Below are 70,637 nucleotides of genomic sequence, written 5' to 3' on the forward strand. Positions count from 1 at the left end.
GTCTGGTGTAACAAAGGCGGATATTTCACGAGCACGATCCGTCAGAGGGACTTGCCAAAATCCCTTCAGTAGGTCAAATTTCGTCACATACTTGGCTTTTCCCACTCGGTCGATGCAGTCATCAATCCTCAGGATTGGGAAAGTGTCTGTCTTTGTTAAAGTGTTGACCTTCCTAAAGTCCGTGCACATACGATAACTGTGATCTGATTTGGGAACAAGTATGCACGGCGAACTCCAGTTACTTTTACTGGGTTCAATAAAGTCATTGTCCAGCAGGTATTTGACTTCTTCCTGGAGATATTTCGCTTTTGTTGGATTCAGTCTGTATGGATGTTGTTTTACAGGCTTACTGTCCCCAACATCAACGTCGTGATAGATGACGTTCGTCCTCGTTGGAACATCTTGAAACAGGTGTTTATATTCATGGAGCAGTTCTTTCACCTGTTGTTGTTGTTCTGGCTGGAGGTGTGCCAACTTTGTAGACTCCAGCTTCTCCAGGATTTCTGAGTTCTGAAGCTTGACCGAGCCCAGCTTTGAGTTTAGAGTATTTTCACTCAAGTCAGTTTCAGTATCACTATCTTCGTAATGGTTTGAACTGACTGCACTGACAGGCTGAGTTATAGTAGGATTATCCCTATCCAAATATGGCTTAAGCATATTTATGTGACATAGCTGTTTTTGTTTTCGCCTGTCAGGTGTTATTATGATGTAATTTAAATCACTCAATTTCTTATCAATTAGGTATGGCCCAAAGTAACGAGCGTGGAGTGGTTTGCCAGGAATTGGAAGTAGAACAAGAACTTTTTGACCTGGTTCAAACTTCCGTTTTGAGGTGTTTTTATCGTATTTAGTTTTCATTGACTGCTGAGATGACTCAAGATTTTCTCTGGCTAATTGACATGCTTTAGAGAGTTTTGTACGAAAATCTGACACATATTGCAAATATTCAGACAATCATCATCGTCTGATATGAATTTCTCTTTAACGAGCTTAAGTGGGCCACGGACTGTATGTCCAAATACAAGCTCAAATGGGCTAAAACCAAGAGACTCCTGAATTGACTCTCTAACAGCAAAGAGCAAAAAATGAATTCCTTCATCCCACTGCTTCTCTGTGTCAAAACAGTAGGTCCTAATCATGTTTTTCAAAGTTTGATGAAATCGCTCAAGAGCACCCTGACTTTCTGGATGATAGGCGGATGACCTATACTGTTTAATGCCTAGCTGATCCATTACTTGTTGAAAAATACCAGACATAAAGTTGGAGCCTTGATCGGACTGGACACATTTAGGGAGGCCAAATAAAGTGAAAAATTTGACTAAAGCTCTCACTATAGTCTTTGTCTTTATGTTTCTCAGTGGTATGGCTTCTGGGAACCGAGTTGATGTACACATTATTGTCAGCATGTACTCATTTCCTGATCTTGTTTTTGGTAGGGGCCCAACACAGTCTATTAGTATCCTACTAAATGGTTCTTGAAATGCAGGAATTGGCTGTAAAGGGCCTTTGGAATGGTCTGATTCGGCTTTCCTACCATTTGACATGTGTGACAAGTTTTACAGAAATGTGCTACATCCTGCCTGAGATTAGGCCAATAAAAGTGACTGAGAATTTTATGATAAGTTTCCTGACTCCTAAGTGACCAGCCCAGGGCGTTTCATGGGCCAGGCGCAATATTTCAGCACGGTACGGCTTTGGAACCACAATTTGATGTTTTATAGCCCAATCGTCATCAACCAAAACGTCTGGAGGTCTCCATTTACGCATGAGAATACCAGATTTTGTATAATAGGAAACAGAGCTATCTGAAGTTTTACCTTCATCATCTACCCTGTCAAACAAAGACAAAATATCTGGGTCTTTGTGTTGTTCTGCAATGAGATTTGATCTAGAAAATGTCTGACTTTGGTCAGCAGAAGTTTTACTGGAAGTTTCAAATCCACGAGGGATAACGGAATGATCCGTGTCAAACACCTGACTGAGAAAGGTGTCATTTAAGTCAACATCTGTGACATTATTTTTGAGAGTATTCTGATTCTCGGAAGTTTTCTTTGACATGGCTCGAGTAATAGCACATGAAGGAAATAAATCGGGTATTCTTGTTCAATTGGCTCTGGATCCTGATCTAAACTAGGATTATCAGTCACAAGTGGATTAGTAATGACCTTGTCCCCAGCAAGGTCGTTTCCGAGAAGAAGGTGAATCCCTTCAAAAGGCAAAAAAGGCCTAATACCTAAAGTCACAGGTCCAGAAACAAAGTCCGAAGACAAATAGACATTATGGAGAGGAACAGGAATGTAGTCATTACAATCTACCCCCTTAATAAGAACTTTAGAACCTGAAAATGACTTTTCAGAAAACGGCAGGGTATCTGCCAACAAAAGAGACTGGGAAGCCCCGGTATCTCTTAAAATTTTGACAGGGGTAGCGGAAGAAAAATCACTAGAAAGTGATATAAAACCATCATGAATAAATGGTTCGAAAATACCCATAATGCTATCTTGAAAAGAATTGACCTTGACCTCGTTAATTGGGGATAAGAGGGGTTGAACCTCAGAAAATGTGTTACACACATTATTAGACTCTAATTGAGTTGATGAAGAAATAAAGCCGGTTGGCTTAGATCCACTTTGACCACTTTGACCTTCACGTTTTCTTTTCAATTTGAAACACTCTGACATTAAATGGCCGTCTTTCTTACAATAATTACAAGAAAGTGTACCGAACTGTTTGTCAGAAGGAGATTGAGACTTGGGATCTGATGATGTGGGAGTATTACTTGAACTCTGTGAACTGTTGTCATTTGATTTCCTACTGTCCTTTGAAAAATTCTTGGATGAAAAGGAGGAGTTAAATTTACCTGCATTGTTTCTGTATGAAAAGGACTGGGATGGTTTGCTGAGAAATGAAGATTTGTGGGTCAATGAATAATCATCGGCCAAACGTGCAGCAACCTCCAATGTATCTGCCTTTTGTTCATTGATAAACGTCTTGATGTCACTCCGGATGCACCTCTTAAATTCCTCAATCAAAACAAGCTGTCGTAATTTGTCATAATTCTGACTGACCTTTTCAGAAGAACACCAACGATCAAACAGTTGTTCTTTTGTTCGAGCAAATCAACATAAGTTTGATCCTTCACCTTCTCACAATCCCTAAATTTCTGACGGTAAGCTTCAGGCACCAACTCATAGCCCTTGAGAATTAATTCCTTCACAGAATCATAATCTGAAGCCTGCTCTACTGACAACTGAATGTAAATTTCTCTGGCTTTACCCACCAAAGCACTCTGCAAAAGCATAGACCAGGACTCCTTAGGCCAATTCAGGCTCTGAGCAATTTTCTCAAAATGAGGAAATATTTATCAACATCCTTTTCTTGGAAAGGGGGAACTAACCTGAAATGCTTAGTGATGTCAAACTTGTCTGAAGGGAAGAATTTTCCAGACTGTCCAAGCTCTAAACGTTTTATTTCTACCTGTAATCGCTGTTCTTCTAATCGCAATTCCTTTTCTCTCTGTCTTTCTTCCATTTCTAACTGCATTTGTATTTTTTCCTTTTCTAATGCCTGTCTCTCTTTTTCCATTTGTAATTCTTTTTCTTTCATTTGTAATTCTTTTTCTTTCTGTCTTTCTTCCATTGCTAACTTTTCACGTGCCAATCTGCCTGTATTTCTAATCTAATTTTCTGAGTTCAAAGGAAGACTCAGGTTCATAATCTTTTAAGGCAGACTCCTCAAAATGGCCTGCATTAACTAAATGTTTTGCAATCTTGAACTGTATTTCTCGCTTGCGCATAGATCTTTTGACATCTACTTTAAGGAAATTTGCCAGTACTATGAGGTTGTCTTTCTGAGGGAATTAAATGTGTCCTGATCAAGGTCATCCATAATTCGTCTGGTTTAAATTCCGCCATGATTGAATTTCGCTGAGTTCACAGTATACAGTAGTTTTGAAAAGGCTGTCAAAATGTTGTCAAACGGCTCAAAATATTCGTATCCCGGACAAGCCCCCAATTTGTTACGTGCAGAGAAAACGAACAAAAGGGTGAACTCAGCAGTTAACGTTTAAACAAAATTTATTACGAAAATAAAACTAATTGCTAAGTTAGGGATAGAATACAAGCTTTAAAGTGTACAGACTACTTATCTCAGCTGGGACGGCAAAGCTCCAGTCTCAGAGTTGTAACAGTCAGTCGGATGAATGAACAGTCCTTTGGTTTGCAGGCTTGAAGCTACACAAAGTCCACAGTATAAATCCAGCGTTGACAGTGAAGGTCTTGAAAAGTCTTGAGAATGACTACTGCTGGAGTTTAGTAACACACAAGAGACACGATCCCAAAAGTCTGACTGGAAGCTGAGCACGTCCCTTTTATAAAGGCATATAAGAACAATCTAGAACTTTTATTGACATGCTAATTACTGTTCTAAAATTATCTCCCTTACACAACTAATCAACTTTCCAGAACATTCCAAACATGACTAATTGAATTCAAGGTTGTGAGGTCATTAAGGGCAGTGACCTTGAGAATGTTCTAGACTAATTGAACTCAGGTCATGATGAGTGTGGGGTAAATGACCTACATAACAATATATATATATATATATATATATATAGATATATATATTATATATATATATACCAGCACAGATAAGAAATCCATATTACCCCTGTTGTACGTCATCGACCGGAACTTTTTTTCCTGCAATGGTACCGTTCGTACGTGCACGTCGCGACATAGACCGATTTGTCATGATCGATGCCATGCTCTCATGCATTTTGACAAAAGGTGACCTGATAAATCAAGATATGGAAACATAGAAGGCATGCCCAACGAAATTTCGAGTCGCTAAAGCATTAGCTATTCCCAAGAATGGAATGAGGAAACCGCCGATCGTTTAAATGGCTCAGTAACGTCACGGCTCAGGTGTACGTGGCGATCGCCACTCCGAAAGCGACGTCGTACCTGGCAATCCCGATTGGCGATAAACCCGAAAGATACACCTCAACGAAAGTTCTTAATAAATGAGTACCGCATAATCTTCGGGAAAGCGACATAGAAGGCACAAGCATAAAGTCATTCGACGAACAATGATAAATTTCCTTCAACCATCACACAAATTATTCCGTTGTTTCTCAATCGAAATCAAACCTGCAGCGTACGGCTGTAGTGAAGACATAAGCTGTCGACCTGTAGCCTTAACTCTGCAGTGCAGCGCTGTTGAATCCGATGTATTTCGAGTTGACTCGGACAACACTCACCACAGAACAGAGTTCCCGTCAAGTAACAAAATTGGGATGTACCTATGAGCGATATATGTGTCACAGCAAACATCAAAGTCCGTAAGACGAAAAGATTGACGACCGAGATGGCCACGGGCGGATACCGGTGTCGCCGACGGCGCTATACATACAAGCGTATAGTATAAGCTTACAATCTGTGTGTCATTGATCTGAATCTTTTGGGTTCGCCAAGGTCGTAAACTTGTGATATTTTAAAAGCCGCGGCATCTCTAAGTATGAAACCTATTGTTTCGATCGTGTCATTGCATTAACTTCAAAAATATAATTGTAAATATTCTAAATAACTCAAAATTCTATGGTTATCCGTCGCAAGCGCGGTGAAAGCTATGTCCGCCCATGGCAGACTTGCCTTACAATCGGGTTAGCTCGAGACAATGATCGACACGCGCACGTGACCGAATCCGTATGTCTGATTGGTGGAGATACCATTCGGTGTAACAAAATTTAGGCTAAATCGGATTTATGAATGAAAGTATACTGGCCGCTTTACTCATTAAATAAAAGTAATCCGCGTAAATAAAACACAAAATCGCGATAAAAATCATCCACGTTTTTACATTAATTTTGATCCATCCACATCAAAGAAAAATAAGAAGACTTTTGATGTGATAAATATATAATTCTATGGAATTTTTCTCTGTTTGACGTTGTACGGCTCCGCGAAAAACACTCGTATACTATGACGTCAAACAGAGAAAAATACCATGGAATTATATATAATTAAATATATATAATATATATATAAGAAACTGTAGGAATTCAGGTGATCCCCATTGGAGCGTGGAGTGGGGTGAAGATAGAAGAAACTTGGGTGACACACACTACCACACCTGGTTGTTAGGTTCCAAACGTATTTATTATACCCTCAAACACAAAGTTTCGCTCTAAATTTAGAACTTCTTCAGGTGTTTTCTACAATAAAAAGTACGAACATGAAATTATAATGGTTGAATTGTGTAGGAAAACGAGCAATGTAGAGTTATAAGTCTGTGAGAATCTGGAAATGTACATGAATGACAGGAGAGAGACTAAAAAATGGTTGAATTGTATAGGAAAACGAGCAATGTGGAGTCGCGGAAACTAAAACATCTCTCAGACGTCATTTCAATAACGTTGAAAGTTTCTTCTAGTATATATATATATATATATATATATATATATATATATATGTGTGTGGTTGTGTGTGTGTGTGTGTGTGTGTGTGTGTGTGTGTGTACAAAGTACAAAGTAATAATATATGTTACTTAAGTGTCATGGATCTTGTAATCTTCAGACAGAAGTGAAAGGATCTTAACCTCACACTCTTATTTATATTTTGGGACGTACCATTCTATTTGTAAGTGGTGTTAACATTTAATAATAATATTTGGTCCGGTGGCGACATTTTGAAACTAGCTCAGAGTGTTTGTTTAAAAGCCTAGATTTGTCAGCATTGATAATGTACAGCTTTTTGATAAACAAAGATTGCATCGCTTGCTTATGTTAGACATAGCTGCAGTATCCCACCTATAGCTGGTATGCTCGGAGTGATACAGCTATATCTGTAGTCTATAATGTTGTTTTCACAGTCATTTCTTCATTCATAGGTTCAAAGTATGACTATGACGTGTTCATTTCATCATGTGAAGACGATCAAAGCTTTGTAGAAGACCAGTTATTACCAAAGATACAAACCGAATGGTATCTTACCAAGTACTATGGTGAAATGGACGAGGCATTGGGGTTAACATAATATCAAACCTTTCACAAAATATGCAAACAAGTAGGAAGACACTGGTAGTTCTGTCACAGAAATTCATAGAAGGCAGCTGGGAGGTTCATGAGCTCTGTTTAGCTTACCACAGAAAATTTTCTGACTCTAAAGACAGTCTTGTCATATTACATTTGTCAGACTTAATAGATAATCCATTAGAGCTAGAGCCTTTACTTCAAGGAAACAACTACGTAGATTTTAGAAAGGGTAGTACAGAAAAAGCTTGGAATAAACTGAAACATGCATTAATCAAGGGAAGAAAAAGTAAACGGCATTAAGAAAAGCCATACCTCTGGCACTGAGTTACTTGTTATATGCAGCGAAAAAACAAAAAGTAATTGGATTAATCAGTCATCCAGGAGGACTTATAGATTCGGTTCTGTGTGTCCATGCATGCGTCCATGTGCGTCAATGCTGATATTTCAGATGCTTCCATCTATCTTTCTTTCATGAATTTGACTTCGAAATTTTATGAAATATGCAATTAGTATTAAGTTACATAATACTCCATAGCATCTTTTACTGCTGAAATATACTAGTGTTATCAACACTTGCAGCAATTCACATCAAATTGTGTGCAGCTGTTGTCAATGTATATCCGTTCAATCATTAATTATGCAAATAAAGCATAAAATATGTAAGCCACACCCTCCAACGTCTTATTGACACTTCAACTTCATCAAATGAGAACATTCTCTCTATGCCATGTGATAATCCTGCTCTCTTTTTAATATTTGATTGAGAGTAGCCTCATCGAAAGAGCATTCCTTACCACCTTACACGGATATAATCCAATACAGTTTTGATGCCATATTTTGCACTTGGGTTAGGCACATTGTGAATAATGTTTCAAAAGTGATGTTTTATACAGTGCAAGAGACACAATAGTCAGCCATTTTCTTCCAGTAAGAGAACTAACTGCCTGTGATTTTGCATTGATCGAAACTTTCAATCACATTGAGCCGCATTAAATAATCGTTTGTAATTCAGAAAAATAGGGACATTCACAACGGATGACCTATATGCCCTTTGTAGAATGAACTTTACTTGAACATGAGTGATCCTCAAAACTTCGGTATCTTTCAACATATCAACAATATAAGTAGTATACGAGTAGTATCTTGTATCAAATGAGGCTACACTTTCGGTTGAAACCTTTGAACTTTTATGTACATTTGCCTGTTGTTGATTTACTTATGAAAGACTTTCGTGTACTCATGCTTTAAAATTTATTATATGTGCTTTATGTATTTTTACAAAACATTAATTTTACACTTTCTAAATTTTTGACAATTCTTTACATGATTACTGTACTTTGCTCGTGTCTTCGATATAATATGACATTAAACTGGTCCAATAATCATTTCCATTCAAGGTAATATATTACCAGGTCCATGGGACAATTGTGATTTACAAATTTAAGTAGGACCATCCTGAACCAACTGATAATTAGTGGTGGTACCAGGTGTCCGGAATGGGTAAGCGTACCCTGCTAGCATGCTACACCCGTCAGGATTGGTCCCAAAATTGTCTAAATATTGTATGAAAAGATACAGGATATGAATCACTGTAATAAGTCAAAGCCGGGAATGCTGTCGTTAATCATTTGTGTGACCGAGGTGTCATATTTGGCCACAATGTCGTCATATCGACCGTAGAACTTTTGAAGTCCTAACGAGTCTTTTTGTTGTGTATCCTTGTCTCAGTAATTTTGATGCCAATGAGCTGTGTCTCAGTTGAAAATCAGTGTAGGAATCACAAGCCCTACAATACCTGAGAAGTTGAGACACGTACACACCATAAGCAGGTGCAGATGGAATATTACTTGACAAGTGGGGATAATTTATGATTTCAAAATCGAAATCACCCCTTTTGTCATACAGCTTAGTGTGTAGCCCATTAGTACCCACTTGTAGGAACAGATCAAGATATGAAGCAGAGTTCCTACCCTCTGTTGTTTCTTTGATATCCAACTCATCAGGGTAAATATGATGTAAGTAATTTGATATGTCTGGATTGTCTAGACTAATCAGATCATCGATATATCTGTGCGTGTTGTTAAAACGCCTTGCAAGTTTTTTAGACCCTGCTTTGTAGAGAGACTGTAGGAACTCTGCTTCATATGAATACAGAAATAAGTCAGCAAGAAGGGGTGCACAATTTGTACCCATTGGTATGCCGATAGATTGTTGAAATGTCATACCGCCAAACTTAACAAATATGTTGTCGATTAAGAAATTAAGCATTTTAATAATTTCTTCATCTGTGTATTTGTGCTTGGCATCCATGTTGTTACTGAAATAACCTGTCCTATGTTTGATGGTAATGTATTGGTACCTTCTACTGCCATTTTTATGCAGGAAAGCTTGTTTCACAAGAGATGACAGCCTTGTTTTAAGTTTATCGTGGGGAATATGTGGTGTATAAAGTGGAAAAAGTCAAATGTTCGGATTGAGCTGAACTTGTTTTTCTTGACTTTTAAATCAAGCAACAATTTCTTCGAATTTTTAAGTATCCACATTTGATTCAACCACTTGTTTCATACACTTTGTCACAATATCGAAAAAGACCATCTTTGATGGTTGTTAAAATTATAGTCAATAATTGTGACAGATGTTTAGTAGTGCAATTGCTTGATCCTGCAAGAAATACAAAGTTGTTTCAGTTTCCTTAGAGATGTAATACGTTAAACTGGTATGTAAGGTCAGCACAATGTCAGAAACAAAAGTAAACTTTTACCTTATATATATATATATATATATATATATATAAACAATCTAAAATTATTAGACAGTTTCATACAGCTATGTCAAGACATCCTCAACTTTTGAAAAATTCAATGTACCCACCACGAAATACATCATATATAACATAAGACTCAGAATAACTTAAGTTGTGTTGGTACCTGATCAGTACTGCTTGGTGAGCCAAGGCAGTTGACTGTATTTTTTTCAAATCCCCGAAACAGTCGCTTTGGTAAATACTGATGAACACCTAGGAGATTTTGATGATGTTATTTCTTTGATGTATATTATTGTCATACACTAACCCTGCTGATGTCATATCTTCATCATTCATATGACACAATCATAGAGAACCCATAACGATCTATTGTTTGCACTTGCATGACGTTACTTCACATCATTACTGTATATATATGCACACACGTAAGATACTTTATTTCGAGTAAAAGTTCAATATACCTTAATTTGCATACCAGACTATGCTACTGTTGGAAAGAAAAATGAGACAATCCTTCAGTTATCATAAATGTAAATTTCCTGAAAAGTATTTTAAGTTTTCATTGGTCAGATTGCAAATCATTGTTATAGAATTGTCAGTAATATCAAGACATAAAGTTATAATGTATTAACCAAACATGAATTTGAATAAAAATATTTTTATGAATTCAAAATTTCATCAATAATATTTATACAGAAGTTTGCAGTATCACCCTTATTTTTCCAAAATATTGCAAAGCATAGGTACATCTGCATTGTCTTCTAAATCTTGGCCACTTTATTAAATAAAATCTGAAATAAAAATAGTTCAACTTAAAAATATAGTCTAATACTTTTAATGATTTCAAAACGACCATTTGTGAATATAAAAACTCTTCATGATGGCAGAACTACTTGCACGTACGTGTCGTTCTTTTATAATAAATTTCTGTACCACGAAAGTTGTAAATAAGGATAAAATTTTGACTATTTCACCTTTTCTAAAGAACTTGCCACACTACTGTCTGGCTAAAATAATATCTTTTGACATCATATTCATGGAGTAGACCAGTGTGTTCTCTTGGCAAATTTGATGTGACAATGATTCTAAAATGTTCCCTCTTCCTACTACAGAAAGTCTGAATTGCATGTGTTGGTACAGATGACATAAACATCTATGAAATTTTTTCTACATTGATTCAGTAAGTTCAGAAATATCAAAAGCTGGAGAGCATATTTGTAGAGAAAGTCCGGGCAGGAGGGAAGATTGGTGGACATAGACTTCAATTACTAGTGACCTTGGGAGTCTTCTGAATTTACGATAGGGTCATACAGCAAGACTACCCTGTTTAGTTCTTATCCATAATTTGAGTCTATCAATCCTTCTCACTAGCCCAGAATGTCAGAATACGTCTCGACACACAATAAATACTACATTTAAAACTATCATACTTACATTCACATGATCTTTAATCTCAAGATACTCTTATTTCAAAAATTTGTCGGAAAGGATCATCACCTTTGTTTCATTTTGTTTTGTTTCGTTTCATTTCATTTCGTTTCGCTAAATAGCATAAGCCACGCGTCTGACGTAAGCACATGCTTGGTCACGTCTCGCCCGGTCGATGTGGAACTGGCGTAGTGACATAGACTGACAGGAAACACTGCATAAGGTTGGTCTACAGTTATCGATTTCCATTTTCATAGATCACTGGGCAAGACTTCCTTTTGGCCCCTCATACCTGAAATCAGTGTAATCTTGAGACATTCCTCCGAGGAAGCAGATCATCGAAATTAGGGTTAGGGCTGCAGCGATGACTCTTGACCGGAGCGAGATCGATGTAGGCAACAACACCTCTGCGTATTCACAGCTAGATTATCAATGGGATTTGCTTTGAAGGGGAGCATGTTTGTATCGCGGCGGTACTTGTGTTGTATATCGAACGCGCTCCGGTCATTGAGGTCATCGCAACTGTGGCGATGACCACAATGACCTGAGCGCTTTCGATATAAGACACAAGTACCGCTTCGATATTACAGCTAGTTGAGAAATCTTTCCGATCACTGTTCGAGCCAGTCTGCTGGAGCCAGTCTAGCCCAGCGTACGATGATGTTTGTTTCCGGTGTTATACTTCCTCCCACTGCATACCGATACTGAATTGTCACGCTCGTACTCGTGGTTAGGAAATTCATTAACTGAAACTGACACAGCAAGATGTAGATTGTAACACAACCTTGTACTTTATTACAAAATGGCGATCGTATCGTTCATCGTCACAAGTCTGATCTCTAATGTCTCTAGTCTATGTTCTATACAAATTGAAATATGTCTCTAAATCTTACATAATTATAATAGTTATCACGTGGTAATTCCCCCCCCCCCCCCCAGTCTTTGATTGTTTCTTGAGATGAAATGAGATCACACCATGGAATATCCCGTTCTCAATTGTTCTCATAGAAATCTTAACCATAATTAATTGAACTATCACACTATCTCTTATCTGCTTCTCGTAAGACCTGAGTCAATGACCTTTACACTCGTTGGCCACGTGAGGGACCCTTCGAGATAAAATCTCTACAGGGTTACACTCTCCCACCTTTTTAATAACCAGCGTCCTCGCTGGTCAAAACGAGTGACAGAGAATGGCGATAGGTGACAATTGCAATCTACTTAAAGTAAATAAATCACATTAATTGTAAGGCAGTGCGGTTAAAATACGCATAAATCACTACAAGTTAGCATAAAGTGCCATCATTCGTATACATTGAAAATTACAACTAATGTTAATGTATCTAAATTATTTACAGGAATACTAGTAAAATCACTAAATGTACATCCAATAACAAACTCAAAGGTCAACTACTGTACATAAAATACAGAAAAATCGACTAAAATCATACGAAAATTGTGCCGTGAATCAATGATAATTTTTATTTTGTTTGAAAGGTGATGAACTGGAAGGTGATTGACATTCAGAAGGATGACTTAATGTTTAGCTACTATAGACTATAGTCTATAGAAGCTATTGGGATGGGTATCCGTCCGGCATCCGTCGTCAGTCTGTATGTATGTATGTATGTATGTATGTATGTATGTATGTATGTATGTCCGTTTGTGAGGCGTCCGTCCACTCAAATATCTTGAGAACCGCAGTACTTACTGATTTGATATTTGTTGTGTAGATGAAAAATATGATTTTGAGAAACTATTTTTTTTAATTTTTGATATTGTTGAAAATAGGCAAATTAATGCCAAAAAAGGTGTTTTTGGTAAAAAATCTTCTTCTTCATAACCGCTGGTCAGACAGCTTTGTTATTTGGTATACAGGTCCCTAGGGATAACCCAACTTAGATTTGTTCAAATTGTGATGAAATATGCAAATGTGTATTTTTAAGGATTTTTTTGTCATTTTTGTCAAAGTTTGACTTACATTGTATGTAATTCTTGTACTGTAAAAACCCTATCAATTCACCCAGAAAAAAATAATATATATGTTTTAAATAATTGAATTAATTAGGAAATCATCAAAGCAAAATAATTTTAGTGTGGAATTATCAGAAAGTTAAACTTTTTTTGACAGTTCATAGTGAATTGAGGATTAAAACATGTAAAGGCAACTTTCCTGAATCCCAACTTTGATATATTCTGAACCACCATCTAAAAGAAATTGCTCATAATAGTTTGTCATGATAGGGTGGTTAAACAAATAGAGAAAGTTCTAATTTCCATACATGGTTGACTTGGTAAGGATAAAATAAGATTACTTTTGGAGCAAAAAAATAGAGTGGTCAATTAAAAGAGTGGTCAAAGTGATAGGGTTTTTATGGTAAAGCTTGGCTGTAAGATTCCTCATGTGCTATTTATAGCAATTATGCAATCGTGTAAACAGTGCAATGAAAGTGTAACATGATTCCTTATAATGCTTTTGATGGCCTTGAACTTCTTAAGTTTCAAACATTTGTCTCTTTAGTGTGCTTTCTCTGAGTACGCACAGTCTCAACTTATTCAACAGAACTTACTTACAATGTTAATTTGAAAGTTAAAATGTGCTTGGTTAATAGGATGAAAATACTGATATTAAAAGATAACCAGCTCAAGATTCTTTATAACCTGACAGATATGCTGTTTTTTTATGACGTAAATCTTGATTTAAGCAAGTCTTGTTTACTTTAATTAGAATGTAATTAACTCTCGTTTATTTGCTATTATAGACTAATATAGTCTGATGAAATATGCAAATCTGTATTTTTACGGAATTTTTTTCCATTTTTGGTCAGGCCATCCTGAAATGAGCTATCAAAGATATCCACCTTCATCAATACATGTGTCACAAAAGGTTATTCTCTACATAACACAGCAGAGCTCTGTCAACTGTTGAGTCGCTTGTATTTCAAAACCGCTGGTCAGACAGCTTTAATATTTGGGTTACATGTCCCTAGGATTACCTTAGTGAGATGATTTCATACAGTCAGGAAATACTTAATTTTGTATCCATGTCTATAGTAGCTTCAGGACTTTGGCCCTATGTTCTTGGTGTGTATTCTGATATCACGGTCAAGGTTTAGGTAACCATGGTAAGACCGTAGGCATCACTAGACAGCAGCAAATAACAACTGTGGCCAACAAATTTGCCAAAGCGTGGGGCTCCTTCTATCTTTAAAATCGTCATCAAAACAAAACAACAAAAGCAAAACATCAACACAAAACATCATCAAACAACTTCAAAAACTCGAAAATTAACTTGATAAACCTAAATATAACTTCATCTCCAAAAATAAATTTCTCAGTCCGTTCGGTCAAATCTAAGGACAATTTTAGCACTGGCATTCTTAGCCAACTGAAGAGAGATAAACAACAAAACACCCACGTACCTCATCAAAAACAACATACAACTTCAACACTTCATCAAAACAAAAACGAAACAAATCAACACTTCAAAGAAAGAAGACGCCTGTTTGCATACAAGTTTAGAGTGTTTACCTATGAAAACGATGGTTAGCAAGGTATCAGAAAATACAGTCAACAAAACTGAAAAGTCATGCATGTTGTACGTTGTTGTCGCACTGTATGGGTGAGTGTATTCCGAAATTCTGCTTCCTATCATTGTCAGTTCATTCGTAACGTAATCAGTCCGTGTATTACAAAGCCGATCGGAAGGTGAACCAAAAGCATTGCTGACGTTGGTGGCTGGTCGTACTTGTTCTAGACTCCCATATCTTTCAAACTTCTTCAGCCATTTCTGTAGACAACCACTCTCTCGTCCGGTGTATCTTCGAGGCATGACGTTAGCACCAACTGACCCACATTTAATAATGTCACATTGCCTACATCAGACGTCCATGTCTGCAAACCGCCCTCGTCTCTCACGTAATAATTCACCCCCATCCGCTGAAGTGCATCTTCGATGCACCGCTACATATCACCATACAGTCACTCGAGCTGCTGGCTCAGTGGTACGCCTACTGGTATTACCGCTGGTTCTGCCACGTCTGTTTCTTGTCGCATGTTGGTTTTACCAGATCTCAGAATCTTATATTCGTGCTGTTTCACTTTACCCGGATTCTTTTTTTTTAAATTTAATCTCGAACCAACAGGTTGCCCCAATAACAGGTTCGTTTGAAAATTAAAATATAATACAATAACGAAAAATATATAACAGTTACAACGTAAACAAACAGACAGGAGAATTCACATAAAAAACCCAAAAAACAACAACACAGCGAAGTATACACAGAAATACATCCAGAAAAAAGTAATTATTCAGAAAAAAGGATCTTACATAATCCATGACGAAAATTACTGAAGTTATTAAAAATATCCAAATTTTGCTTGTTACAGATAGAATTAAAATATGTCTGAGATCGTGATAAAAATGAGTGTTTCAAGATATTCGTACGTGCTGACACTGGTCTAAAATGAACAGCACGACGCAAGGTAAAAGAAGGAACGTTAAAATGAATCTGTGCAAGAACATCTGGAACGCTATAAACTGAGTGAAGGATTTTATAAAGAAAAAGGATCCATCAATTTGTCGCGCTCGTAGTAAGGGCCTGGGGAATTACAAGATGAGGTACCAGTCCGGATCGTAATGCTTTCAAGCTGAAGCTGACACACCAAGAGGTAGATTGTAACACAACCTTGTACTTTATTACAAGATGGCGATCGTATCGTCCACCGTCAAAATTTTGTAGTTGAGTTTTCTAGTTTGCAGAAGGTTGTGGTTTTCTTTACTTGAGTTGTAGACAGTTTTCTGACATAGATTATGTTAATCTCTTCTTATAGTTTTTCCGCTAACCATGAACTGAGTTAAACTTGAGTTAAACACTCTGAGTAAAATAAAGCTGATTATTGGTAATCTAAAGAATTGTGTGAACGAGCAAAAAGTTCCCTTGACAACCAATACATTACCACATATGGTGGGAGGCTGTATAACGCCTGGCCGGGAACACACAGCACAGTCCACCCATGGAGGTATAGCCCAAGTTGCACGACAGAAGCCCAAGCCGCACCATAGGGTCCTCGAGCTCCGATGATGATGATGATTAAACATTTAAAAATGAAGAAAAATAAAAATAAATTCAATACAGCCTCACTGTACACATGGAGGTAAGCTACCTCCATGCTATACACATGCGCTGCAAAATTCAATACAGCGATATTGATGACGGATGATGATGATGATTAAATATTTAAAAATGGAGAAAAATAAAAATATATTGGACTCTGTAAATTTGGTGTTGTTGTTTTTATTATAGTTGTTGTTGTTGTTGATAGTAGGCCTATTTGCAGAAAAGAACAAAGTATGCGCTGCGAAATTCAATACAGCCTTACTATACTATGCCTGCAAAATTCAATACAGCCTAACTATACATGTGCGTTGCAGCCTAACTATACTATGCGTTGCAAATTCAATACAGCCTAACTATACATGTGCGTTGTAGCCTAACTATACATGTGCGTTGCAAATTCAATACAGCCTAACATTACCCAAGGGTTGTCACTTCATTGCCACACACTTTTTTTCAATCGCCAAAAATGCACCTAGCAAGCATCGAAATCGGTAAAATTCGACGTAGGGTCAAAGCACATTAGTCCTTCTCAATCATACTCAGACATTTTTACCTCTTACCGATGAAAAGTCGACAAATCGGCAGGTTTTTCAGCGCATCTTGTCGTCTCTTATATTCCAGATTTAAAAGGCCCGGCGGTTGTGTAAGTCACGTGGGCGCATTTCAAATCGAACCAATAGCAGAGCCGAATGGGCCCGACGTGAAAACCCGGCAGTAACGTAAGTTTCTCACATCTTTGGAAAGAACGTTCTCTTGCTGTGGGTGAACTGGAACTGTTAAAGTTACCAGAATTTCATACACAGACGCACGCAGACAGTGTCACCCATAGTCTTCAAAGACGTAAGAAACTCACGTTACTGCCGGGTTTTCACGCTGGGCCCATCCAGCTCTGCTATTGGTTCGATTTGAAATGCGCCCACGTGACTTACACAACCGCCGGGCCTTTTAAATCTGGAATATAAGAGACGACAAGATGCGCTGAAAAACCTGCCGATTTGTCGACTTTTCATTGGTAAGAGGTAAAAATGTCTGAGTATGATTGAGAAGGACTAATGTGCTTTGACCCTACGTCGAATTTTACCGATTTCGATGCTTGCTAGGTGCATTTTTGGCGATTGAAAAAAAAGCGTGTGGCAATGAAGTGACAACCCTTGGGTAATGTTAGGCTGTATTGAATTTGCAACGCACATGTATAGTTAGGCTACAACGCACATGTATAGTTAGGCTGTATTGAATTTGCAACGCATAGTATAGTTAGGCTGCAACGCACATGTATAGTTAGGCTTTATTGAATTTTGCAGCGCATGTGTAGGCTATAGTATACTATAAAGGCTGTATTGAATTTTGCAGTGCATGTGTATAGTTTGGCTGTATTGAATTTGCAACCCATACTTTGTTCTTTTCATCAAATACTATCAACAACAACAATAACAACAACAACTTTACTGAGTCCGATTATATTTTTATTTTCCTTCATTTTTAATGTTTAATCATCATCATCGTCACCATCTGATCATCATCATCGGAGTCTGAATTCCCTATGGCCGCACGGCCAAGCCCCACCAGGGCCACAATTATTGGAGCTAATGGAGGTAAAACCAGAGAACCCATAGCAGCCACAGTACTCGTGAACTTTCGAGGGGCTTTTAGAATGGAGGTTACCTCCATACCTTTAGTGACCTTGGCAAATCTATAGCTTAATAGCTTGGCAAGCAATTTCATCGGGAACCAGAATTGTGACCTTTAGTACGGCAAGGAACTGGAAGGGGGGTCACTGAGTGGTAGCCCTGAGTACGATGCTGTGTGTTCCCGGCGTTAAACGGTCTCCCACAACAGACGTTCAGAGTCCGTTGATACTACATAGACTTTATTTCTCGGTATATAAGCTCCATCGCCAAAGACGCTTCTTCCATGGTTTAAATGTCTTGTTTCAGGCGTATTCCTCTCTCAATGTTCGTTCTATCGTTTTTGAATGGGATATGTTAAACGTCATTAAGCGCGAGTTTTAGCATACAATAGATATGAATTAAAGATAATATGATACATCCAATTATAAACATCAATAGAACAATTAATATTCAAAGGTCATTGTGGCACAATGCAAACCCATCAGGTGGAATTCTCAGTTTCCTTTATTAAGTGTTGATTAATTTCATCATTCAAAACATGAGTTGCGTCAAAAACTTCGTAAACATGCTCGTATATAGGAATCAGCTTCCTCAGCTTTGCCGCAAAATATGGTTGGCATTAATATTGACAATTAATTGAGATCTTGTTTTAATTAATAATTTTAGAGTGCCAATGACTGCTGAGTTCATTAACATTTGTGTCTCACTGTCAGTGTAATACCCATCTGACCATTTGCAATGTACAGAGATATTAAGGGAATTGTCGGCTGCTTGATCCCCGTTGAGTAATCTGTTCCCTTCTGTTTGTTGACCACAAAATGACCCCAGAAGAATGCAGGGAAATCGTGGAAGGTCTGTGATACCGTATTGGCTGGGAAGTCACGGAAGTTTTAGACTTTGTTAGTGAAGTTTAACACCAGGCAAGTTATTGTGGTCGCTATCGAGACGACGAGAGTAGGGTGTCCACGCAAGCTAGTGAATAATTAAAAAAATAAATTATTTAATCAATTTCTTAACTTATCGACCAATCAATCAATATATTAATTAACTTAAACTAATTAATTATTTGTATAACTTATTTCTTTATAGCCTTGCAAGAGTCAAACATACTGGTACTATCGATAACAAGGACGTGTGCTTATTTCGCCTCTTGAACTGGAACATTGTCTGGTATTAGGTTGAAGATGGTCCGCTTTTTTTATATAATCTTGCTTATTCAGACGATCAAACCTGATAATGAAGGTTTGTATACCAGTTTTTAATCGTCAAGTCCTTTGTTAAATCCTTGTAATAAAAAGATAATAGTTGTATGCTTACTCACATTTCAATTCATCCCATTGAAAGACCTGAACCTTTTTAGCTCTGCTGTCAGCGGCCCTGTCATTGTCTAGCCTGTCGCCCTTACGCTGCATTCACAAATAATGGTTTGGGAGGGGGGCTGGGCTGGAGGAATAGCGATTGAAATCTTATTTTTTGCAGACTCCCTCAATACCTCAAAATTGTCAAGTCCCCTGTCTATTTGATCAAAATTTTTAAAGTCTTCCTCCCCCAATTATCGTATAACCGCATATTGATTAGGGATACACTCAAAGAAAAAATAAACATGTCTTACGCAGTTCTGCTCGCAGATGTTAACACTACCTGTTATTAGCAATTTGTAGAGCCATATGCCTAAAAATTCATTTTAACGCATCAGTGGATTTTTTGATTAATTAGTCAAAGCGACTTGAGTTAATCCAACTCTTGCCAGGTCAATTGCACCTGCTGAAGAGCACACAAATGACGATCATGAGAGAGTATGCAAATTGTAAATTCCTTGCTACCTTCGTCTACTTATAACAGTTTATAAAATTGACAATACCTGAAAGTTAAAATGTTCCATCAAAAACCTTTTAATCTCTGAAACTTTTAGTGTAATAATGGCAAAGTTGGTAAAGTTAAATAATTCCATTAAATCACAATTTTTTCATTTAAGTTAGAGTCTTTACTGTACAAAGTTTTACTTTTGTGATATTTTACGATGGGAATGGGCATAATTTTCTTCAGTATATGATTATTCTTATATGCCAAAATTCAAAATCCCTGATAAATTTCTAGTCTCCTGGTCTTCCATGAGTTGCCCTCTGGCCTGATCTTTAAAGGATCTTGATATTACTGTCACGATATATGTATGTATGTATGTGTGTATGTGTGTATGTGTGTGTGTATGTGTGTGTGTGTGTGTGTGTGTATGGTAGGTAGGTAGGTAGGTAGGTAGGTAGGTAGGTCGTACGTACGTACGTACGTACGTACGTACGTACGAACGTATGTACGTACTTACTTACGTAAACACATGAAAATTCAAATAGGCAGCACCTAACATCGTACAAGTTGGTGCATAGGCGCACCAAGGAATGGAGATGTGACTTTGTTTAAATAAACTATTAATTTCAGAAATATACAAATGAGCTGAAAAAGGCAACATTTTAAGCACTGTAGCAACTGAATGGACTGTAAAATTGTTACAATTTAGCGCGGTTGTAGGGTTGAGATTTGGCCGAGCGGTTTTGACTGTGGTGGTTTCACCAGGATTCTTGGTGCCGCATGTTGTGAGTTTGAATCCGATTGCAAATCTACTTACCACAGGCAAGATTTGGTTGAAACTTAGTATGTAGGTCTCTTAGGATGACGTAAGTTCGATTTGATCAAAGTTTGGTGATATTTGCGGAGACGATTTTTCCTGTGTTTGTTCAAAAATCTTTTTGTAAACCGCTTGTCCAATTATTGTTAACCTTGGTATGCATGCTCCTCGGGTAGACCTATGTTAGGTTTGTTCAAATATGCGCTTTTGCAGCAAGTTTTCCCATGAGTAGTAAAAAAAAATCTTCATTGAAATCACTTGTCTGATTGCTAGTAAACTGGTTATCCATGATTCTGGGGGAGGGGGTTAACTTAGTTGACCCTGTTCAGATTGTGGTGAACTTTGCATATTTGTATTTTCGGAGCAAAATGTCTGTTTTCGTCAAAACATCTCTGAAACTTGTGTCGAATGGCTTTGAACCTTGATATACATATTCATCGCGTGACCTCAGTTGAAAATCTTCAAATTGTGGTGGAATTTTCATTTTGTATTTTTTAGGCAATTTTATCCCATTTTTGTCACAAAGTCATCTACCCTGAAACTTCTCGTCAGATTGCTCTGAAACTTGATACACACGATCTGCGGGTTGAAGTCTGTTAGAATTGGTCAAATTGTGGTGGAATTTTCATTTTCGTGTTTTTCGTGCAATTTTCCCCATTTTTAATCAAAAAATATTTTCTCTAAAACCGTTTTTCTTATCGTTTGAGACTTGATTTTCATATAACCAGAGGCAACATTTGTTTGTTGTTTTCAAATATTGTATTTATTGGGTCAATTTGTCCTAACGTTGCCAAAGAAATCTTCCCTGAAATTTATGCTCCGTATGCTCTCAAATTTGATGTAAAGATTCTTAGGGTTAATTTGTATCAGTGCGTTGAAATTATGACAAACTTGCAACGCTGTATTTATGGGACATTTTGTTATGTTTTGTTAAATAATGCTGAATATCTCATTCATAAATTCTCTGGTCCATTTGTGAAACTTGAGAATTACTGCACATTTTACCTTTATATTTGATTTGTAGATGCAAGCTTATTTGTAAATACATTTTTTTCAAATTATCATTAATTCTAAAGAGCAGCAAAAGTGTAAACTTCATGAAAATTTCAATAATTATGGGTCAATTTTACATGTTGGGTAATATTTAACAGAAATATACAAAAAAATTTCAAAGCCAATAATAAGTGTTATCTTAAATATTACTGCTTGATAAATTACCAAAAATGGGTTACATAAATTCCATTTAATACAATATTACAAGAGGGTATGGCAGTTTGTGTCACTTATTTTGATGTACCAGGCTACATGGAGTTGTGTTTTGTGTGTGTGTGTGTGGGTGTGGGTGTGGGTGTGTGTGTGTGTGTGTGTGCGTGCGTGTGTGTGTGTCTGTGTGTTTGTCCGTCCGTCCGTCCGTCTGTCCGTTGAAGCAGTGCCCAAAGTAGGTAGGCTAGTTCATTGAAGAAGTTCTACGGTAGATTTGGAGATCTTATATCAAAATATGACAAACCTGTTACTCAGAGACAGTATTTCCGACTTTGGCTCACAACAGTAATTTGACAACTAGCTGAATACCATACAACAACTTTGTCACTTTATTTCAATCTTGACAGATTTAGCATGCTAGCAGTGTACGCTTACCCATTCCGGACACCTGCTTCCACACTTAACTAGTGATTCGAGATAGCACTATTGATTTTGTCAATGTTTGTTGTTGTTGTTGTTGTTGTTGTTGTTGTTGTTGTTGTTGCTGTTTTTGTTGTATGTTTCTAGGACCTGCTGATTTACTTGCCTTGAATGTTAACGATCGCTGGAATTTATTGGATATCATATTGCCAACCATTACAGAGCTCGCCATGGTATTTGATGGATCATGCATTAAAATGTGTTCAAATACATTTTGACATTGTGAATATTACAAGCTACGGCCAACAGAAGCTTAGCTTCTACTGTCACTCAAGCTTGCCACATGTATGTAAGCAAAGTGTCATTGACACTATTTTTCGTGTCTTTTGTCAAACTCTTCTTCTCCGAAACCGCTTGTTCAATTGCTTTAAAATTGGTATGTACGTTCCTCGTATTGAACTTGGTATTGAAGTTTAGTTGCTATCATGCTTAAATTTGCATATTTGTATTTGAGAGAAATTTTTGTCAAAAGTCTTCTCTGAAGTCACTCATCAGCCTGCCTTGAAATTTGATATGAAGGTCCATGGGGATGATTTATTTCAGTTTTGTACAAATTGTGAAAAATCTGCAAAACTGTTTTTAGCACGTTTTGCCGAGTTTGGTAAAAAATTAAAAAAGCATCTAAGATTTTAGAATTTCATTGTCCGAATTCTTTTGTGTACAGGTTTGTGCGGGTGTGCAGATTCAGATTTGTTGAAACTGTTATAAAACTTATATACTTATATTTTAGGGCAATTTTGCTGATTTTGGTCCAAACGTTTTCTAAACAGTTTAGAACATGTTAGCTCTCAGGTAAAGTGTACCAACAGTCACAATCAATACTGATGAATGCTAAAGATCAGGTAGGTTGAACTTTATCCAAAAGTATTATCTCAGCATATAAGAAATTCCCTTCAGATATTTAAATATGTTCCATCATGTTCATCAGTGTTCCTTTAATTCACAAACCAGCCACACTTTTTATACCATAGTGGTGCCATATTGGCCGCAGGTCACTTTTTTGTGTTTGTGTTTACATTGAACATATTGTTTTGGCTCTGAACAGATCTACATAGCTTCAGAGAACTCCGAAAGAATCTAAAAGACACTCATAGACAGCTAATGGACAGCTCTTGCAAACCAAACTACGATCAACTCAATCGTCAGCTATTACCAACCCGTGAGTATCTAATCAAATTTCCTTTCTAAATTAAAAACAAGAAAAAAACATAAACTAAATACATCGAAATGGGAGTTTAAGTAACGGTTTATTATGAGTTTGTACCATTTCATATAACTACCTACTCAGTCCATTTATCCTTCCCAATGAAAAAATATGAACAGCTGGCCAGTTTAACAGGTAAACACACACAGTAGATATTAAATGTCTGTAATTACTCCTACACTCATATCAACCTATACATATATTCGCGTACATACATCCATCCATCCATCCATCCATCCATACATACATACATACATACATACATACATACATACAGAGAGGTGGCTAATTTATATAAATTTGCGTGCAACTTGACCATATCCATTTTGGCTTACGCTATTGTAACATATCATGGTTGTCAGTAAATCAAAATTCAGACTGAGAAGTATATATTGTCATGTACCGTCGTTAAATGCCGGGGTAGCTATGGTGTGATCACTTGATAGGTAAACTCTTCAGTAGAACATTGAAGTAGAGGGGACGGCAACAGGTACATAGAAATACTCTAAGTCGTCGTACTTAATTTAGGGAGCATTCAGTTATGTACTTGATGTACTTGATTCGGCAATATCCAGGGGGTCACCTTAAATTTGAAAACTGCAAAGGGGTCATGTATTTTTCAAACAGCTCAGGGGGTAAACATCATTTTCATAAGTATCCAACCTGTCAAAAAGGAGTTTCAGTGTTCAGATATATTCTGGGAGATAAAAATGATTTGCTGCATGATTTCATTCTCTGAAGGCATTTAACAAATCTGAACAAAAGTGTAATTATCTGTCACATGAACATCTTGACTTGGCAACTCTGGAGCTTGTCTTATTGTCAATCAAGCTTACTGACGGCAAAGAACAATGTTAATTACTTACATATTAGAGATATAGCAAGTTTTGTCAGTGAAATTATTTAACAGTTACCTATAGACTACTAGTACCACGAAAAGTGAAATTATACTTTTTGGTGAAATTCAAATATCATAATTGTTGTCAACATCTGACTTTCAAATACCCTATATGAATCAAGTACATTTGTATCAATTATCAGACACCCATACAAGCACAAATTAATTTACTTAAGCATTGTAAAAAATTAGTCATAGTTTTCTCATAGACTCCAATGTATAGTGAATTAACATTTCGCTGAAATTCCAAATCCAATTCTTGTCCTTATTTCAACCTTTAACCATCCTAGTCTAACTAAGTACTTTAAAATGAATTATCAGACGTCTATAATTACACAGATTTAGATAGTTTTGTATTGAAAAAATTACTGATAGTTTCCTCATAGACTACCATGATAGTTTTGTATTGGAAAAATTACTCGTAATTTCCTCATAGACTACCATGTACGTGAATCAACATTTTGGTGAAAATCTAAAATCCAATTTCTTGCACACATATCCATTTGTAACCACCCTAGTATAATCAAGTACATTAATATTAATAATTATGAGTAAATAAATACACAGATGTACCTATATCTGTATTGGAAAAAAATATTCATAGTTTCCATGCATAGTGGATGAACATTTTCAGTGAAATTCCAAAATCAGATTTCTTGTACACATAATATGCACCTTTAACCATCATATTGTAATCAAGTACAATTATGTTAATTATTCAATGTCTGTATGTGCACAAATATAGCACGTTTATCATTGGAAAAAATTATTCACAATTTTATCATAGACTCCCATATATACTGGATGAACATTTTTGGTGAAATTCTAAAGTCAAATATTTTGTCCACATACCAGTTGTAACAACCCTATTCCAATTAAGTACGTTTATGTCAATTATCAAATATCTATAAATGCATAGATATAGTTTTGTATTGAAAAAAGTATTACATAGTTTTCTCATAGACTACCATGTATAGTGAATCAACATTATCAACAGCTGATTATCAATTAAATCCAAATATCAAAATTTTGTACACACACGTTTGCGCAAAAATATTGCGATCCACCTGTAATTTCTGTCCAATCCCTTTGAGGGGTAATTTTAAAATTATAGCAAGTCAGAAGGGGAAATTTGAACATTAACACCTTGTGAGTTTGTAAGGAGGGTCATCGGAAAAATCTGAGAATTTTTTGTTCTATCGCCCGCCCCCTCCCCTCTGAGGTGTGTGCGTCAGCTTTACTCAAGCAATTGGGGGGGGGGGGCTGTCATGAAATTTTTGTCACCTTAAAGGGGGGGTCATTATTTTTTTAGTGCAATGGGTAGGGGGTTCACTTATTTTAATTGATGCGCAGGAAGAATTTGCCGGCCCACCCCTGGGCATTATGACTGAATGCTCCCTGATTGAGTGACACACAAGGTACACGGTATACTTCTATGACTAGGGTAATCTAACAATAGTCGTCAGGTCACGGTCATGTGTCGTCTTAAGGCAATTCTACCTAAACTTCTCTGTTTAACTCACTGCAATGCAGAGTATATATGATTGAGGATCTGTATATTGTCATGACTTTGGCATGCATCTAAAATCAAGTGAAGATTGTTGGAAAAATGTAAGTGCAATGACATACAGGATGAAGCGATCTTTCGTCGTTGCTGAGCAGTAGTTAAAACTCTAGTATGAGAATTTAGAAAACAACCTATTTTCAGGCAGTGGCGGCTGTTGGCAAATTCTTCCTGTGGATCGGTCAAAATAAGTGAACCCAACCTACCATTGCACCAAAAAATTGATTACCACCTTTCAAGGTGACAAAAATTTCAAAACCTCAATAGCTTGAGTAAATCTGCGCACTCAAATACCTCAGGACGGGGGAGTGGGGCAGTAAATCCAAAAAAAGAGTCTCACATTTTTTCAAATGCCCCCATAAAATACAAACTGCGTTAACGTTCAAATCTGCCCTTTTGACTCGCTTTAATTTTGAAATCCTCTCTCAAAGGGATTGGACAGAAATAACATAACTCTACTTGTTTAGAATATGATCATTATATGATTGGTTACAAGTGCATATGTATTCATTAAATGTGATTTTGGAATTTCACTGAAAATGTTGATTCAATATACATGGTAGTATATTGGAGAACTATGGATTTTTCAAAAATATAACACTGATAATATTTTTGAATTTATATACGTTCAATAATTTATATAAATTAATTTTATCAGACTAAAGTGGCTACAAGTGGATGTGTACGCAAGAAATTTGATTTTGGAATTTTACCAAAAATGTTGATTCACAATACATGGTAGTCATCAATGAGGAAACTGTGAATGATTTTTTCCAATACAAAGCGTGCTAAATCTGTGTATTTATAGACGTTTGATAATTCATTTAATAGTACTAGATTAGACTAGGGTGGTCGCAAGTGGATGTGTTTGCAATAAATTTAATTTTCGAATTTCACCGAAATGTTGATTCACTATACATTGGAGTCTATGAGGAAACTAAATATTTTTTCCGATGGAAAACTAGCTAAATGTATGTAATTATATATGTTTCATAATTCTTTTTAAAGTACTTGATTATACTAGGCTGGTTGAATGTTAATGTGTGTGGCAGACATTTGATTTTGGAATGTCACCTAAATGATGACTCACTATACATTGGAGTCTATGAGAAAACTATGAATATTTCTTTTTAATGCTGAACTGATTAAACCTATGCTTTTACAGGTGTTTGACGATTGATACAAATGTACTTGATTCAAATAGTGTGTTTGAAAGCTTAGATGTGGAGTGTTCTAAAAAGAGTCAGTCCAACTACAACCATAGAAGCAACACGTAGAGTGCGGGAACACACCAGGATCATGGCATAGATAAATTAATAAAGAAGGCAGTTCAACCAGTACTCCTTGTCTTCTAATGATCTTTATTTAAAAATACCGACGTTTCGGCAACACACAAGTTGCCTTCTTCAGGGCAAAAGCTGACAATAAAAATGAGCACAAACAGAAGTAAAAATCGGGCTGGTAAAAAGTAAACTGAGAGTAAAAACGAAATAAAATGAGAATTACAATACTTGTGAAAACTGGAATTACAGTGAGTGAAAAACCACAACTACAGTTGTAAGGAACGAAATTAAAAACCAGTAATGATAAAAAACAGTGAAAGGCGCTATGACTAAAAAATTAAAGATCAATAAGCCTTTTGAAACAAGAAGGGTAGTTGAAACAAAGGTACAATGGACTGAAACTGACCTGGGTGCGGAGAGTGGAACTGTACCAGCTGAAGTGGAGGGTCGGAATGAGCAAGTTCATGGTGAAGGGACTCCTAAGACGGAAAAATAGTCTGAACTAAGGGGTCCCCTAAGTGGTTGGAAAAGGGAAGAGTTGAAACGCGGGAAAGTAGCTTTATCCTTCTCTTTGGTTAATGCCCTTGGGTGTGAGTGTGTCAATATCTGCAATGTATTTTTGTTCACATAGTCTTCTTTTTCGGGTATTTGTGGTGTGAACTTTGTGTAAACCAGTAGCTTGGAAGTGTGATGGACTGTGGTCGAGTTGATTGAAATGTTCTGAGACTGGGGTGGGTTTACGACTGCGGATTGTGTATATGTGTTCGTATATACGTCTTTTGAGTTCCCTTTTCGTCTCCCCAATGTATTGTTTTGAACATTTTTGGCAGGTGATAATGTAAATGAGGTTACGGGTGTTGCATGAGATTTTACCGATGATGTTGTGGTTTTACCTGTTGTGGAGCTGGTGATTGTGTTGGTTTCTGTAATGAATTGGCATTGATTGCAGTTGCCGCAGCGTTTAGTTTCACCTGTTGTGGGCTGATGAGGTATTTTTTTGAGGTCTGCTCTTACAAGAATTTTTCTAAGATTTGGAGGTTGTCTGAAGGCTGTGATAGGTACTTCCGGAATGGCTTTGTTTATTTCTTTGTCCTCGGAGATGATACCCCAGTGTCTGTGGATAATGTTGGAAATCTTAGGGAGAGTGGGGTTAAAGGTGGTGACAAAGGGGATTCTCTTGTGCTGGGGCTTATCAGTGGGTTTTGTGGTAAGTAAGTGGTTTCTTTCTATGTTTCTGGCTTTTTCAATGTAAGTTTTGACTGTTTGGGGTTTGTAGCCTCGTTTCGCAAAGTGATGGGTCATTTCTTTGGTAGCTTTGTCATAAGTTGAAGTGTCTGAACAGATACGTCGATAACGGAGAGTTTGGCTCCAAATGACTGAATTGAACGTGTGATTAGGATGGCAGGATGTTGGCCAGAGATAGGGATGTTTATCTGTGGGTTTGCTGTAGATCGAAGTATGAATAGAGTTGTTTTGTATCGACATATCAGTATCTAGGAAAGCAATGTGTTTGGAGCTATGTTCTATGGTAAATTTGATGGTTGGGTGTACTTCATTGCAGTGCTGGTGGAATTTCAGGAGGGTGGAGAGGCCATGGATCCAGATAAAGCGGACGTCGTCAATAAATCTACGCCATTGTGTGGGCTGAAGGGGTGTGTTATGAAGGATCGTATTTTCAATTTTGCCCATCGCGAGGTTAGCATATGACGGGGCTACTTTAGAACCCATAGCCGTTCCATGTTTTTGAAGGTAGAAATTGCCTTGGAAAGTGAAGAAGTTGTGTTCAAGAATGAATTGGAGCATTTCAATTAGAAGATCTGTATTTTCGACGTTGTGCATTGTAAGAAATTCTCTGACAGAGTTGATACCAAAGTCATGTGGAATGTTAGTATAGAGGGATTGAACATCAAGGGTGACCAGGAGGGCATTATCAGGGATATTGATCTGATTGATATCTTGTAAATGGTGATTAGTGTCCTTGATATAGGAAGGGAGTGATTGAACAATGGGTTGAAGGTAATAGTCGACGTACATGGAAAGAGGGGTGGTGAGGGATTGGCATTGGGGAACTATTGGTCGGAGAGGGTTGTCCTTTTTATGTATTTTGGGCAAGCCGTAAAAATGGCCGGGTTTGGGTTCTTGGGGTAGTAATTTCCGAGCAGTTTTATTCGAGATCCAGTTTTTCCTTCTCCAGCGGGTAATTTTCTTTTGTAATTTAAGAGTGTATTCTTCTGTGGGATCAGATGCGAGTTTCTCGTAGAATTTTGTGTCATTGAGTTGTTTCTTACACTCAGATATGTACCAATCGCTATCCATTACCACAATGCTGCCCCCTTTGTCAGCTGGTTTGATAACGATATCATCTCTGTTACGAATTTTCTGAAGTGAAATTCTTTCTTGTTCAGGTAAATTGGGCCAACAATTATTCCAATTATGAGAATTGAGAATATCCCCTTCAACCATATTGAGAAATCTTTCTAAGTTAGGATTGGAGCAGGGCGGAGGGTTGTACTCTGATTTTTCTTTGGGAAATGGGCCGGGAGGGGTGTCTATCTGTTCTGATGAATTTTCATCACGAAATAAATATGCTAATCTGCATCTCCTTTTGAACTCGTGTATGTCTGATTTTAAAGTAACCATATTTATATTATTTGGGGTTGGGCAAAAAGAAAGCCCCTTGGAGAGAACACGTGTTTCACAATCAGTAAGTTGTTTGGAAGAAATGTTGAAAACAATTTTAGGATCTGAGATAATTTTGTTTTTATGACCTCTATTGTTACGGCGATGTGTTCTGTATCGCCTATTAGATTTACAAGTGTTATTTATATCTTTACCTTGTTATGTATTAGATTGTTGAGTTTGCGGCTTTGCTTTTGTTTATAGGTAAAATCTCATGCAACACCCGTAACCTCATTTACATTATCACCTGCCAAAAATGTTCAAAACAATACATTGGGGAGACGAAAGGGAACTCAAAAGACGTATATACCAACACATATACACAATCCGCAGTCGTAAACCCACCCCAGTCTCAGAACATTTCAATCAACTCGACCACAGTCCATCACACTTCCAAGCTACTGGTTTACACAAAGTTCACACCACAAATACCCGAAAAAGAAGACTATGTGAACAAAATACATTGCAGATATTGACACACTCACACCCAAGGGCATTAACCAAAGAGAAGGATAAAGCTACTTTCCCGCGTTTCAACTCTTCCCCTTTTCCAACCACTTAGGGGACCCCTTAGTTCAGACTATTTTTTCCGTCTTAGGAGTCCCTTCACCATGAACTTGCTCATTCCGACCCTCCACTTCAGCTGGTACAGTTCCACTCTCCGCACCCAGGTCAGTTTCAGTCCATTGTACCTTTGTTTCAACTACCCTTCTTGTTTCAAAAGGCTTATTGATCTTTATTTTTAGTCATAGCGCCTTTCACTGTTTTTTATCATTACTGGTTTTTAATTTCGTTCCTTACAACTGTAGTTGTGGTTTTTTCACTCACTGTAATTCCAGTTTTCACAAGTATTGTAATTCTCATTTTATTTCGTTTTTACTCTCAGTTTACTTTTTACCAGCCCGATTTTTACTTCTGTTTGTGCTCATTTTTATTTGTCAGCTTTTGCCCTGAAGAAGGCAACTTGTGTGTTGCCGAAACGTCGGTATTTTTAAATAAAGATCATTAGAAGACAAGGAGTACTGGTTGAACTGCCTTCTTTATTAATTTATCTTGCGAGATGTGGACAACATCTATGATATTGAAATTTCACCTAAAAGTATTATTTCACTTTCATGGTAGTCTAAAGGTAACTATTGAATATTTTCCCTGACAAAACTTGCCATATCTCTAATATATAAGTAATAGGAGTTGATCATTGCCCTCAGTGAGGTCGATTTACGAGAAGACAAGCCCCAGTATTGCGAAGGCAAGATGTTCATGTGACAGATTACACTTTCATTCAAATTTAAAGTTAATTGACTTTGGGGAATGAAATCATGCTGCGATTATGTTTATTTCGCAGAGTATGAACACTGAAACTGCTTTTTAATATGAATATGGCAATGATAGTGTTGCAATTTCTGTCAAATTTGTTCCGTTTTTATAGGCAAAACCAAAAATGCCTTTCGGGATAGAGTTGAAGACAGGATGTCCTATTCTTTGTGCCTTTGAAAAACAAGAACAAAAGAGACGGCCTACAATCCTCCCACAAGATAGCTTTGCAAAATATCTGATTATGATGCCCTTTCAATGCGATCTAAGAAGGACAAGGAGAGTCAAATATGTCCAGTTTTTAAGAGACTGAACAGAGAACTTACTGTAGGATGAGTATGAGAGCGAGTGACTCCCCCGGACGTAATTCCAAAAAGTGGTCACAAAATAAACAAAGTGCAATGGTTATATTCATATCTGTGCAACTGGTGTTTTTACTAACGACCTTAGTTATAATATATTTTTGCTGAACCTGTCTTTATGCACCACATTTCTTCGTTAGCTATGCCGTCACAATGTACTACAGAGAGTGTAAATGGAATACCTGGGCTGGATGTCAAGCACAGAGCACCAAGAGGACAAGATCATGTTCAGATAGAATGTAAAATTGGTAAATTTGGGCGTTTTAGTCAAGCGGATGCAATTCCTCTGTTGTACAAAGAAGGAGACGTGGTAAATTTACATTGATTTTCTGTGCATTTCAAATATGTTTTAATTTGTTGTTATTTGATATGATAGCTAATATCACTTGTCCCTGTGTTGTATCTGCATGAAGGTCAACTCTGCTTACTATGATGCTCATACAACACAAGAAACAGGCTATATTTGTGATCGATCCGTAACATACTCATGCCCAAAGTTTTAAGAATAAGGAAAAACCTTAAATTTTGCACTCTACTTTTATTCTGCCATGCGTACAGTTGCAAATATGTATGTAAACAGACTTCATTCATAAATCGTATGACATTTCTGCAGAAGTCAAAATCAAGTTGGACAAAACCTCCTTATCTCTGTGAATGCCACTAGAAAAGATGTCTGACTCAACAAATAGTTGCACTGGCAAAACTTTTTGAGGTGCAATAGCCTATATCTGAAATTTGATTTCAAATTTAAACACGTTAAAGTATTAGGGCGGGGGGTGGTTATGTGAGCACTCTCTACAATCAGGAGAATTGCCATACTGACAAAGTGTGAATCATAATGCACAGTAAGTGTCACCAAGATTAAACTATCAGGGCATGGGTATTTTTAGCTGTGGGTCTATAGCTGTGGTGATTTCAGACGAGATTCCTCCCTTTTAACCGACTGATTTTGACTTTTACGATTTTCAACGCCTCCCCACTGTGGTTGATACGTTTAAAGTCGTAAAAGTCAAAATCTACCCATAAAAGGCAGGAATCTCGTCTGAAAACACAATAGTTATGGACCCACAGCTAGGGTATGAGATAAATAAAACGTACGGTAAATTAAAACCATCCACACTTTGTTATACAGCAAATACATTGCCCCTTCCTTTCATATACATTCTCATTCCTTCCCCTTTGATCTATTGCAAGTAGTTTAGACCAAAATTCAAACTTACATTTGACAACACTGCAGCGAATAAGATTTTCCTGCCAGTCCTATTTGACGGCTCATTGATACATATTTGACAGCACTAAAGTTGATACTATTTTCTTTCAAGTCCTTCATTTACAACTCATCGAGATAGAGATTTGACAACTCTGTAAGTTGGATTTGGAAGCTGCCAACTCACATTCTACGTCATTCGTAGCCTTTTTAGTCTTAGCTAGCTTTGAAAATGCTCGAGATCCCTTTATATCCTAAACATATGCTGGAAATAGGAGGAAGGGGAATCAAATCTGCTCACTTAAATTTGAATTCCGCATGTCATTGATCGGTATATTTGGGAGTCAGTCCTAACACTGTATCTCAACTACCTTCGTGCTGCTGACCCACAGTAGAGGTCAGTAGATAATTCACTAACTTTAACAAACCCTCATTTGTGGCATTTACAGACAACTGCTAAGCTGCTTTATCGCTCTTGGATCTTGAAGTGTTAATTATTACTTTAAAAGCGAAATTCGGACACTTTTAAAGCAAAGTGGACATGAACAGGGATGTAGAATACTGTGGTTACAGATGGCAAAAATATAAGTATATGTGATTACAAGCTGTGTGTGTGCACAATAGGCTTTAAGCCAAATTTCCTGATTTTTCTTATATTTAAATTTTTATAGCAGGCAAAATTTATCTTACAGCCGATTTTTTTCAACTGTTGTTTATTTTGTACAGCCCTTTATGAACATAAGATTGTGATTTCACGATGTACGGGAATGGTAGTGTTTCATCTTCTTTTTCTGACGGAAAAACACCTTCCGTGTTCTTCTTAACCGAGACCACTTACATAAATTTAAGATTGTACTCTCTCAAGCTTTCTCTCTCACATCCACCACCACCACCATCAAGTTACAATGGAGTGGAATTGCAGAAAACCACTTTCATGAAAATTAAGATTGTACTATTTCAAGCTTTTCTCTCACATCCACCACCACCATCAAGTTACAATGGAGTAGAATTACAGAAAAAAATGTAGGGAATATTTGCAGTATACGGATGGGCCACTGCCGTGCGGTTGATTTCGTTTGGTAGGAAGCTAAATATTGCGAGAGAGAGAGAGAGAGAGAGAGAGATAGAAAGTCATGGCTTTGTTGTAAAACTATGAGTTATGCGTTATGTTTTAAATGTTGGTTGCTCGTTCGTTGTTCGTTTTTAGCGGGTCAGGAAAATGAGTTAATTCATGTACTAGGAGAAAAATTGTATTCTTCATTACGGCGTATAACCCTGCAAACTTTGAAGAGTTGGAGTGCAATGTTAGATATATGTAGTTGAAGGCTGAACTTTCTTTAAAATAATACATATTTTTAGAACATTATATATTGCAGTTGTGTTGGAATTAAAACTTTTTGCCACATGATTCCAACTCCATTGCAAGCGTTATGATCATCAACATCATGATTTCGAGGTTCCATCGACTTTGCTGAAGTCAGTCAAGATATATGCCTAATTAGAAAAGTTTGTTAAATATGTAACTTAGTTATAAGATGTTTTACAAAATCAAACTGACTTTTGGTAATTTTATATCATAGTATCTACAATAAACATAGAAAGTTCGTCCATCCAGATATAGATAACTAATTAGGAAAGTTCATCAAAAACGCAAATTGTTAATTACCTTAGATAAAGATGAAAATGCTACATGACTTCAACGATGATATATCTTATTATCTTCAATGTACATAGCACGTTTCGTCAACTCTAATTAGAAAATTCGTTGAATATGCAAATTGGTCTAAACCGACATTTGGCCGTTATAGTTTCTTTAATGTATAAAGCAACCTTCCTCTATTTTGATCAAGTCAATCCAGATATATATCCCTAATTAGGAACGTTTGTCGATATGCAAATTCGTAATTAGCTGAAGAAAACTTGCTAAATGACTTTCACTAATGTTTTAACTCAGTATCTTTAATGTTGATTGCAAGTTTTGTCAACTTTGTCATGTCCTTCCAGAAATATATCCCTATTAAGGAAAGTGTGTTTTAACTATGCACATTAGTGAAAAGTTTATATATCTTAAACTGCTAAAACAACTTTCATAATTGTCGTATCACTGTATCTCAAATAAATAGCAAGTTTCATCAACTTTTATCATGCCAGTCCCGATATATCCCTTATCGGGAAAGTTTGTTCAATATACATATAAGTGATAAGCTGAAATGAAAATGCTATGAATGACTTTTCAATATTGTTTGAACCTAGTATCATAAATGTACATATCATGTTTAACCAACTTTTATTATGTTACATAACGCACTTATTCCTTATTAGGAAAGTTCATTAAATATACAAATTAGAAATTGACTGAAGTAAAAATGCTTAATGACTTTCAATAATGTTGTATCATAGTATCTTCCATGTACATAGCAAATTTTGTCAACTTCGGTCAAGTCAATCAAGATTTACAACCCTAATTAGGAAAGGTCATTAAATAGGTAAATTAAAAATTGACAAATAAAAATGCTTTCAGTAATGTGGTATCATAGTTTCTTCCATGTACATAGCGAGTTTCATCACTTCGCTCCATTCAATCAAATATTTAACCCTACTTAGGAAAATTTATTAAATATGCAAATTTGGAATTGGCTGAAGTAAAAATGCTACATGACATTCAATATTGTTTTGACCTGGTATCATCAACGTACATGACATGTTTAGCCAACTTTGATAAGGTTAATGCGGGTATACATCCCTAATTAGCAAAGTTCATTTCCTATGCCAATCGGGAATTGACTGGAGTAAAATGTTTAATGACTTTCAATAATGTTGTATCATAGTATCTTCCATGTACATAGCAAGTTTCGTCAACTTTGGTCAAGTCAATCAAAATATATACCCCTCATTAGGAAAATTCATTCGATATGAAATTGGGAATTGGCAGAAAACACGATTGGAACTAATTTTTGGATAATTGGATCTTCATATTTTTCAACTTTCTCTAAAGTGTCAGCTGCCCTATAGCAGAAAGTTGCAATATTACAAATTACTCATTTAAACAAGCATGTAACTTAAAAGAAAAGCGGATGAGCTTACATTTGCAGATCAAATAGAAATTACTTCACCATCGAATTATCTAAAATTAGTTCCAATCGTGTTAAAAGTAAAAATGGTAAGTAATTTTAAGTAAACCATAATATTTTCAATATACATAATAATTTTCGTCAGTTTTGATTGAGTCAATTCATATCCCTCATTAGGGAAGTTCATCCAATATGCAAATTAGCAATTAACTTTCATGTCATACCTCTATGTCTTTCATGGCAGATAAAACTTTGTGTGATCAACCTTTGTAGCAAATTTCTTGGTATTCTGTGTATCCGTTCTAATTGTATGTCTGTTTTTCTAAAATCATTAATTATGCAAGCAAGCGTGAAATTAATTTGACAGTCACATCCATCAAAAAACTATTCAATTCTTGCAGTTCTCAAACAAAATTTATGTACTAAATTTAATTTTGATCTCTAAAGCATTTCTTGAGATATCGAGACAACATACAAACAGACAGACCTCGCTGCGACATTAGCTCATGTGTGTGAACACGTGGGCTGAAATGGGTATCAATGTTGCATATGAGTCTGTAGTTTTGAAATCCAACTTGTATTGTCATTTCTGTGCCAGTGAGTTGTCGAATGTGACAGTAAGGCAATATATAAAAGATCTGACACTCGTGTGATTTGATGAGTTGACTAATGCAGTACAGGAACAAATACAAGTCTCTCTGATGGTGTAAAAATCACGACGGAATTTTAGCTTAAATTATGAGCTTACTCTCTATTTTGACACACATACACACGCAACTCTCTCTCTCTCTCTCTCTCTCTCTCTCTCTCTCCAAGAGTACAAAGCAAACTTACACAACTATTACTTTATCCACAGCTGATAAAGTCTCATTTTCAACACATTGAAGTGACTAGCATAGTTCAAGAGATTCCACGCTTAACATGGATTGGCATGCTAGTGACCTTTGTTGATGTACAAGAGGATGAAGCAGGAGTCTATAAATGTTCTCTCGACACTACACTTGAGAAGCAGCTGATGATCATAGACGATTCATTTCTTCTTCAAGTTGATGCTGATAAAGGTAAGAAAAGATGCACAAAGTGTATCAAACCTACAGTGCAAAATTAACAAGCTTTTGGTCACATTTCCATACAACCTGTTAAACGGGAGAAAGTAAAATAACAAGTGAGAGACACTTAAGACACTAGGTCTGATTAGCTTTGATGGCCGTGGTCTTCATAGTTAACAGTGATAAAATTCAGTAATAAGGCTATGTATGAAAACTGAATATACTACATTTGATTGAACTTTTTGGGTAGATTGCATCGATCATACTTAGATTTATCTACGTTAAAAATTTGGTGGCAATGAAGTACTGATTACGAACGTAATTGAATATTTAATGAAATTCTGTAATCAGGCTGAATGTCAAAAGTGAATCTAATATTTATATCTGACTTTGATATGACTTTCTAGAATTTGGCAATGAACATTTCTGAATATTGTGGATTCGATCACTCTCCCAAGGTGAATTTGACATACTTAATTTTACTTGATTCCAAAAGTTTAATAAGCATGACATGTTGATACTTACTTTTCGTCATGTTTGAAGTTAGAAGAGTGTGCCATATCATAATCAGTTCATTTGAAAATCTTTATATGATTCACTGTAAGCTTATGTAAGTTAATTTGAACAAATACAAAATTGATGAATGACCACTTAAAATGTTTACCTCAAACATTATAAGGATAATAAGAAGTATCAAGTTGGGTATAGCAAACACAAGTATCGATAAACACCTTTTCAGCCTACGTTTTGAAACATTAGCTAATGTTGCACTGAAGAGTGTCTTTCTGTGTGTCTGTCTGTATGGCCATCGAGAGAACCGCTTGGAGATGTGAATTTGATGAAATGAACATGTCAGTGTAAAAAGCTATGCAAAAAAGGAAAAAAAATATCCCGCAAATCGTTGGTCAGATTTGGTTGAAACTTTGTATGCAGGTTTCTTTAGGTGTGCGTAATTAGTTGTTTTCAAATTGTGTTAATTTGCATGTTTGTTTGTTTTTTTTTAGGAAAGTTTTTCAGTTTTTGGCCAAAAAAATCTGCTCTGAAACGGCTTGGGCCAATTTTCCCAATTTTTGGTCAAAATTGTTATTCAAAAATGCTTATCTAATAGCTTTGATAGTTGGTATTTAGGTTCATAAAGTTGGTCTAAATGTGACATATTCAAATTCTTATGAAATATGCAATTTTTGTATTTTGCGGGCAATTTTTGTCATTTTTGGTCAAAACATATGTTTCTGAATACTACTTGCCAGATTACTGTGATATTTAGTAAATGCAGGTTCCAACGGTTTTTATCTTTATGCGATATCTTGAGGATGACATCTGCAAGGTTGTGGTTTATGCGCAATTTTTGCCAGTTTTGGTTAAAAATTTGCTTTCAAAACTATTTGCCTGTTAGCTTTGATATTGAGTAGACATGTTGCTACCGATGACCTCAATTTAATACAAATTATGATGCAATCTTCAATTATGTATTTTTTCAGCTATTTTTGCAATTTTGGTCAGGCCGACGTCAAGTAAGCCAAAGATTCCCTCCTTCATCAACACATGTGTCACAAAAAGTTATTCTCTACGTAACAAAAAGGAGCTCTGTCGGCTGCTAGGTCACTTGTTTTAAATTTCGGAGATATATCTTCAATTTGTATTTTTGAGAAGCTTCCTAATTTTTATGGAAAAAATATGGAAATAGTCTGCTGTATTTATTTGGACTTTGGTTTGTTAATCCTTACCAATATTCTCATACATTTATTGCCATGTCATAATGAGAGGAAAATTGTAATATGTTTTATTTTTCATAGTTGTCATGGGTAAAAATATCTTTACGACAACCACTTCCAATGCTGGTTTGAAATATGGCATAAAGGTTCCATTGAGTGGCGCTACCATAACTTTTTCAGATTATGTTGATATCAGCAGGATAATAAATATTGTGAAAAGATTTTCTTTTTTTTGCGATTTTATACCTGGAGGAAATAGGAGTACGTAATGGGGTGATTTAGTAAACATTTGATATGGTAAACTGTATTTGGTGTTAAATGCTAAAGATCATAAGAAAGCAAAACTAAAGGTGATTTCAGCAGGTTTTTTGGTCTCGAACAAATATATTCCATATAATGTTTTCAGTGTGTTAGGGTATCAAGGCTGCAATTTGTTCACATACTTTAAAGTGACCGCTGCATCTCTTTATGTAAACATGGTCATACCACGGGATGGACCATTTGAAATCCTGGGGGGGGGGGGGGGGGTTCTGGAAGGGTTTCGAAAAAAAGATTCCTAGCAAATGTCAAGGACAGTAAGTACCAATGTCTCGTGTGTGTATATATATATACATATCACATGCACAAGCCAAGTTTGTCGTCTCCGAACAAAAAATACGGGATTTTTCTCTGGTCTTTCTACGTCAAGACAACCCGCGTCTATGTCATCATTTTGGTGCGTCGGACCTTTTTTGTCGATCTTCGGTGTGCTCGTAAATATGTAAACAAACAACATGGCGGCCGATGTTTCTCCCACGATAAAAAGTCATGTAATGAAATCGATATTTTCACAGACTACGACATTACTAATCCGAACAATTAAAGCACAAGAGTGTACCGCCTGTATACTCCGAAGGAATTACGTTAATAATTTGCGGAAACAACGAACTGGAAGCTGGTCGCGTAAACCGTGGGTTCCGTACGCATTGCAAACAGGGTCAGGTGCGACGTTTACAGTGTTTGCGCTGTCGAGATTCAGTCAATATTTGTTCCCGAAAAATAGCGTATCTTCGTCTGTGATAAATTTCTAGGACTATGCTATCTTTGAAATAGAGTATAACTTTGCGGAAGGTAGCCAACGTGTAGACCGAGAGCTGTCATTTGCTCCATACACGAACGAAAGCGCTAACGCACACTACGGACTACTGGAAATGATTGACAACTTGTGCACAGCGTACTGATATTTATTTTTAAGTAGTTCAAAAATTTAAACGCGGAATCGTCATGGAAAACGTATTTTATTTTGCAAAAATTAACAATTGTTGGCTTGTGCATGTAATAAGTATATTATTCCCTAATATTTTTCTTCATTCAGCTCGGAAAATACTCGTGACGTAATGACCCTGTCACCACTCGTCTTTGACTCGTGGTGACACGGTCAATACGTCAATCGTATTTTCCTTCGCTGAACGAAGAAAAATATTAGGAATAATATCTAATTATATATATATAATAACAATTTACCTTTTTATCTGGTTGGCAGTTTGGGACATACCATTATCATGGAGGTGTGGTAGCATCATTAACAGTGGAAGCTCTGAAGAATGTCCGTTATTACATATTGCCTTAGTCTTTGACTGTGCAACCATAGACCATAGAGAGACCAAACATTGTGTACATTAATATTATGCAAAACAATATTATAACAGGCACTTTAACTTTGGTATGCCAGATTTTATTAGTAATTATGATGTACTAGGTTGCATGGTATTGTGTAAGTGTGTGTGATCAGTGGTTTCAACTGTTCATCTAACCGAGAGTCCTATTAGTGCAAGCTGCGAGGTATATATCAGTATTCGTTTATACAAATTATGTTTTATAAAATTCCTTATCAATGTGGAATATGCATGTACCTCGCATCTTGCAGAAAAGTCTCTATATATGGTACACATGATTCGTTTGGTGATGCAAGAACACAGTATGCATATAATTGAATTGTATGACATATACAACATATCAGCAATTACTTGATTAGCACCCATTGCTCCAAGGAAATTAAGCTCTCAAACTTGTGTCATTTTATCAGTTCTGCTGTAAACATTTTATCCACGCTGCCAAAGAAATAAGCTTACAGTCAGAATACCTGTAAACAAGTAGAATGAAATAATGACAAAGGTGCAAGTACAGTGTCGTACTGTAGGTGAAGCATGGCAAGATATTTTGTAGTCCTGAAACATGTTGTGTTCTGATGTTCCTTATTAACTCATTTGCCAATGATTTCCTATCTTTCTGCAGCAATAACCGAAGACAGATTCACACTAACAGAAGAATGCATCATCCCTTGTGCGGTGAACATAATTGATTCTGATTACAGATTTGAGGAATCAGATTTTCTTGTCAATTTCACTTGGTATCGAAACTCTAAACAGGTAAGTAGACAATGTTACGAGATATGGCTTGAGGCATGCAAAGGCTATGCTAATTATGCTGTTCACCTTTGACCCACTACTTCCTTGTAAGCGAGAGTTCGCCATTTTGAGGCTTGCATAAAACACACGTTACGGAACATGGTGTCAGGAGCGGGCGATTTGGTGTATTTAGAAGCCACTAGATCGTACCAGAGCAACACATCACGAAGCGACCCAATGAAGCTTTCCAGTAGCCTGATTCGTTAGTAAGTGAGCTGTACTGTGTCTTACAAAAAAAAATCGTCGATCGAATTTTGCGCACTGTAGTCTGTAGTTGAGACACGTGCGCATTGAACAAAGATGGTGGCTAGTAACTTTCCCGTCCCATCAGCCATGGACATGAAAGGCGATCTCGTACAGAACTGGTCTTTTTTCCGTTCACAATGGGAAGACTATGAAATAGCTACGTCTCTGCAGATGCAAGATGAGACTATAAGAGTAGCCACACTGCGTTCTGTGATGGGCAAGGATTGCCTTAGAGTGTATAAACACTTAGATATGACGGACGAAGATAAGAAAAAGGTAACGAAAATCTTAGACGCACTGGAGAAGCATTTCGAACCGACTAGAAATGTGATATATGAAAGGTATGTTTTCAACACCTGTGATCAAGAAAACTCAGAGACTATTTAATTGAACAGTATGTAACCAAACTACGACAGCTAGCTGACACATGCAAATTTGGTGCTATCAAAGATGAATTGATAACAGACAGAATCGTACTGGGCACAAAAGACAATGCTGCAAGAGCCAGAATGCTAAGAGAATCCAAGCTGGATCTCATCCTGGCCATCGAGATGTGCCGTAGCAGTGAAGTCACACAAATGCAACTGAGGAAAATCAGTGGTACAAATTCAGAAGAGCAGATAGTAAACTATGCAACAAAGTCAAAACAACAGCCTAGAAAAAAGCAAAGTGCTTCCAAACAGAAAAAAAGAGCCAAGAAAATGCAGATACTGTGGAGGAAAACATGTGATAGATAAACCATCTGTCCAGCTTATGGTGAAACATGCAAACTGAGCAAGAAAAAAAAACACTTCGCAAAAGTCTGCAAACTGAGGCGACATGATCGTGATCAACGTGATAGCGAGCGACATTGAGTACATCTAGTGAATGAGCAAGATGATTAGTCAACTGACGAGTCAGCCCTACACGTAGAACATTATGTTGGAGCAGTCAGGGCTACTGGAAAGCAGTGGTTTGTAACACTGAATCTGACCACCAATACTGAAGACAGCTACCCACTAAATTGTCAGCTAGACGGTGAAGCAACATGCAATATGATCAGCTACAGACACTACTGCAGAATTACCCAAGATGGAGATCCTCAGCTGTAGCCTAGCAAAGTGAAATTAAGACTGTATGGAGGTACAACCATATATCCAAAGGGACAGTGTGACTTGAAATGCCGCTACAGAGGTAACACATACAGCCTGATATTTCAGGTAGCCGACTCTATGCAGAAACCCCTGCTATCAGCGGAGACATGTGAGCGACTGCAACTACTCACTGTAAATGTAGAACAGCTAGCTAATACAATACAGGTTGATAACACAAGACAAAGTAGAACACTGCCTGAGCAACAACAAAGCAATAATGACTTGATGGCTGAAGAACAAGTACTCACAGAGTATGCTGATGTTTTTCATGGTCTGGGATGTCTACCCGGAGAAAACCACTTTGAAATTGATGAAAATGTAAAACCAGTACGACACCAACCACGAAGAGTTCCAGCCCCAATGAGAGCAGAACTGAAGGCAAAACTTGAATCATTAGAGAAATAGAAAGTGATAGCCAAAGTTACCACTCCTACTGACTGGATCAGCAGTATGGTTCCACTCAAGAAACCTGGTAAACTACGAGTCTGCTTAGATCCGAGTGATCTGAACAGGGCATTGAAACGATCACACTATCCAATGCCTACTATTGAGGAAGCGTTGCCAAGACTCACCAACGCCAAAGTGTTCACTGTATTCGATGCCAAGGATGGATTTTGGGAAGTCAAGTTAGATGAAAAGAGTAGTTATCTAACAACCTTCTGGACACCATTTGGGCGCTACCGTTGGTAAGGATGCCATTTGGTATTAATAGTGCACCAGAAGAGTTTCAAAGAAGGCAACATGAAGTATTAAAATCGTTACCAGGTGCAGAAGTGATAGTAGACGACATCTTAGTATACGGCTGTGGAGACACAAAGGAAGAAGCAGATAGAGATCATGATGAGAAACTGAAGAAAGTTCTGAACCGTGCTAGAGAAGTCAATCTAAAGCATAACACGAATAAGTTCAAACTCAGACTAACAGCAGTACCATACATGGGCATTTGTTGACATCATCAGGTCTTAAACCAGACCCAGAAGAGGTTCTAGCGAAAAGGTTCTAGCGCACACGCACATTATTGCCAACTGCAAACCGACGTCTTCAACCCAAAGTTGTAGAGGGAGTTACAGAGGGGATCAAGCATCGCAGAAAAATCCAAACTATGCCATGACAAACATGCAAAGAAACTTCCAGAGCTACAACTAGGCCAAACAGTACGGATGAAACCACTACCAACTGACAGAGAAAAAGAAGTGGCGCATGGGAACCTGCCTTGCACAAGTCGCTCCTTGTTCATGCCATGTCAACATCGATGGTCAAGTGTATCGTCGTAATCGTAAATTTCTACGAGCAACAAAGGAAAAGATGCCACCAACAGCCAAAAAGGACGCCATACAGTGTGAATCTCCAACTACAAAGCGCCATCAATCATCAACACAGGATTCTCGGCCAGATAGTGTGAAAACAACACATGACAACAGCAATGGGAATACTGCTCCAGATATATCATCAGCACCTACACAACGCACGCGTACAAGGGTTGTTAACCCCCAGCACGTTTCAAAGATTTTGTGCTAAAGTAGCTTTACTGACCCTTGACTGTAGTGTTCGGCAGTTATGCATGCAGAATAGAAACTAGGGCATTATCGTGGAATGAATGAAGTAACAAATGAACGAACGAATGCAGAAACAAAATCTATACATGAACCCTAGTTCAAAGACTTGTTGTTCAAAGACTGATTTTCAACTGAGACACAGCTCATTGGCATCAAAATTACTGAGACAAGGATACACAACAAAAAGACTCGTTAGGACTTTCAAAAAGTTCTACAGTCGATATGACGACATTGTGGTCAAATATGACACCTCGGTCACACAAATGATAACGACAGCATTCCCGGCTTTGACTTATTACAGTGATTCATATACTGTATCATTTCATACAATATTTAGACAATTTTGGGACCAATCCTGATGGGTGTAGCATGCTAGCAGGGTACGCTTACCCATTCCGGACACCTGGTACCACCACTAATTATCAGTGGTTCAGGATGGTCCAACTTAAATTTGTAAATCACTATTGTCCCATGGACCTGGTAATATATTACCTTGAATGGCAACGATTATTGGACCAGTTTAATGTTATATTGTTAAATCCGATTTCTTGTAGTGGATTTGTTGAATTGTTGTTTCGTTTTTTTATGAGAAGGGGGATGTTACGAGATATGGCTTGAGGCATGCAAAGGCTATGCTAATTATGCTGTTCACCTTTGACCCCCTACTTCCTTGTAAGCGAGAGTTCGCCATTTTGAGGCTTGAATAAAACACACGTTACGGAACAGACCAGTTGTAAAAGAACAATAAAGACGATAGCAATATTGACGGATACAACTAATAACTTTACTCTATTTTCCTTTGTACCTTACTCTGTTTTCCTTTGTACCAATTAGTCATATTTTACTCATATGCTTCAGGTTAACAGGTTATGCATCAGGTTAACAATTTGAAAAAAATATTATACCTACAGACATATTCCATGTAAGGGACTTCTACATTTGTCCACCCATATCCTTCTGTATAAACTACAAACACTCAGAACACTTGATCACATACCTAACTTCATTTCTCAAATTCAGCCAAATAATTTCATTCATACAACAGACATCAACTGTACATTCACATCAATACAACACATTTTCTCCATCGTTTCACTGATATCAATGACAAACATCACTTCACCATCATTTCCGTGGCTTGTTCACAAATTCGTGAAGCAAGTGGGGACTATGTCATTGACAATGACTTGTTTAATCAAAATTTCTGCTCAACCCTGCATTGTTTAATAAATTCGGTTGTTTTGATTGTCAAGACATTGTAATCAGAAGGAATAGAAGCTGGTGTTCACTATAGTAAAGACCTAATCATCTAACCCAGCCACAATTTGATCATGTAACCCAGCCATGATTTCTCATTTCACGTTATCTACTCTTCATTACAAGGAGCAATCCAAACCAACTAATGTAGGAATGAAACTGAGTATTTTCTTGCAACCAGAAATACGTTTCTGTTCTAAAACAAGTTGTGTCAAAGAGATACGAGGACTTTGGAACAGAAACTAATTCTGACTCTCAAACTTTTACAACATTCTGTTAATGGCCTACTCATGTGATGGCTCAGTACAGGCGATTCAGCAAAACACTGGCTTAGTTTTGTGAAAACCGGGTACTATATTTCACCCGTGGAGATAACATGAGGATTATAGCCATTTCGAATTTCAAAGAGTGGTGATGTTGAGTAATTTTTATTCTTGGTTTTGAAAGACACTGGCTGAAAGTTTATCTGAGGACAGTTTGAACAAGGTCTTAATAAGCAAACAACTTTTAAGTTAATAAATTGTTCCAGATATCCCTATTGACTAGGTCATGATGAATATGTCATCAAATCAATTCAAGTAATCGTTATCATTCAAGACAAGGCAATCACCTGTTCCAAGAAACAAAGCAAAAAATCTGATAAAACTATGCAATCTCGACTCACTAGTTAAGTGGTGATAACAGGTGTCCCGAATGGGTAAGGATACCCTGCTGGCATGCTACAACCACGCTGTAAAGTAAAGTAAATAATAGAACACCAATTAAACGCCTTTCTCTAACACTTTTTGAACGCATCTAGACGTTCAGAAATTTAACACTACGTGTTCAACCAACGTTCAATTTTTGAACACATGCGTGCAGATTTTGAACACTACGTGTTCATCAGACATAATATTGAACACCATGGTGCTCCATGACTAGGCACACGTTGCACATGAAGCGTGTTCAAAAATTGAACGCATTGACGCGTTCAAAGGGCTGTAACAGATTTTGAACACATGGACGCCGTTCTACAATAAATGTTTGAAAGGCTTGAACACATGTTGCGAACTTGTCGAACACCTTTAATTTTGGGCGTTCAGGGGGTGTTCAAGCCTTGAAATAGCTAAACAGACCACTGATATTCGGTAGAATTATTTTATTCTAAAAATACACAAACATTCCTAGAGTAAAATACAATACTATAATGTAAAATGGGCAAATATACATCGCTACTTTGTAAAGTTTGTCAGAGGAAAATACAATGGCCTTAACACCTTGCTATCAAAAACATAAACAATAGAAAACCCTATAAACACTGTAAATCGTTTTAAAAACTATGGACGAAAGAAATGATAAAACAAGTTTTACTTAAATATTGTGGATTACGTTTTATGTTCATACTTGTTAAAAACATTCAAAGAATCTTTTGAAAAAGCTCAACATTTGGCTTTCTTATTGAGTTGAAAACACGTATATGTATGAAATGTATACTCAATACTCAATACTCTTTAAAATCACCCCAAAATTTTAAAAAAATGCTGATTTTATCATAACTTGAATAGATCACATTCTGGTAATCCCTGTCTTAAAATGTCTGAAATGTCTGTAATGTCTTACAAATACAAATTAACATTTCTGCATAATTTGAAAAATCTGAAAAGCCTATCAGTAGAGACCTATGTCCTACATATCAAAGCTGTTGAATTTGGAGAAGATTTTTTAAAGATTTTTTGACCAAAAATGACAAAAATTGCCTTGAAATATGAAATTTTGAATGTTTCATCACAAACAGCACACATTTTACTAAGGTCATTCTTAGGTACATGTTAACCAAATACTGTGGGCGTCAAACCACTAGTAAAAGAGGAGACGGTTTTTGCCATAAAATAGCATAATTAGCCTCAAAAATATAAATTTGCATATTTCATCATAATTTGAACATATCTGATTAGGGTAATCCCTTGGGACGTGTAATTCAAATATTAAAGGTTTCGTACAGGCAGTTTTGAAGAAAAACCTTTGGATGTACAAATTTGAAGACAAAACTACACATCCACCTATTTAGTTGTAAGCAAGCTAAAAACAGTTGCTGACAACAAGAGACGTGTTGAGCTACAATACAAAATAATCTAAGGTTTGGTAGCAGGCTATGATCATCTAAATGTTACAGGAACATAAGCTATCAAAGACTTGAAGTCTCCTTCATCAGATGCAGAGTGACAGAAAATTCAGAGTGAAAATTTCAGAAAATCTAGTAATTCAGGGTGGACAATTTTCACTCTGAATTTTCGGTCGCTTTCAGCTTTAATTCCACCCTTGCATCTGATAAGGGAACTAAACATCTGTGAAAGCTTATTCTCCGGCAACATTTAGTTTATCATAGCGTGCTACCAAAGCTTAGATTTATTCAGAAGAAAAATACAGAAAGTTATCAAGATTTAGTTACTGGCCCTTGAAAGTTTAAATCTAAATTAGAGATATACATGAACTGAGGCTATCAAGCTTGTTTCCAGACAACTACCTATACACTCATCTTCTTCAATATCTGTACCACCAGCTTCTGTAACAACCCTTCGATTCAAGTTAAATCCAATTTTTCACATCCTGAAAATAATGCAACAATAGGTAATATGGCGAGATGAGACTTTAAATGAAATTCAAGGGGCTGATTAGGTTAAGGAAAAGGGGAGACTTCATATACAGTGCCTCTTTTCGATCCTGTTACATTTGCTTCTTCATGTCATTAACTAATTAAAAGTAAAAAGGAAAACTCTCACATGCTGGAACAATACATTGTATACTCTGCGATATTTAATTGGTGTTTTACATGCGATTGTGTCAACTAAAGGACATGTGATTACGCAGCGGTACTGTGCGGCGTATCGATCGCGCTCGGGTCAAGGGTTATCGCCACAGTTCTGTTGCGATGACCATTGACTTGATTGCAATCGACAGGCCATGGCCCAAAGTACCACTGTGTATTCACAGCAAGTATTTGGTATACCAGCGACTGAAAGAAAAAATGTTTCTTCACGTACTTTAGCTATTCAAAAGTGCAATACAATTAATTTCAAAGGATAATAATACAGATGCTTTAAATTTAACACCTTTTACTATTTTGGAGAGAAAACTTACCCTTTCTGGTGTTGCTTCCGCACGATCACAACTTCAGCGCGCGTTTACAAGAAAAATGTAGCAACTTTCGTTACGATGCATCATGGGATAAGAAAAGGCACCAAACTTGAACACAAAGTATTTAGAAGTAGAACACCCCTTTCACTCCGATGTTAAAATTAAAAAGTTCATGGTGGTTTTCTGATTTTCCTTTCAAATTTTCAGAATTTCAACCCGTAATAAAAGTGAACACGATTGGAACTAATTTGGGATAATTTGATGGTGACGTTAGGTCGAGTTAATCTACCAATGTTATATTACACTTGTTTTTTATAAGTAATTTGCGATATTGCAACATTCAGCTATATGGCACCTAACACTTGAGAAATTTACATTAAAATCCAAATCCTGTTCGTGTAAAATTATTTTGTATACCTCCTTTTTAGAAAAAACATGCTTTCAGCAATTGTAGACCGGAAATATTTTTTACTTGGCGTGAAATTCGTTACCTCAAAATCTGTTAAAAGTTTGCGAGGCAGTAGTAAATTTAATATAGCCGTAGTAAAGTAAAAAAAACCTAAAGATTGTTAATTGTTTCATTGTATTGTTCAATTTCTGTAATGTTGAGTTTTTGAACACATGAAGCAGATGGTTGTTAACACATCGTGTTCAGGTTTAGAACATCATTGACAATATTGACACTAGTGTTAATAATATGAACACTAGTTGTTCAAATTTGAACACCGACATTCACATTTTTAACATGTAAAGACGCGTCTAGCGTCTGCTGGTTTTACAGTGCAAGATTCTTCAAACTAATCAGCACTGTGAAGAGACTCGACTGTATGAACTCAGCATCGTATGAATACAAAAATAGGTCTGCAAGAAGTGGTGCACAGTTTGTCCCCATGGCATAGGAATACTAAAGTTTACCTAAATGTCATTCCAGCATATGTCATATGTTGTCAATTACGAAGTGACCAGTATTCGACATGTGATGTTGGTGATGGTGGTGGTGGTTTGCTTTATGTCAGTGAATGTTGATGTAATAAAGTTATCACCAGGGAAAATATTTGCACACCAGATATTGAGCTGCTACCTGTCTCACGGCTACTCACGAAGTCATGCGACCGATCTGTGTTTGCTCAAACTACTCTGCTCTCTCTCTATTAGGATATGGTCACTTCACAAAATTTTATGGAGTGACCATGATTCGAAGTACCCGTTCCCTCTACTTGCATAGGAAGTTTACATGAGCTAATAGATTCAGGCCCTATGTTTATTCGTATTTGTACATTCAATACATGTAATATGCACAGATGTGTTATAAGCATTTGGTGGTCGAGCCATTATCGGAACTGTCAGTTTAGCAAACTGTTATTGTGAAAGTTGTCCAGATTTACAGCCATCATCAGCTGACTGACTTACATTTTACCCACTCCATTGCCAGGTCAAAGAAGATGGTCTACATATTGGGACATCGGACATATACTACAAATTCATCAATTCACGTCATCAGTTCACATCCTTCCTCTCTTTATTCAACATAACTGAGTCTCTTTATGGTAAATATATGTGCGAAGGGTCTATTAACTTAAGGAAATATGACCAAGCTGACGATGGAGATAAATTACAGTTTCCGAGAACAGTGAAGAAGCTTCATCATTAAAGCCACTTCATTGGAAAAAACAAGGTATTTGGTGTTTTTTCCCACACAAGATCCACATGATATCATGATATGTATATGATTATTAAGCCAGAGAGGCGATTTCATCAGAAAAACTACCCTGAAGAGCTATTGTGACTTAACATTTTCAGGTGTAGCTGAGATCATTTATAACTACATTGTGCGAACATTATTTTTAAAGTGTTCGATAATGATTTTTTTGGTTTATTTTCAGCGAAGAAGCTGGCATCTAAAGTGTTGGATTCTCAGTTACCATACAAAAATGTACAAAGCATGTCAGCCAAATTAATCATGCTTCAGCAGCAGTCACAACAACGTTTCAGGACAATAAATTCGCAATTGGAGGCCACCGCATATGAGGTCAAGATATTATCGCAAATGGTTACACATATAAAATTGTGGTTTGGAGGTAGCGTAGCCTTAAATAAACAAATGGTTAATTTAAGGGTTCTAGGACAGTTACCACCCAGACAAATACCCTCTCGACAATCAACAGACATTTACCCCCAGGCTAATTACCACCAACCATTTACCAGCCAGACATCTACCCCCGGATATTTACACCCAATACTATTTATAGCGACAATATTGCTCGGTCGAAAATGATGTCAATAATGAACAATCGCGAAGACTGCATTTGCGTTTTTTCTAGACCTCTCTCCTGTGTTATGCAAGTGTTACCATACATTCTAATGTTTACTCCTTCTAAAGTTTACCCTATGCCTAACAGGGGGAAGCAAACCCTGACGCCCGATACAAAAGACCCTCTCTGTAACCATTACGCCACGCGGGGTTGTCTGCGGCTGTCGGTTGAAATTGTTAATCTTGAACTTGACACTGTATGTTTAACCATGCATAAATGAATAATATAAATGAATAATAATAATATAACAATAATATTTATATCTTTTAAAGCACACTACATATACGACTCAGTGCGCTTTACACATTTAAATCGATAAACATACCAGGAAAGGAAGACAAGAAACGTAAAGTGTAAAAACAATCAAATGAGGTTAAAAATGAACACGGTTAAAATGATGAAATTTCGGTATAGCAAAACTGTCAAAGTGAAAAATAATCAAAATTCTACGGAGAAAGCATTAGTAAACAGTAGAAATAAATCACGCATCAACGGTTACTGAAAAATGGTGACCGTTCCAATACATTAGCCATAGTGCTTTAAGAGATGAGTCTTTAAATCGCGCTTATGAATGACATTAAAATAACAACTTTATGGTGTTAACGGACTAAAATGATTTCTCTAATATACGAATCATTTTATTGCCTTACCCTCAACCTAGCCTTGACCATAACACTAGGCAACTAATAATATTTGTCTTTTTTCCATTTTGTCTTCTTTTAGTCAAAACCGGGTTGCATCGAAAGTTACACACATCTTCAGTTTCATGTTTTACGGGTAGAATGTTTTTTAAAAGCTTCAAAATATTTACTAATTCCTTCATCATCGCATATAAAATACACTCCATAAGGCTGTTTGAATAATAGACAGTATCTATGCTATGTCAAAACAAAGTTGAAACTGTTTTAAAATAAAGATGAATAAAACATCCTTACAGATTAATTTTTAAGAGAGGGGGTAATTGTCCGGGTGGTAAATCCCTTGTGTGGCATGTTTCCGAGTGGTAAGTGTCCGGTGGTAAATAGCCGGGGGTAAATGGTAGGTGGCAAATGTCAGGGGACTAAATGTCCGGGAAGTAACTGTCCTGTTACCAATTTAAGGGCCATGCGTACATATAGCTCATGGTTAAACACAAAAATTTTAAATTTGGAGGGGGCAAAATAGGAAATTTCCGCAGAAAATATGCCGACTTGTCAACCTCTCTGCATAGCTAGGTGAGATTATATGTATCATCGTTGTCCGGTTTTGACACATAGTCTTGTGTATTTTGTTGATATAGTGACAGTGGAAAACCATACTAAAATGCCAGAGATAGTCACTCATTTTGTGTTTAATCATGAGCTTACTTTATCCTTAAAAATCAACTTTGTAATTTTGTTGTGAAAATGCGTTAAATAGTCAAACATAAGTCCCTTAAGGCCTGAAAGATTACTGAATTTTAGTGCGACGAAGAAAACAGTTTTGACAACACCAAAACCAAAAACTGATGAATAAAATGAAATAGAATATTTCATGTTTGTCCAATTATGTATGCTGCATAAATTTGCGGTTTATTGCTAAAATAGTTCAGTTGATTCGGCTTTGGCAGATTTTTTGTTTTCTTGCAGTTATTTCAAGTTTATTATTATAACTTCTGATCCATTTTTCTTGCAGTTATTTCAAGCTTATTATTACAAGTTCTGATCCATTTTTGGAAGTGGGTGATTGTCATTGTGTCAGCAATATTGTTATTGGTCAAAATGTGTCAATATATACAGAAAAAAATCAAAGAAAGGGAGATGAAGAGAAATTACATTCTATTGGAAAAGATCTCTGCTTTGGGTCTAACGTTTCGCCATCAATGTAAGTGTAAATTTATAGTCATTTAAAAGGTATTTGAATCGATCTCGAACTGTGATTGTATAACTTATTAGGACCTGAATACAAAAGATGATACTGCACAATGCTAAATATCAAAACTAATTGTACAATAGGATTGATACTAAGCATTTCATCAATTAAAATTCTCAGAACAGGTGTGTTTTAAGCTCACGTGTTCACACACATGAGCTCATGTCGCAGCGATGTCTGTCTGCCTGCCTGTCGGTATGTCTGTCCGTCTGTCTGTGTGCCCAATATCTCAAGAACGGCTTATCAGATCAGAATTGAATTTGATAGATAGATTTTGTTTGAAAATGGCAAGAACTGATTAGTTTTTTGTGGTTTGCACATTTCATGTTCTTTTGCATAATTAGTGACTTTAGTAAACACAGACATATAATGATAACAGCTGCACATAAATTAAATGAGATTAGCTTCATACAGGGATTTATCTGCCATGAAAGACATAAAGGTGTGACATGAAAGTCAATTGCTAATTTTCATATTTAATGGACTTTTCTAATTCGGAATATTTAACTCATATATCTTATATATAATAATTATATATAATATATCTTAATTGACTTCATCAAAGTTGATGAAACCTTGTATGTACATTGAAGAAGTATGATAAAATATGAAAGGAAGTTGTTAAGCATTTTTATTAGTCCCCACGGACACAGTCCGGCGGGAACTTATAGATTTGGTCATGTCCGTGCGTGTGTGCGTCCGTGCGTGCGTGCGTGTGCACGTCCGTGCAAGAAGCGATTTCATTCAAACTTGGTACAAGGATTACTTCATATGTCATACAGATTTGTTTTTGTGATACGATCCAATATGGCCGCCAGGTGGCCATTTTATTACGATTTTTTCATGTACAAAGCCATAACTCAGACACGTTTCAACCGATTTTATTCAAAGTTGGTACAAGGACTTTGACCAATGACATAGATATGCACGTCAATTTTTTTGGTGATACGATCCAATATGGCTGCCGTGCGGCCATTTCCCTACGATTTTTTCATGTACAGAGCCATAACTCAGACATGTTTCAACCGATTTCATTCAACGTTGGTACAAGGACATTGAACAATTTAATACAGATGCACGTCGATTTGTTTTGTGATATGATCCAATATGGCCGCCAGGCGGCCATTTTATTACAATTTTTTCATATACAGAGTCATAACTCAGACATGTTTTAACCGATTTTATTCAAAGTAACCATACAAGGAGCTTGACTAATGTCATACATATCCATGTCAATTTGTTATGTGATATGATCCAATATGGCTGCCGTGCGGCCATTTTCTTACAATTTTTTCATGTACAGAGCCATAATACACAGGCATATCTCAACCGATTTTATTCAGAGTTGGTACAAGGACATTGACTTATGTCACACATATGTACATCAAATTGCTTCATGATATGATCCAATATGGCTGCATGGCAGCCATTTTGTTACAATATTTTCGTGTCCTTAGCCAAAACTTGGGCACGTCTCAACTGATATTCACCAATTTTATTCAAACTTAGTACAAGGACATTGACCTATGTCATACATATGCACATTGATTTGTTTTGTGATACAATCCAATATGGCTGCCGTGTGGCCATTTTTTCCGATTTTTTCATGTCCGGAACCATAACTCAGACATGTATCAAGCAAATTTATTCAAAGTTGGTACAAGGACATTGACTTATTTATACACATGTCTGTCGATTGGTTTCACGAGATGGTCCAATATGGCCACATGGTAGCAATTTTGTTATGGTTGTTTCATGTCGAGAGCCATAACTCTGGCAAGTCTCAACTGGTCTTATTCAAAGTTGGAACATGTACATTGACTTATGTCATACATGTACGAGTTGATTTTTTAAACAGTAAGATCAAATATCGCTGCATGGCGGTAATTTTGCTACAATTTTCTAATGTACAGAGCCATAACTCAGACATATTTCCACCAGTATCATTCAAAGTTGGTAAGAGCACATTGACCTATTTCATACACATGCTCGTCAATTTGTTTCATCACATGTAGCAGTAACATGTCAATTATTGAAGTTTCGTAAGTAGGCTGATATGTCAAGAAATACTGCATCAACTTCATGCAACTTTGTACAGATGTTAAGCTCACATTGCTTAAACATTGAAAAAGACATTTAACAGTGTCATTTTAATTAATTTGTAAATGCATAAGTAATGAACTTTCCTAATTAGGGTGATATAGCCACAAATTAATACAACGTCAAATGTGATGAAACTTGATACAGATGTTGATCTCATAGTGTTGTAAATACTGCATCAAACTTTATGAAATATGGTACCAGTGATAATCTGTTAAGTGTTAGGATTGTATGCAAAAACGTTTTGCAACATCCTGTTGATTAATTCCTAGTTGACTCAGTTTATGAACTTTAGGATGGTGGCCTACATTGGTTTTATGTTTTCATCACCATGGAACTCATTCTTGGCCATTGAGCGCCATCTGTATCAAAGTAATTTTATCACAGACCTAATTAATGAAGACGACTCTATCCTCTCTGAGAACATGTAATCAAAGTACCCATTAACAATTGGGGACTGTGTCATCAACGATGACTTGTGTTAGCAAGTTACTAATTTGCACATCAACCTAACTTTTCTAATTAGGGATATGTCTTAATTGACTTCATCAAAGTTGATGAAACCTCGTATGTACATTGAAGTATGATAAAATATGAAAAGAAGTTGTTAAGCATTTTTGTGTTAGCAAGTCACTAATTTGCACATTCAACTTACTTTTCCTATTTGGGATATAAGGCTGGAAGGACTCCAAAATGTTTCAGAATCTTGCTATGTATATTGATGAGACAATTATGTTGTATAAGTGGAAAATATTTTACAATTTCATGTCAGCCAATTTATCATTTGCATATCTAATGAGCTTTCGTAGTTTGGCATAACAGCCTGAAGGACGTGACCAAATGCCATTGCACTTGCTATGTAAAGTGGTGATACAATGACAGAGCTCAAATAAATTTAATATTTTTATTTCGGCTAATTATATATTCATATACTTCTTGACCTTTGGAATATGACAGAGCTCAAATAAATTTAATATTTTTATTTCGGCTAATTATATATTCACATACTTCTTGACCTTTGGAATTAATCTGCCGTGAATATTGTTCATGATGTTGATCATAACACTTCGAATTGAGTTGCAAACATGTGGCAAAAGTTTAAATACACTGTGAGACTACTGCAATATAAACTGAAACACGTAAGCATTTTGAGTTCATATCTGGTTAATTATTCCTTGACCTCATACCGACTCATTCTGACCAATTTTATAACTTTAAATTCCATGCTGAATTGCCCGAAGATCTAACTTTCATTCAAACTGCATTTACACATGGATTCATTTCGTCGTGGAAAAACAGAATTTTGAATATACACTATCACACCCCGCAAAAGTGCGAGCTTGTAGGCGAGGAGGGATACAGCTATGTTGGGGAAACACAAATGAAACATGTGAGTTCCACCTGCAAGAAAAGTACTAGTGTTCATGCACTTGCATGGCAAGACAGTAATAAGCCTGTTAATATTTGTATTCAGACAGAAGGGAAATGACTTCAGGGAAAGATATAATGCAGAGAATTACCCTTTTCCCCGAAATATTACTTATGCGTTTTAACAAGGATTGTTTAAATCACTGGATGGACATTTTAGAAAATCATATTAACAAATGCTCTCTATTATCCAACCATCCATGTAGGTACATGATGTAAATGACATTATTAAAATATTGTCATTATAAATGATAATGCATTTTCCTTTTTAAAGAATGATTTGCCTTTCTTTCTGAACAGATATATTATCAATATGTTGAATACAATTTTCACAAATTGGATTAGCAAGCAAGTTGTTGATAGGGATACTGCCACTGCGTTGGGTAAACCCTTGTCTTCAATGATGTCACATTCGTTCGAAATAGATTATATGTACTGATTGAAATGTATGTAGATTATAATTTTGTTTTCACTGTCCTTCATTCATTTGAAGGTTCCAAGTACCACTATGACGTGTTCATTTCATCTTGTGAAGATGATCAAAAATTTGTGGAAGACCAGTTATTACTGAAGATACAAAGGGAATGGCAACTTACTAAGTACTACAGTGAACAGGACGAATTGATTGGAGTTGACATAATATCAAACATGTCAGAAAAAATCCATAAAAGCAGGAAGACACTGGTAGTTCTGTCACAGAAATTCATAGAAAGCAGCTGGTCAGTTCATGAGCTCTGTTTAGCTTACCACAGGAAATTTTTGGACGCTAAAGACAGTCTTGTCATATTACATTTGTCAGACTTAATAGATAATCCATTAGAGCTGGAACCATTACTTCAGGGAAACAACTACGTAGATTTTAGAAAGGGTAGTACAGAAAAAACTTGGAATAAACTGAAACATGCATTAATCAAAGGACGAAAAAGTAAAAGGCATTAAGAAAAGCCAAACCTTAGATATTATCTTTCTGCCATACAATGATTGAGCTACTTTCAATATTCAATGTTTATTTTACTGAATGCAGTGAGAAATCATAAAGTCATTGGATTAATAAGTCATCCAGGCTGACTTATAGATTGGGTTCTGTGTCCATGCATGCGTCTATGTGGGCGTCAACGCTGATCTGTCAGACATGCGCCTGTTGAGCTTTTTAAAACTTGGTACAAGTACCTGGTCTATAGTACAGTTGCTAGTTAGTCCCTATGGACAAAGTCCAAGGGGGCTTATAGATGAGGCTCCATCCATGCATCTGCCCATCTAGATATCTCAGACATGCCCTTGTCCATTTCCTCAACTTGGTTCAAAGACAGTGCTATACTTATGCAGATTACTTTGTTTTTTGATATGATCCAATATGACTACCGGGCGGCCATTTAACAAGGCATGACTGCAGCAACATGTTATGACTGTTTCTTTCAAATTTGCCACAAGGAAAGCACACCATGACACACATAAGCATGTTTGATATTTTCAACAATATGATGGAATATGCTGGATAGGTAGCAATTTTGTTTTGATTTTTCCATATCCAAAGCCATATACTCAAATATTCTTAGACCGATTTCATTCAAACTTGGCACAAGCGCAGCACATTGTGACTTATATATGCAAGTCGATTTCTTTGCAATACAATCTAATATGACCGCCTGGCGGCCATTTTGTGCTTAATTTTTTACTCCACATCTATACCCTACTATTACACAAATAATTCTTTCTGTACTAATTGCTACATTAACAGTGCAAATGCACATCGATACAAGGTCAATACTTTTTCAGCCATTTTCCAAATGTGCTTTGACCAATTTCACTTTCCATTAACAGTTTAAAATTTATCAACCAAGCCAGGACTATGTCATTTCGATAACTCTTTCGTGTATATATATTTTGAATGAGCTTCATATAATAATTCAATCGATCTTTATGATTGATCAGTAAACCGCTAAATTTTTACACAGACAGTCCTCTGCTATTGATGTCTTTTCCAAACTTTTTAGCACGATTAAATGTAAGTTTTGCCTTTTTGAGTAGTTTAGTTACTTGTCTTACTTTCAGTTCTTGCTTGACCTATAATCTAAGATTCACAGTTTATGCAATTTTAGGTAAAGATAGTTAACAACAATAATTTTGAATCTTGTTATTGGAAAAATTTAATCATACACACAAAATAAACAATAACGGCCAGATTTAAACGTTGAGTCCCTTGGACTCAAACTTCTGTTGCCACTTCAGTGTTAGATGTTAAGATTACAATCAACGCAACTGAAGCAGTCATGCTAAATGTGATTGTGAAACTGAATTTTAGATGGCAGCCAGAGTGACAGTAGTACAGGTTTTTCTTCTAGATTTTACTAGATTTTGCTAAAGATTTTTTCTACAAGACTACTTCACTATTAAACAATGACTAAGTCATAATTTTAGTTTACACAATTATGTAACTGATATGTTATATGTAATAACGTTTACCGTGCTATAACTTGTTGCGTTTTGGTGCCGTCAATATGAAATGGGGATTCTTCCACCCGCACGTTTTTTTTTTGAGGAAATTAATGCAACTGTGATCCCCCATCCTGAAAGTAAAAACAAAACATACCCTAACGAAATCCTCAAAATGGACGTACAAGAGGTTGCACTGCATTGTACGTAAAGTAAACCATTTTCGATAATGTATTGAAAATTCAAACTGATCTTGAAAATTGTGTATTTATTCCTCTTGATAAAAGCATTTTTTTGACAAAGATATTGTAATTAGCTGTTGTAATCTTAAAACCAGATTGTATTGTAGAGAACATGATAGCTTTGACTACCAGTTGAATCATCTGTTCAAATTACATCCATTTCATCATTGGGTGTTACTTCAACGCCAAAACTGGATCAGAAAATAACTTCATTCTAGATTATTCTTTTGGCCTTCATCAGACCAGTTTTGATGCCGTATTATGCACAGGGGTCAAGCAAATTGGGAATAATGCCAAAAAAGTGATATTTTATACTGTTACATAGACACTCGATAGTAAATATTTTATCTCTTTATTTTAATTGTATGACTTAAAATGACTGTGACCTATATTAACCCTTTCTACACGTTGAACATCATGAGAATGATTCCCTTGTTTATCTACTAGACTTTGATGTAACCGTGCATCCGCTCTTAGTGAACGTATTGTTTTCACAACAGCTTAAGTCATTAACACTGACCGGACAATTAAGCTGGACTCCTGCACTATGTTGACAGATGTACTGATTGGAGCGACCTTAACCTGTCTTTTTCACCCATGCAGACTGTCGTTAGTTAATTCTTTAGTTAATTATAGACGCATACCAAAGTCATGACAAAGCAAGATATTCAATCAATATAAACTCTGCATTTTAGTGTCCTAAGGTGGAACCTGTCGAGATGCCCGAGACGACATTGACCGTGACTGACACCTATTATTAGACTAGTGTGAGACAGAGAAGTTTTACCGTGTAACTTGTGTTACTCAGCTGAATAAAGTGCTACGACTTAGAGTATATTTGTGTACCTGTTGCCGTCTCTACTACTGGACGTTCCTTGCCACAGAGTGTACGTATCCAACAATAGCTACATCACAACCACGCTACGTAACATATTTGGTGTGCAGCGAGGGATTGACTCAAGCCAGCGCCTTCTGCTCGACGTGATATTTTGGTGACGCTCATCATTCAAAGGATTGGTACGTATATTTTTGTTGCTCGAACATTGATTGTATTATAATGCCAGGCCATAGAAAATGATCAATCGACACCCCTGTTTCAAGATATCCCGATATGGCCGCATATACTGAAGCCCGAACTGTTGTAACTGCATCAAGATTTTATGGAAGACTTGGTGACAACGTTGAAACTTTTCTGAAGGAATTTGATCGCGCTGCCCGTGCTAATAGGTTGTCGGATGAACGAAAAGCTGAAATATTGCCTGCCTATCTATGAGAATTGCAGCTGGCTTTTGGAACGACTTGAACGATCAAATCAAGTACGACTATGACCATGTTACTGCGGCCCTGAGAGAAAATTTCCTGCCAAAAGAAACTCACAGACTTTTCTTCAACGAACTGTATAATTGCAATCAGCCAGGTGAGCCGTTGGAGGAATTCGCTAGAATTATACAGCCCGGCAGAAACCAGGGAACCACCAATGGTTGCTGATCAGTAATATTTGTCACCATGTTGGGCATGTGCAGCGTCATTGTCCTGAATGCCAACATCAGCGACAACAGCCACAAATGTCCCAGCAAATGCAGCCGACTGCTGGATATCCATTTATTCAGCCACAGCAGCCTGCTCAATTCAACCCACCGACTTGGTTCCCGCCACAACAGCAGCAAGCAAGTCAATTTCAACCACGACAACAGCAGAATTCATCAAACTAGAAACTGCCGTCAGACGAGGGGATACCCGAATGGCAGACATTAAATTTGATGATGTCCCTGGATTAACAGATACAAAGAAAGTAGACACCGATGACAATAATGAGGACGAAATACGGACTTATGTTATCGGAACAATTAATCATAGCTGTAGCATTGATGGAAAGATTGGTGATGATGATGTCAAGATGTTAACGGACACTGGACCTGGAAGGACATAATAAGTGAAAAGTTACGTCATACTTTGCCTAGTTCGAGGAATAAACCGCTGTTGCAGACATCTGGAATTTGTGTGAAAACATTGGAAGGAAACAAACTAAACATCGTTGGATGAATAGAAGTCAACTTCGAGATTGCCGGTAAGAAATGTTCCTATTCGGCTTATGTTATTGCAAAGTCCATGTATGACTGTTTGAATCGGAGCTGATTCAATGAAGGATATCGGACTTGACATCATGTTCACTAAACAACAAGCCCAAGTAGAGGGATGTGATACCCCGCTGAAAGTTAATGGTGGCAGTAGTAAAAGTTGTGTGAAAGACTGTTCGGTAGTCGCCTTAGAAACTTTAGTAATTCCTGCCCATTCGCAGAAGCAGCCGTAGATGTAGACAATGGAAACTGTGGCCTTGTGGAAGTGCGCCCTTGTGATCATGTTAAGTTGGCTGTTGGCTTTGCAAGGGCTTTCGTGACTGTAAAAAATGGGCGTGTCCCTGTTCTAGTTGTAAACCAAAGAGATAAGCCAGTGAAGATATAAAGACGTACGAACCTTGGTGTGTTGGAAACTGCTGACGACGATGATGTTATTGCGTGCATAGCGAATATGGGTGCTGAAAATGACGACACGTGTAATAATGATGATCACCCAGTGAATGTCTGTTCTAGGCAGACATGCCTTGACGAGAACCGAGGAAATTGCGACCCACGCTAATTACTGGCAACCGGCCCAGATGAGGTGTTGCCCAAAGGTGGTAATTCGAGTGAATCTGTGCAAGGCGACAGATTTGTCTGCACTGAAATTGAAACGTTGGTAATGTCACTTCCGTAAGACTGAAATCGAGTATTTGGGACATGTTGTGACCCGAGATGGAATTAAACTGAATCCTAAGAAGATTGATGTAGTAAAGAATTATGGGCGCCCAAAGGATATTCATCAGCTATGAAGGTTCCTTGGATTAGCATCGTACTATCGACAATTTGTGACGAACTTTGCCAAAGTGGCATCACGACTAAACGAACTGTTGATGAAGGACAATGTGTTTAATTGGAGAACCGAATGCGAAGATGCTTTCTACACTTTGAAGTTACGCTTATTTCAACACCAATACTCAGATATCCTGATTTTGATGAACCCATTGTTCTGCATACAGATGCGTGTGACACTGGCATTGGATCGCGCTCAGTACAGGTACGTGATAAGAAAGAAGTTGTTATTTCTGATGCTAGCCGAACTCTGACAAAACATGAGAAACACTATTTGACGATTGAGAAAGAAGCTCTAGCCATAATTTGGTCGATTAAGCATTTCCGACCAAACCTATATGGTAGATGCTTAGCTGTTATTACTGACCATAACCCGCTGAAATGGTTAATGACTATTAAGGAGCCTACAGGACAACTCGCCCGCTGGTCATTGACCTTGCAAGAATATGACTTTGAAATCCAACACCACCCAGGGACAAAACATGGAAATGCAGATGGACTTTCCAGACGACTGCCAGACGATGAAGACAAAAGTACATGTGACGACTTCATCACAGCAACAGATAGCCCTGGACTTAAATTAGACTGACTTAGAGAATTGCAACAACGTGACTTGAATTTACAACCGCTTATATCGTATTTGATCTATGATGAACTCTCACTGATACAAAGACAGCTAAGAAAGTTGTTTTATATGCTGACCACTATGTTATTGAAGATGGTGTACTTTATCATCTCTGGATGCCCGCCTCAGGGAGACAGCGAAGAGACGTGCGTAAACATGCTTGTCGTGCTTGTCATTCCTCGCGCCCTGCAGGACGAAGTAATGATGTCATGCCATGACAAGTTCACCTCAGGTCATCTAGAGTTCCACCAGATGTACAGTCAGATACAAGATGATTCTATTGGTTGGGAATGTATAGAGATATCGAACATTTGTGTAAGTCATATGTTGACTTCTGTATGAAAAAGACTCCGAATAACTTACCAGTTGCACCGTTACAACCTATACCTGTTGACGGCCCCTTAAATCGTGTAGCTGTTGACGAATTAGGACCACTTCCAACTACTGAACGAGGTAATCACTTTATTATTGTGTTCTCGGATTATCTTACACGCTGACCTAAAGCCTTTGCCATTGAAAAGACAACTGCAGATGTTGTTTGCTCGACTGTTAGTTGATGAGATCATTGCCCGACATTTTGCACCTCGGACAGTTTGTCTGATCGTGGTAGAAACTTCCTGTGGACTTTGGTGCAAAAGACTTGTGAATTAATGAGCACGAGAAAGATTAACACAACAGCTTATCACGTAAACTGTGATGGACTAGTTGAGAAATTTAATGAGACTTTAATAACAATACTAAGTATGTATGTCAGTTACAATCAGACTGACTGGGATCTATATTTGCCAATGGCATTGTTTTCGTACCGGACATGTAAGCAGGAATCGACTAAAGAGTCGCCTTTCTATACTTTGTACGGAAGAGAACCAAGATAACCGATTGATGTTACCCTCACTAAGCCGACGACAACCTTCACTGACCCTAAGGACTATGGTGAAACAGTGATTCAACGATTGTGGGAAATTCAGCCACTTGTCCACAATAATATTCAGTTAGTGCAGCAAAAGCAGAAGATGCAGTATGAAAAGCGCACTACGGACATTAACTATGACAATGGAGATAAAATATGGTTGAAATACACCCATTAGGAAAAAAGGATTATCACCGAAGTTGCTTCACCCATTGCATGGTCCCTATCGTGTTGTGGAAAGAGTAACACCTGTGAAGTATCACATGCACAAGCCAAGTTTGTCGTCTCCGAACAAAAAATACGGGATTTATTCTCTGGTCGTTCTACGTCACGACAACCCGCGTCTATGTCATCAATTTTGGTGCGTCGGACCTTTTTTTGTCGATCTTCGGTGTGCTCGTAAATATGTAAACAAACAACATGGCGGCCGATGTTTCTCCCACGATCAAAAGTCATGTAATGAATCGATATTTTCACAGACTACGATATTACTAATCCGAACAATGTAAACACAAGATTGTACCGCCTGTATATTCCGAAGGAATTACGTGAATAATTTGCGGAAACAACGAACTCGAAGTGGTCGCGTATATAGCCTACCGTGGGTTCCGTACGCATTGCAAACAGGCGCGACCTTTACAGTGTTTGCGCCGTCGAGATTCAGTCGATATTTGTTCCCGAAAAATAGCGTATCTTCGTCTGTGATAAATTTCTAGGACTATGCTATCTTTGAAATAGATTATAACTTTGCGGAAGATAGCCGACGTGTAGACCGAGAGCTGTCATTTGCTCCACACACGAACGAACGTGAGTACTAACGCACACGACGGACGACTGGAAATGATTGACAACTTGTGCACGGCGTACTGATATTTATTCCTAAAGTAGTTCAAAGTTTAAACGCGGAATCGTCATGGAAAACCTATTTTATTTTGCAAAAAATAACGAATTCTTGGCTTGTACATGTGATAAGTATATTATTCCCTAATATTTTTCTTCGTTCAGCTCGGAAAATACTCGTGACGTAATGACCGTGTCACCACTCGTCTTCGACTCGTGGTGACACGGTCATTACGTCACTCGTATTTTCCTTCGCTGAACGAAGAAAAATATTAGGGAATAATATCTAATTATCGCCTTGCCATGTGTGATACGCAACGCAAACAACAGGTTGTGAATGTAAATCGCATGAAACCATATACGGACCCTAACAATAGACTTCATGAATTACTGAACATGGACGATGGAAATACTGATACTGACTCTGTACTTGACCCCACGGAAATCAATACACTGTAACGGACACTAATGACATTGTTGACTGAGATAATGTTAATGAGAGTCCCATACTTGTTACTACCAGATGTAATGGCGATGACAACAAAAGTGATGATGTGTATCAGGCCTTGAGAGTTGTCGACCACCAAACTGTAACTAATTTAGAAGGTCGTCATGAAACCCGCTATCGTGTCATATGGAAAGGTTACCGCCCTAAAGATGACATGTGGGAACTGTCTGATAATATACTGGACAAAGGACTGATCACTGAATACGAATCTCGGACATAATGAACTCTAGAATAGTGAACTTAGAACTTTGCATGACTTTCTTGTCTATAGAATTTTCAGTATATTTGATTTGATTTGATTTGATTAGTGTTCCTTGATTATTATATTTTTTATTTGTAGATCGAGCAAGGACGCCTTTCAATCTTGGTTGGGAGGTGTGACATAGCCACTTGATAGTTAATATTTTATCACTTGAATTTAGTTGTATGACTTACAATGACTGTGACCTACAGTAACCATTTCTACACGTGGAACATCGTGAGAATGATTCCCTTGTTTATCTTCGAGACTTTGATGTAACCGTGCATCTGCTCTTAGTGAACGTATTGTTTTCACAACAGCTTAAGTCATTAACACCGACCGGACAATTAAGCTGGACCTCCTGCGCTATGTTGACAGATGTACAGATGGGAGCGACCTTCCTGTCTTTTTCACCCATGCAGACTGTCGTTAGTTAATTCTTTAGTTAATTATAGACGCATACCAAAGTCATGACAAAGCAAGATATTCAATCAATATAAACTCTGCATTTTATTGTCCTAAGGTGGAACCTGACAAGACGCCCGAGATGACATTGACTGTGACCTACACCTATTTTTAGACTAGTGTGAGACATAGAAGTTTTACCATGTAACTTGCGTTACTCAGCTGAATAAAGTGCTACAATTTAAGAGTGTATTTGTGCACCTGTTGACGTCTATACGACTGGACATTCCTTGCCACAGAGTGTACGTATCCAACAATGGCTACATCACAACCACGCTACCTGACAATTTATTTATTTATTTATTTAATTACCTTTGAAACGGTTTAAAAAGCAAAAACTGCAGAAAAAGCAGTGTCATTAAGTACAAAACAAACACACACAAACAAGAAGACGCAAAGGAAAAAGAGTCCATCTTTAAACACAAAGCAATATTGAGTCTTTAAGGGCAGTATTCCTCATATTCCAGAGAGTTTTTATGTATGTCTTGGTCAATTTTGAGACATTTTCTCCCAAGTTGTGGTTTATCTCCCACAAGGTATTGCTAAATAAAATATTGAACCTAAAATTCAAGCTCCCAGAGTGGAACTTATTTATAACAGTGCTGTTACCACATTCTGAAAAATAGCGTCATGACACTGTAGCTCCCATCCTGGACTATTTAGTGTTTGTTCTCTGGTCAGATATTTGAACATGTGTGAAAGGGATAAAGTGCATGAAGTGAAAATACTTAAATGAAATGTACTGGAGACAGTGAAATATGTTTAATGTAATTATTCAGAATATAAAATGGAAAAAATACAGAATTAGATATATCGAATACTGTGATACAACCATTAACTCAAAAAGTCATTTACAATGACATAGTCCCCACTTGTAATAGGAGTATTAGTCTTGATGGGGCAGGAAAATGTGGTCATTAAGAAGTATCACTGGAGTGTATATGTTGAGATCTATGGGCACATAGGTATATGTCGTTGTTCCCAAATTGAAACACATGAGGCATGTCAAAGTTATGGTTCTAAATCGGGAAAAAAGATCAGACCTCTAGCAGTATTGGCCAGCCAAGAAATACATATGCGTATTATAAATGAGGTACAAGATGTGACATCTTAAGGTCTAATATCCTATCAAAATTGGAGGGTATAGAACTTGTGGTTACTGAAATATGCATATATATGTATAATCAAGGTCAAAGGTCATCGAGGTCACATGACATTTTGCAAAAAAAATTATATTGCTAATTAATCCCTATATGCCAAAAAATCAGATCTCTAGCTCTATTCGCTTGCCCAGAATTAGATGTGTACATAATTAATGAGGTAAAGCGTGTGTTGTCATAAGGTCTCCCATCCTACTAAATACAAAGGACATAGCACTTGTGGTTACTTATTTATTGACATAAACATATATTTTAGGTAAAAGGTCATCGAGGTCACATGACATTTGGTCAAAAAATTTCTCTCCTATAGTTATCCATATATACCAAAAATCAGACATCCAGCTCTATTGGCTCGCTCAGAATGAGATATGCGCATAATTATTGAGGTACAGTATGTGGCGTCATAAGGTGTCCAAACATACCAAACATGAAGGGTGTAGCACTTGTGGTGTGGCGTCATAAGGTGTCCCATCATACCATACATGAAGGCTGTAGCACTTGTGGTTACTGAGTTTTGGACAAATATGTATATTTGAGGTCAAAGGTCACCGAGGTCACGTGACATTTTGTCAAAAAAATTGTTTTGCTAAGTTATCCCTATATACCAAAAATCAGACCTCTAGCTCTATTGGCTCGCTCAAAATTAGCTATGCGCATAATTAATGAGGTACAATATGTGGCGTCATAAGGTGTCCCGTCATACCATACATGAAGGCTGTAGCACTTGTGGTTACTGAGTTATGGACAAATATGTATATTTGAGGTCAAAGGTCACCGAGGTCACGTGACATTTTGTCAAAAAAATTGTTTCGCTAAGTTATCCCTATATACCAAAAATCAGACCTCTAGCTCTATTGGCTCGCTCAAAATTAGATATGCGCATAATTAATGAGGTACAATATGTGGCGTCATAAGGTGTCCCATCATACCATACATGAAGGCTGTAGCACTTGTGGTTACTGAGTTATGGACAAATATGTATATTTGAGGTCAAAGGTCACCGAGGTCACATGACATTTTATCAAAAAAATTGTTTTGCTAAGTTATCCCTATATACCAAAAATCAGACCTCTAGCTCTATTGGCTCGCTCAAAATTAGCTATGTGCATAATTAATGAGGTACAATATGTGGCGTCATAAGGTGTCCCGTCATACCATACATGAAGGCTGTAGCACTTGTGGTTACTGAGTTATGGACAAATATGTATATTTGAGGTCAAAGGTCACCGAGGTCACGTGACATTTTGTCAAAAAAATTGTTTTGCTAAGTTATCCCTATATACCAAAAATCAGACCTCTAGCTCTATTGGCTCGCTCAAAATTAGATATGCGCATAATTAATGAGGTACAATATGTGGCGTCATAAGGTGTCCCATCATACCATACATGAAGGCTGTAGCACTTGTGGTTACTGAGTTTTGGACAAATATGTATATTTGAGGTCAAAGGTCACCGAGGTCACGTGACATTTTGTCAAAAAATTTGTTTTGCTAAGTTATCCCTATATACAAAATTCAGACCTCTAGCTCTATTGGCTCGCTCAAATTAGATATGTGCATAATTAATGAGGTACAATATGTGGCGTCATAAGCTGTCCCATCATACCATATATGAAGTATGGTAGCACTTGTGGTTACTGAGTTATGGACAAATATGTATATTTGAGGTCAAAGGTCATCAAGGTCACATGACATTTTGTCAAAATATCCGAGATATCTGCGTGAACGGATGGACTCACGGATGGACGAACATGACCCAATCTATAAGCTCACTGGACTTCATCCTAGGGGACTAAAAATTGTGTCACTGCATCCTTTTTGCAATATGAATACGATGAGAAACTAAATTTTTATTTTTCGTGGCCTTATACATGGGAGTCTACGGAGATCTGCCTTATACATGGAGTCTATGGACGTGTAAACTAAAAATATGCAAATTTCACCATGATTTGCCCAAATTTGGGAAAGGTCACTCCTATGCACTTCCATACCAAGTTTCAAATCAATCGGACTTGTGGTTTCAGAGCAGGAGATTTTTTGACCAAAAATGGGAGAAAATTACAAAAAAATTCATGAAAAATAGCAAGTCCAAGATACTGACCCAAGATGAGCACAATCATTTCATGTCAGCCCAAAGTACTTACATGCTAATTTTTCATGTATCTGCTCAGTGGTTATTGAGTTTTTTCAATTTTGACTGTTTTTACATTTTTTCACTTAATTTGCATATTTTTGGCAATGACAACTTCATTTGAACAAAATCTCATCTACAGCCCATCATCCATATACACACCAAATATCAAGATGAAATGTACAGCGGTTTCGGAGTTTTTGATGTTGACGGACAGACATACAGACATACAGACATACAGACGTACAGACATACAGACATACAGACATACATACATACAGACATTTCCCTAGCCTATAAGAATAGCTTCCATTGCCATATATACATATGGCTATGGGAGCTAAAAAACCTCATTTAAATGCAGGTAAAAAGAAGTTCTCTTATCAGTGAAGTAATTACATGTAAAAAGATAGTGGTAAGTGTCTTCTATTTCATCACAACAAAGTTTACATTTTCCATTACCTTTATAATTTACCCAGTTGAGTTTATATCCCTCAGGGTCGATAGAGTTTGTTCTAATTTTAAAAAATAAAGAAACACCATGATGATCTTGAGGATCATTCACATAATTTTCTCGTGTATTATCTTTTTTAATCCAGGAATAGTGTTGCAAGGATTTCATATTCTCAATGGTTTGTTTGAACGAAACCAAAACATTATACAGTGTAAGAGATATAAATGTCAGTGATTTTCATCCAAAATTAAGGCAACTGCCTGTGATTTTGCATCGTCAAAACTTTCCGTAACACTGACCCGGACTTAAAAACTACTGATACGTCATGAATAAAATATTTAATTGATTTAATACAGAAACAGGAACATTAACAACTGGGGATCTATGAGCCCTTTGTTTGTAGGATGAGCTTCACTTAACATGAATGGAACTAATTTGGGATAATTGGATCTCTATATTTTTCAAATTTCTCAAAAGTGTTAGGCACCCTATAGCTGACTGTTGCAATGTTACAAATTACTCATAAAAACGAGTGTATAGAGGCTTACATTTGCAGATTAAACTGCCATTACTTAACATCATCCAATTATCCTAAATTACTTCAAATCATGTTACTTGAACATACGGGATGTGAAACACTTTTCCGTGAGATTCCAGATGTACACTGATTTCTCAAGGAGGAAAGGAGTATTGTATTTCACTTACAGAGTGAACTCTACGACCAACATTAAAACATGGAAATGTACATACAATACCATATAACTCGTCTAATATTACATGTAAAATCATGCACTTTAAACTTTAGGCTAAACTTGAGATTTAAACTTAGAACTTTCATGCACATCTGCCTGTTGTTGATTTAATATGAAAGACTTCATGTACTTATGCTTTAAAAGTTCTTATCTCTACTTTGTGTTTTTACAAAACATTTATTTCATACTTTCTAAAATTTTAACAATTCTTTACATGATTACTCTAGGTTTAACTGGTATGTTAGGTCCGCACCAATGTCAGAAACCAAAGTAAACTTTGACCTTGGAGATATATATATATATATATATATATATATATATATATATATATAAAACTAAAATTTGACCTTTGATTGATATATATATATATATATATATATATATATATAATATATATATATATATATATATATATATATATATATATATATATATATATATATATTCCATTAGTCATGTTTGGAACCTTCTAGAAATTCAATTAGTTGTGTAAGTAGAGATGTCAGAACAGTGATTAGCATAACAATAGAAGTTCAAGGTTGTTCTTATATTCTCTTACATAACCATTTGAGGATAAATAGGGACTGCAAAGCTTTTCAGTCAGACATTTCAGATCATGTCTCTTGAGTGTTACTCCAAGACTTTAGAAACTTCAGCAGTGTTAACTCCCAGACTTTTCAAGACCTTCACAGAAACGATGGATTTATGCTGCAGACTATGGGCAACCTCAAGCCTGCAAGCAAGCCAAAGGACTGCTTATTTTCTCTCAGTGTCTAAATCAAGTATGGAGCTGTGGACCATCCCAGCTGAGATTTATAGCCTGTAAACTTTTACAGTTTGTATTCTACAGTTTGGCTTAGTCA

General features: G+C 36.8%; 1 protein-coding gene and 1 long non-coding RNA gene across 3 annotated transcripts; both read left to right on the top strand.

Moving 5' to 3' along the window:
- The first annotated feature begins 19,067 nt into the window (after nt 1–19,067).
- On the top strand, nt 19,068–50,050 carry LOC139137832 (uncharacterized). Of its 2 annotated transcripts, XM_070706120.1 has the most exons (7): nt 19,068–19,215; nt 22,364–22,561; nt 23,322–23,435; nt 31,721–31,890; nt 36,715–36,919; nt 40,897–41,030; nt 49,808–50,050. In XM_070706120.1, the coding sequence occupies exons 3-7, from the start codon at nt 23,378–23,380 to the stop codon at nt 50,024–50,026; spliced, it is 786 nt and encodes a 261-aa protein (XP_070562221.1). In that variant the 5' UTR covers nt 19,068–19,215; nt 22,364–22,561; nt 23,322–23,377; the 3' UTR covers nt 50,027–50,050. The 2 variants fall into 2 exon arrangements, with proteins under 2 accessions (XP_070562221.1, XP_070562212.1); XM_070706111.1 differs by lacking the exon at nt 22,364–22,561.
- A 208-nt stretch (nt 50,051–50,258) lies between these two features.
- Nucleotides 50,259–59,098, top strand: LOC139137839 (uncharacterized). The gene is made up of 3 exons (XR_011553453.1): nt 50,259–50,453; nt 52,341–52,529; nt 56,599–59,098. It is a non-coding gene; the product is annotated as an uncharacterized lncRNA (long non-coding RNA).
- Nucleotides 59,099–70,637: the final 11,539 nt, after the last annotated feature.

This window comes from Ptychodera flava, chromosome 1, assembly GCF_041260155.1.
Source record: "Ptychodera flava strain L36383 chromosome 1, AS_Pfla_20210202, whole genome shotgun sequence".
NCBI classification, from domain to species: domain Eukaryota; kingdom Metazoa; phylum Hemichordata; class Enteropneusta; family Ptychoderidae; genus Ptychodera; species Ptychodera flava.

Bases quoted from the DNA above. Each gene is read 5' to 3' on its own strand.
- LOC139137832 (XM_070706111.1), top strand. From the start codon at position 19,158: ATGGTCCGCTTTTTTTATATAATCTTGCTTATTCAGACGATCAAACCT. The intron at 19,216-23,321 runs GTTTGTATACCA...GGCTCTGAACAG, and splicing joins GATCAAACCTGATAATGAAG to ATCTACATAGCTTCAGAGAA. The intron at 23,436-31,720 runs GTGAGTATCTAA...TTTCTTCGTTAG, and splicing joins TCGTCAGCTATTACCAACCC to CTATGCCGTCACAATGTACT.